Raw genomic sequence first — 71867 nt, 5'->3', positions numbered from 1 at the left:
TCAAAAGGCCTTAATGACTTATGAGCCCAAGTCTCACCGACTTGCAATGAAAATTATGCTCTCAGAGGTCCTGGAGGTTTTTAAAAATTAAGACAAATGTTCCTAAATTACTGGGGCATTTTTGAAAAGTTTCCCCTAAATCACTGTTGTGGAATACTGCACACAAATCAGATCAGGATTATGTTTTACATGCTTGCTTCTCCTTGATAAGAAAAAGATTTTACCTTTCTCTCTTCACTGCTATAAATATCATGTGTCAATATAACTTAAAGGCTACTGGCTTCTATTCTCACAATCAGCCTGTGGTTTAAGTGAATTATAAAAGAGAAAAATGTTGTCAACAATTCAGTTCACAGAACCCCTAGAGTTACCCTATGTGGCATTTTAAACCTAGCATTAAAGCAAATAGTCTAGCCTTAATAAAAGAAAGATTATGGATGTTGTAGTACATGAATTATTGAGGAAAAATATTCCAGCCAAGATAAATCAAAGAGTACTGAGAATCATCCTCTTATTCTACTTCTATCTGTTAAGTCAGCTTAGATCAAATAAGATGATTTTAGGCTTTGATCAAAGAATTGTTTCTTTTAAGATATAATTTTTGCTGAAATATTAACAAAAGCCTATCTAGCCTTTCAAGCTGGATAACACAGAGGGCATCGGAAACAATGAGGATTTCACACATTACTCCTGTGTAGCTACTTCTGGGGTAAACACGGCAGCCCTTCTGCTGACCAGCATCTAACACAGGAAAGGCTAGACTTCTCTTCTCAGTCATGCTGGTACTGCAGACCAAAATCTCAGCTGACTGTAACAGGAAACGTCAGGCTTGTCAGTGGTGTTAAAGTGGGAAAGCAAAATCCAACAAAATCAGACCTTTTTGATCTAGAAATTAGGTTACTTATTTGGAGCCTAATCCCATCACTTTTGTGCATGTGGGACAGCATACTGTCCACGTACTACACAAATTTCACAGACTTCCAGTGAGTTTTCACTTACTACCCAGTACAGGTAGGAAAGCCTGTACATGGCCGGTAACTGCTTGTGCCTCAGTTTACCCATCTGGAAAATTAATATTAGTAATATCTACATTCCAGGTCTGTTTCTATTAAAGTTTTGATAATACTTATACAACCTGAGATGCAGAGATTCAAATAAACACTAGATATTATTACGTTTTCCCATTTCTGCCATTTAGTTAGGTTTTCCGATTGCTGGTTCCCAATGAGGGCAAGTAGGTAGAGCAAAACAGAATGGAAAAGCCACGTAACGAAGACAGGCTTGAAATCATAAATCTCTAATATACCTAAGGAAAAGACTTAGGTGTGGAGATACTTCCTTTAAATCAGAATTTCCCAAGCTCTTTTTCCCTGCACTACAACCCCAAAAGTACACTCCTGCCTGTGCCTCCTGCCTCGTTAGCAGAGTCGCAGCCCTGTGTCCCTGTAGCCGCACCACTCTGTGGCTTTCGGTGTCAGCACCTCCCCTACAACCTCATGGCACAGGCAATGCACTGCCTGAGTGGGTACCTCAGCTCTGCTACCAAAGTTCAGGTGAGCTCTGGGTTTTCTCCTCTCTAATAAGATGCTTGCGTGATCCCTTGCTGGAAACTGCGTAACAAGGAAATGATTTTGCCAGACCACAAAGGATGGTTTGTTCGGATGGATGGTTCTTATTTGCAATTTTCCATTTGTATTTGTACATTTTTGCCTTTCATCTGAATGCCATGCTTTGACATATCTAGATAAACACAGACAGCATGTGCCCTGCCTGGTCTATATACCCAACAAGGCGATGTTCTCGAGTGCAAGGCATAAAGTTCCTGCCAGCTTAAGGACGAAGCTCTCTGTCTGACTGAAATGTCAGATACTATATTAAAAAGGTAGCAGATTGTGATGATAATGAAGTGCTGCAGCCTGTCGCTATGTTACCAACTGCTCTGAACTGACATGTCAGAAGAAACAGCAAGGAAAATGACCAGAATCCCTGTTTGGATCCCCTTCCCACGTCCATCACCAACTGAAGTATTTAAAATATTTAGAGATATAGCCAGCATGTTTCTTTATAAACAAAGCCTAAAATGATAAATAGATAAATATATTACCCCAGCGAGCCTGCTGCCTAAAATCATCCTCCTGCCTCTTCAGTTTGCCTCAGATTGCATCCTGCACCCTCCGACAGAGAAAGATGGATTCGGGAATGGGCACTTCTCTGCCCATTCTCTGTCCCTTAAAGAGGCCAAACTCCCCCTGACCGATGCAGTGCGTTTGTAAAAGTAGATTGAAACAGGAGGGGAGATGTTTTCCTGCTGACTGAGGATGAGGTGAGAGCCATGGATGCTCTTTAAAGGGAGGGGGATGTTCTCCATCCCTCACCCTGCTGATTCTACCTATTATTGCCTTATTTATACGGTGTTAGTGCCACCATCCTGGGCAATGAGCCTCACTGGATAATAAAACTGGCTGGAGCCGGCCTGTAAGGGGTGGGGGCAGAAGTGAGGAGGGTGGTTGTACAAGGGCACAGCCAAAACCATTGCTTTCATCTCGTACAGAGCAGCGCTCACAGCAGGCTTAATCCCTTCCTCTCCCTCAGCAAACCTACCTACTGTGCAAAGCAGAAAGCACTCACAACCAAACCACTTCTGCTCTCATGGAAATTTTGCATAAACAAAGAGAACAAAACAGAGTCCTTATCACAATGCTAGGGATGTACTGTGACTTGCCTGGCGATTTTGATATGAGACGGGTCTTCATCACGGGGCATGTTTGCTGAGAAGAGATTGCGTTTGGAAGGGCATTGGATCTGGATGTGATTCTGTGTTCATAGACGCCAATGTCATTTTTAAAACTGTCTACTCAGTCAAGCAAACAAACTGGTTGGAGTCGCTTGTTTCCTGCTGCACACTACACAGAAATGGAATTCTTAATTATTTTACCAGTTGTGGCTGAATTTTCAGTTACATAAAATGGTTTTCCCAACATTATGAAAATAGATCAGTTCTCTGAAAAGCCTACAACATTTAAATTAGAAATAGGTTCATTTCTGCTAAAAATCTACCATATCATTATCCTAATTGAGCAGTAAAATATTTTAGACTGTTTTTGGGTGAAAGTAAATTTGTGCTAAAAATACATAGCAGATATACATTTTCAAGAGCCAAGAACACAATTATGGAAGTAATTCCATTGTTTGTGAAAATCACACTTGAATAGCAGAGGCTGCTAGACATTCTATTTCAATAAAGATTTTTTTCAAGATGATGTGAAGCTAAGCATCAAAAGGAGAGTGTCTGGATTTGTACAGTGCACAGATACAAAGCTCCAGGTACCAGATGAAATGGAGGAAACAACGTGGTATGAAGTATGTGCTGCTACTTGACAGGGTACTCCATAGGCAATGGAAAACAGAATTAAAAAAAAAAAAAAGACAAAACTAAAACCACCTAAACCCCACAATTCCAGGTATTTCTGATTGCATTTGAAAACAAATTGCTCAGAGCACAACTGAAGCTGGGTACAGCTAGGAGAATCCTACTCCTGTCCCTGTCCTCCTGGTGGTAAGTTCAAATGGTGGCAACTGCTGTACTGAGAAGGAGGCGAAAACAGGCATTTAACCAAATTTCTGATTAACAGTGCATGAAAGCTTCATGGCCTATCACACTTGATCAGCTATCTTTACCCTCATGCCACTTGCCACCACTTCTCATTAGTCCTGCCATGCAACTCAGAGGAAAATTGGCAGAACTTATGCAGCCAATACAAGGCCACCCTAATGTCTTACAGGTGTTGTATTTGCTCCTCTCTCAGCTTCATTTTCTGTTCCTCCTTTTTGCGCCCATACTTGTAAAAGGGTAGAATCTAGACCAAGTTGAGACAAAAATTTGAGAAAATATCTTATTCTTTAGGCCCTGCTTAGCAACAGCTGACAGCAGGCATATATGACTAGGCTAATATTACATATAAAGGAAAGAGAGAGACTGACAGCAGTAACTCCAGTGGTCTACAGTAGCTTCCAGCTGTACTGTTAAAAGGCTGGTTTTTGGTAGACTGGGACAGGGCTTCAGGTAAAAGAGTGTGCTTTCTCACAAGGGACTAATACTAAGGACAATGAATAGATAGTCCAAAGGAGCTGTGGGATATCCACGGCTCGAGGTTTTCCAGATGTCTGCCAGGTATATTTTAGGCATGAGGTGCCAACATTATCCTGATGATTAACTGAGGTGCCTTCCAGCCTTATTTTCTATGAGTGTATAAGTCTGATGTATATTTTAATATATTTTCTGCCTCCTATGAAAGAGGAAATGCTGCTGTACAGTTTCTTTAATAGTATTTGGTGGTATATTTTTATTGACAATGAGGCCCCTGGAGTGCAAGATGTCAGATGCATCGACTCAAATATAAATAATTGTTTTTTTCTCCTCTATTAATTCTACTCAGCCCTTTACTCCCATCCTCCAGACAGATTCCTGATTAACATAATTGGAGCGGAGATTTTTGTTTTTCCCTTTTCAGTAGAAAGTTTTGTTGTTTTTTTCCCCCCCATGGGAATTCAGTGCATGAGCTTGACAACATCAGCCTGATTGATTGAAATGTGCCTTTTAACTTTGTCTTAAGAGAAAACCTAGAGGAAAAACATGAAAGAAAAACAACTCTAAATGAAAAGTGCAAGATACCTACTACTCCACAGCTCCTGTTCTGAGTGCATCAACAAAGGTTGATAGAATAAAGTTAAGGTCTGCCTGCATTGGCGAGACTTGTAATGAATGAAATTGTTGGGGGCTTCAGCCAGTTTGTTGTAATGAGGAGAAGTCTTCTGTGGTCAAGGCTCTTGGCTCTAGTTGTTTTTATCCATTTACTGGCAGTGCGTATTTTATAGATGAACCATTATTGGCAGGAGGTAAGCAAGCACGTGTGCACTCAGTTGGACACCCACGAGCCTTAGTAAATACTGAGATTATCCATAAGAACAAATAAAGCATTGTCTAGATAAATTTTGACCATAGCAAAATCTGGTAAAACATCATTCTGTCACATCCAAAGGCTTAATAAACATATCTTGCTGGGTACATAGGAGGTGATACCTTTATGTTCTCTTTTTCTGAGCCTGGGATGTCCTTTGCATAATTACAATTCCTGGGGGCATTCTGAGTTACCAGCATATGAGAAGAAGCTTCATGGATGTATCCCCATTTCCACATTCCTCTTCATGCTGAGAGAGTTACAGAATTAATTTTCTAGTTCATAACCAATAACTACAACACTACAGTGGGAGAGAAAGTATTTAAATAATTTTATAAATATAATTTCATAAATGCCATAAATATCTCTTAGATATCAACTTATATTGTGTGATTTAATTTCACAAAGCCAGTGCTGTAGGATATAGGCACCTGTGAACCTTTCCTACTGGGCCTAGGTTCTGCACAGAGACTTTGTTCTTCTCCAGTTCTCAGAAGTGCAGCTCTTACTCTATGCCTGAAAGAGAACGTTTCTGTTCCTTGGTGTTTTAGCTGCTCAAGTGCTTTCTCAACTAGCTTGCTGCTGTCCTAGTAAGAGAAGAATTTCACTTATACGGTTAACAAGTTTTCCATCTCTCCCCTCTGCTTTTGAAGCATCCAAAACATATGTCAGGGAGTAACATTACAGTGTGTTACAAAGAGGTAAAATGGAGAGGCGGTCAATCAGATCCAAAGATGGCATGGATGAGAGAGGAAATTTTGGTCCATTTAAGTTGCTGGTAATATACTCATCTCTCTCTCTGGACCTAGATCTCTTCTCCTGGGTTTTCTGAGTGAAAAACATGACACTTAGATGCAAACTCTTTCGTGTTGGCCACTAGATAGTAATAAGGCCATTGAAATGGATTCCAGACAGACAGACAGTGAGTGTGCAAAAGTTACTGCTTCAGAATGGAAATTAAGAGGTTGTTTTTGTCTTGAGTACAGACAGGCAAACTGCAATGAACTGAGTTGGGATTTAGCAGATCCCTAAGGAAAACAGACTGCCAAGGAGGGCAAACCGAGTGGCTTCAAGAGGGCTCAGCCTCTTACTGCCAGGCCTGCATCCATATCCTACCCCAGACTCACTTAGTCATCTGCTGCAAAAGGAAGAGTGCCACCTCCAACACCTCCACCGCCAGGAGCCTACAGACTTTGCTTGGCTGAAAGTCCTCGATCTGCCTCTGATAGCCCAATGGTGGCTTTAGAAACGAGAGTTTCTGATGACCTGACTTTGTAATATCCCCAGTAGATGTTAGGATCAAATTTATCCTCTGGGCATTTCATTTCCATGCATCTTTTTATAACATGTCATCTAGAAAAGTCCCTTGAAGATTAACAGTGGTGTCCTCAGGAAGAAAGAAGTTCCTGAGAAGTTACACTGTGACTGACTCCCACAGTAGTATGGAACCACTCTACTGCCGTTTCTAATGAAATCATAAACAACTATCCAAAGAAAGTGGATAAAAAAGTGATTTCAAGTGGAAGTACTGCTAGCAAATTTCTAACCAGTTCTGCCTCTTAAAATAACAGAGGATCAGAACAGCATCACAACAAATTAAGCACCTGACAAGTATAACAAGAAAAATAAAACAAATCTGATTTGTACTCTCCAAATTAATAAGCAGTTTTACAGCGCTGGCACAAAACACTTGGTCCCATTGTATCATCCTCGCTACCTTCCCACCCACCATTTCATACCTGAATGTATTCCTGTATGGTTGGAACAGACGTGATCATCTTGAAGGAAAAAAGTAACTCAGTGGCTTGCATTCGATACTTACTAAGTTATTACTTCTTTATAATAGCCAATATGACTTTAATTTTCAGGGTCTGTGATAATGGAAATGTACCTTTTAAAGAATAAAAAAATAGATCACATTGTTCCCTTGGGACAATTTTAGGCAGGCTAACTTCAGCTTACTTAAATGTGTTCACTGAAAGGATAAGTTACAGCATTCACAAAAGTAGCCATTGTACCCACAGGCTGGTGTTGTCCTTTACTATATTAAAGTATTTCATAAAAACATGATAAACAGTAATCAAATACTATTATAAAAGCTATACAAGTTGCACGTTTGTTTATCAAAAAAAAAAAGCCTATTTCAGATTCTACCAGAATCCTGGCAGAAACCCAGCTAGAGCTATTTAGGAGCATATAAACAAATTAGCAATTTGGAAGACAAGCTCAGATCAATAAATGTCAGATCAGTAGAGTCTCTTGAAAAAAAATTAGATGGAAGGCACAACAGAGATGTGTCTCTTAATGGATTACAAAGGTGAAAGCGATTACAGATAAGATTATTCTGAACCCTCTTTGATAATTTGTGCTCAATGCCTTCCTGACAAGGTAATTACTAGTATGGAATAGTATGGAATTGTAATATATATAATTCCAAATATTTCTAGAATATCTGCTAGTATATGTGTTTGTGTATATATGTGTGCGCATCTATATGTACAAATACACACACACACTTTAAATAAGATAATGTTGCAGAAAATGTTGCTTTCAGTCTCCAGATTCCTGGATTGTATTCACTGTGGTACTGTCAGAGAGATGAGTGACCGTGAATCAAACTCTGTTACTTTTCTATGCCTCAGTTTCCCCATTCGCAAAATGATGCCAATCATACTGACTTCGTCATGAAGTGTATTGACATCTGCTGATGAAAAATATTTCATGTTAATGGACTGAAAATAATTTACAGCTATTTCTCACTAGCATGAGTTAGTTAAAATAATAGCCATAAGCTTGATTTCAAAAGAAAAGCCTGTGTCAGTGCCAGTGTTTTTACCTCCTAGTCAGCACGCTGCTTTTCACTGCACTTACCTTTTCTTTCCACTGGCATTGTGTTACAATTTAGAAGTCTTATCAGGTAACAGCACTTGCACAGAGAGCACAGAAAGGTTTCATTGCCCCAGAGAACTCAGGGATCTATAACGGGAGTTTTCAATGCATTTGTGTCAGCTGCATTTGTACCCTTCAGCATTGCTTTCTCCACAACATTTCCAATATTGCTAACTTTCATGCTGTTAGTGTTTTTTCCTCTGAGGCTCAGAGATACGAGGGGAAAGAAAAAGAGAGAGGAGAAACTCTCCCTCTGGATCTAAGAGCCTATTCACTGATTCCTTTTCACATTCCCACTCTAGCAGGCCCTGAACAGCTACCTGCCTGTCTGGCCTAATAATTTTCGTGCTCATCAAAAGCTTTATTGCAGGATGGTTATTTGGTATCTTTTAAAATGTTGCCATACATCTCTCTCAAAGCAAAAAGGAATCTGAATAACACCTGGCAGCCAAGACGTGCAGTCTGTAGACACAAAACTGTTTTGAAATTCTGCTACTAACAACCTAACAACAGCATAACTTCTCTTTATTGCAAGATATGAAAAGCAAACAGCGAGATGAGAACACATGAAATGGACCTCCTTTCCAATACTCAAATTTTCCAAGAAAGAAGAGCCTTTTATAGCCAGTAACCAGTTACACCTTGTAATTGTGGGGCTGATTTGGTTTTGCCTGCATTAGTTTTTGAGCCAGTTCACTGCAGGACCAAATGGACGGTGACACCACTGCAAAGGAGAGGGTGCAAACACAAGCCCGAGATAAGGTGTAGCGCCCCTTTAGCACCCTTGCTACGTAAACCGTTCCTGACTATCCAAGGTGTTGAACGTCCTTCAGCACCCTGATCCATGACACTTCCACAGCATGAGACCCCTGCTTCTAAAGCCAAACATTCAAATCTTGTGGCTCCTCTCTCTCTTTGTAAACTCATAGGCTACTGGGAAGTGGTCCCCAACCACAACAAGCCCTTGAGCTCATGTCTTAAACGTGTGTTGAAGAGCTTTGCTAGACAGCAGAGCTCATGACTGCAACTGTGTGGGTTCCTCAGAATGAGTTTTTCTGCTTCCGCTTTAAGTGCAATAATACACGGATCTGCTTGAAGAAAGAAATGAAGGACCACAAAAAGGACAAAGAGCATCATAGCCATTACTGTCATCTGTGCAAAGAAAGCATTGCAATGGCACCTCGCCTGGTGTGTCTAGTTTACTGTCTTCCTTTGAAGAAACATATTCAAATACTAGGGAAGAATGTGCTTGTTTTGCCTAGTCTGCAAGCCGGGTTTTGCAACAAAGGCTCTTCTCAGGGTTTCTGAGCTTTAGGCTTTAACCTGTGCCAAGGAGTAAAGGAGGTAAAAACACTGAGGTAGAAAAGTCAGGGCAAACTGTCTGGGATCCTCGGGCAGAGGGAATGGAGATAATAACGGGAGAAAAATGCCTAACTGGAATGAAAGTCAAAGATAATTTATGAACAACAGCAACAAAATAGTTTCTCCAAATAAGACTTCGCATAATTCACTTCTTTTTCTACTGTTTCTAGGGGCCTTTTTATTTGAAGTGGATGGGACTTTGAAAATCATTTAGTTTGTCCTGAGGCATTCACATCATAAATAATATACTGCATGCAAAATAATTATATATTACACTGTGTCCTGATTTCGGCTGGGATAGAGTTAATTTTCTTCCTAGCAGCTGGTACAGTGCTGTGTTTTGGATGTAGTATGAGAATAATGTTGATAACACACCGATGTTTTAGTTGTTGCTAAGTAGTGCTTACACTAAGTCAAGGGAGTACTAGGGTGAGCGAGCGGCTGTGTGGTGCTCAGTTGCCGGCTGGGATTAAACCATGACACACTGAAAAATTAGGGAGTACTAGGGTTAAAGAGGCCTTTTCAACTATGCTTCTTCCCTTTGTGCAATTCTGCTCCTGCATAGTCATGTAAGTTTTCATTTCATGCTTACGTACTGTTTTTCTCAGTGGGCACCCTTCCCCTGTAAAGAAGTCTCAAGGCTCTCTGGAGACATGAGGCCATCAACTCAATAGACCATTCAAAATGAGCTTGTGTTATATGTTGCTGCACATCAACAGCCCTAACGGCCATGCAGCACAACACAGCTGTGCTCTTCTGAGTGTTTTAGACAGAAGGAAAATGAAACTTTTGAAACACCAAAACAAGATTCTGAAAGGAAAAAAAGATACAGATCTGTTAAAATCTAAATAAGAGGATAGCGTCTAGTGAGGCTTCACTGACTCTGGGATACACTAATGCGAACTGCTCTGATTGGTAATACAGCTCCAGCAGATGCACTTCATACAGTGCAACCTGCGACACATTGAAGTGCGTCTTTCCTATCTGTAACTTCTTCTTACCAAGGTTTCTCTGCTAGCACAGAACTGTTGCTCAGGGATCACACCTCCTCATACCCCTGACCAATGCCAGCACAAATTTGTAGTGTAGATTTGACTTCTGTGGAGCTCATCTGATACCAAGTCTTTTAGGGGCTAGTTCAAGATGACATGAAGGGAGAGCAGTTTAATTCCCTTTCTCCCTTTATATCTGTAAGATATGACTTACTGGGTTCTGTGAAAAATTCCCTAAGTACAGAAGCAGCTCCAAGTGCAGCTTAACACTTTGGTTCTTTCTTTGTTTCTTACTTTAAGCTTTGACTTAATTTTCTTCACGCTTCAGCAGACGTGAACCATAATAATTAGAGCTAGCTTTTGGAATGAGCTGCAAGGATAATTGCCTGGGCACCCTGTGTACGGAGAGAAGACAGAGGGACCATTAAGTTATCTTAGGCTGTCCCTGCACCGAGAGGCTGGTGTGCTCTATGGTGTCTACCACAGCCATGGGCTCCTGGTCTCCCATCCTCACAGGTCTGGCATGACCCCTTTTGGCCTGCCTGCTGGGATTTTCTTTCCCTGGAAATCCAGTTGAGGGGAGAATGAGAGGAGAGGCTGTTGTATAAACTGAAAAGTGCTTCTGGTTCCACAGTCACCATATGAAAATGTCAAAAAGGAAAAAGAGATCCATGAGTTACTTTCTCACTCTAACACTAAGACTGTCTTTGCTTTTTGCCAGCTGCTACCTGCAGTTTTCTGTTCTTCTACAGATAGCTGGTGTTTGCTGAAGGTTGCACTGAAGAAAGATGCTAAAAAGTGGAAGAGGTATATATCTAGCCATCCTTCTTCATGATGATTAAGTGGATTATATGTGCAAGTAGCTATCTATCTGGTGTAAACAAGGGACAGAAAGGGGAAAAGAATATTACCTTTCTTTTTTGCTAACCACTTTGCTAAACAGGCATCAGTAACCTTAGAACATTATTTGTTTACCTGTGGGTTTCCACAGAAACTCATTCTCAGACACAAAGTGATTTTTAATGAGGCTTTTGACCCTTATGTGCAGGGTTCTTAAACAAAAATGGTAGGGGAAAGTGTCCTGTCCTTTTAACAGGTGAACAGTTAAACAGGGTGCTTAACAGGTGAACAGTGAACTGAGCCAAAGTTCTGTTATAATGTCACAAATTAGCTACCATTTCTTCCAGCAATTTTATTCAGGCTCTAGGAAATGTTTCCATTTACTGTAATAGGGAAATAGCTGAACAGTTGAGGGTTAAATTTACATTGAACATTGGGTTAAGTTAAATCCTCAGTGGGGAAGGAATGGTTACTAAGGCAACAGGAGCATGCATTCGATACCTGTTATTCAAGTCTATATCCTCATGCTCATTAACTATCACATTGTTTATTAATATTCACTCTAAAATGGATGTTGCCAGAACCTCTTTGCTTTGACCTAAGTAGCAAGACACGAATTAATGTGAAAAGAACTCGCAACTACTATCAATATATTAAGATGCCTCTTGAGAAGCATGGATCTTTGTGTCTGAAGAACAACTTTTGCTTCCATGTAATAAAACATCAAAAAAGCATGTGTAAACAGAATTCTGAAGGGAGCTCTGCCCAGAAAACAGCAGAACCTATCATGATCTTCTGAAACAAGCAGTACGAAACAGCAAAAAAAGCCAGGCCAAAAACCCCACTTAGATACTAAGCACTGATATGTAAGAATTGCCATGCAGGGTCAGACTAAGAGTATCTTGACTGTATGTGCTGTTGAAGACCATGACCAATAGGAAATGTTTTAGGTGAAGCCGGAGCACTTGTGTCTTCCTATTTTTTTCTCCTGTGATAAATGAGAATAATATGTTCAGAAAACATATACTAGTTTTGGCCTACGATAGTTTGCAGAGGTCAGGAACATTATGATAAGGACTTGCAAGAACTAGTACACATTGTACAACACAATAGCACTTCACAAAGCTCTTAAGACACCTTTGTGTAGCCTCCCACAAAAGCACAGAATCAAATACACATAGCAATTCATCCCTGAGCTTACTCATTCCTCTCCCATTCAGAAATTAAATATCAACAGCAACAGATGCTTCAATCTGAAACAAACAAACAAAATATTTAAAATGCTTCCTTGGGAGTGAAAATTCTTCCCAATCAGAGTGTGTTAATTAATTTCATTTAGATTTTTCCACCATGGTAAAATATACACAATATTATATAAAGCTTACATGACACTTATACATGAACATGGTGTGTTATTTTAACAGTGTACAAATATGACAGTGTGACTAACAATGTCTGTTGTGGAAAGCATGAGCTTGCCTTGCTGTTTCTTGAAACGCTACCAGAGAGAAGTTAGGGTCAGCTGGATCATCTCAGTTCGTCACTTCAGTAACCTTTCAGAAGGCAAGGCATAACATTAGTCCCTTTGTAAGTTTGGCTCTAAATGCCTGATGCTTTTCATAATTTGGAGTTAGGCCTTTAAGTCAATCACATTTCCTCATCCACAGAGTTTATAACCTATGCAGCCGCAATGCTCCCAAGCATAACAGAGACATATCTATCTGTCCATCTTAAAAAATTATGCTATTGAAGTGAAGGATCTCATTCTTCACATCTAAATGAGTCTATGAAAGAGGGAGCACTCAGTTAGTGAAACAGAACTAAATTGCCTGTTCTAAATAATATATTGCAGACAAGTATAGAGCACAGAGTTGATCTTACATTGATCAATCTGGCAAAAAAAAAATTTTTGCTTAAGCTAGAGGTCAAGATGTCCTCATAGTTAGGATGCTTTTGAAGATCCCATGGGATAAAAATTATTATGAATCAAACATTAAATCTATGGGGAAAAAAGTATTTCTTACAGAGATTTAAGAAGTGTCTGAGTTTTTCAGTTGAAATGGTTTTTACTTTCCTTCCTTTTGCTAGCCTCAGATGCTGGCTTTCTCAGACACTATAGTGATGAGAATGAGATTAGCCATTATACTAAATACCCAAGCCTTTCTATAGTTAAGACCAGCACCTCAGAAAGGCATCTGAAGTCTTTTGGATTTTACTAGCAATTGAAATTCTAAATCCTCGCTGGGCTCCTTTAAAATACTTAGCCCAGACCCCAAAGCCAGGAGGAGGCTTGAGATGCTGTGGGGCTATAATTCCCCCGTAGCAGGACTCTCAGGCTCCCAGGTGCAGCAGGCAGGGGCAGGGCTGCCAAAGAGCATTCATAGAAGTTGTGCTTCCCAGATTTAGTTGAATGGGTTCTCTTGTTCAGTGACGGAAACTTGGGAAGTGCCAGCACAAAATTTCTTGCTAACTTGGTAATTGGAAGTATTTGAACTCTGATTGCTTGCCAGTGAGTATGACAGTCATCAAAGAAAGACAGAAAGGAAGTGAATATCAAATAACTGTAATCAAGTAAGTGGGGTTTCTCAATTCTGTGTGATATGTGCAGGTTTTTCATTTCTACTGAAGACTGAAAAGAAATATAAACAGGGCTCAGCAGAAAGTATCATTGTTGATTTTCTTGCATCAGAGATTAATTGAATATTTAGAGCCACGGTCCTGCAAAGGCATGACTTCTGTGACTCGTCCAGTGAAGTCACCTGGACTTCTCCCAGTGCAAACCTGGAAGTCTTTCCAAGGCAAGAGTTTTTGATTGACTTTGAGAGCACTTGAAAAAAAATCTCTTCTTTTTGACATTCCTACTGTAAGGAGAAGAGGTGGTAAAATATTCTGACCCTACAGGTGATCTCTACATTCATTCAGCTTATTTTAATAAACTGAAGAAATGGTGTCTAAGAAAATAACACTAGACAGTATGAGATTTTTTGTTTGGGGGTTGGTTTTTGGTTGTTTGGGGGTTGTTTTGGGTTTTTTTTTTTCATAAAAAGCAGAACAAAAAACCTGATGATAGAAAGAGGAGAGCTAATTAAAATCTGGACAGATAATCTCATTCTTTTTGAAAAGCTGCTTGGTAAAGTGCAACACCATAATTAGATTATTCCACCAAGTTTAATAAGTGGGTCAGTTAAATCAGTGTCTCTCTGTTATGAAATATAGTGAAAATACGGAGTAACTTTTGGAAGGAAAAAAGTGTTTGAAACTTAATTTTTAATAAATATTATCTAACTGTGGGATAAAAAGTTTGAAAGAGGTTGATAATATTTTTGGTAATTTGAAAATATTTCTTAAATTCTTTCTTGGGAAAAGAGCACCATCTACTGATCATCACTCTCAAATTCCAGTATGATGTTTCATTTACATGGATTTTACTTATATACAATATCATAATCTTAATTCCAGAAGCTCTGGATGACTCTTGAACACGTGTGAAAGAAGGCTTACGTATCTTCAGCTACCAGCTAATACCACCGTGAAGTTTTACTGTTATTAGTAGCCAGCAACGCCTTAGCAGCAGAAAGCATGCTTAAGAACTTCAGAACCTATGGTGATATCAATAAACCCACATTATCACTAAAAGGATGGTAAATGCTTTCCTAGTACAGTTACTTGTTACAGATGCCTGCTTCTTCCTGGCACAAGTAACTTTTTAGTAATGTGAAGAGGTGATCTAAGCAGGGGACAGGGACTGTTTTTTTAAGTAGGACCTGTTTTCAAGCTGCCCCAAGGGGCAGAGGACAAGGACTGCCCTTTCCAGTCCCAGCACAGATTTATGCCAAATTACAGCACCATTTAACATTGCCTTAAAAACATGCAGCTCTTCTGCACTAAAGAGAATAGTGAGTTCTTGAGCTCACCTCCAAAGCTTTTTTTGAGCTTGCTTTTCTGCCGGAGAACCAGCTGTGACAAAGAACATCACACCGAGGAGTATTCACCGAAGAGAGCAACGCTCATCCAATGCCATAAACACTCTCCCCACTCATACCCAGAAGATGTAGCTATACTTAAATCTCAGGTCATTACTTAGGTGTTCGGCCAGACATATTCTAATTATATTCTTTTAATTATATCACATATGTCTTCTTTTTATACCTGTTCTGAAGGCACTGGCTTTTGTTCCACAGAGGTTGCTCAGGCAAGTTCTTTTCTTAATTTTCTTTCTCTCTTAGGAATAAGTGATTGCACTCTAGCTAGTTAGAACAAAGCAGTGCTCCAGGAGCAGCGGGGTGGGCTGCCCAGCGAGTGTGGGGAGGACGCCAGGCACTGAGGGTGGTGGTCCAGCAGGCCCTAGTGGGGCAGAGATCAGGCTGACCAGACAGCCGGGCTGTGACAGTGACCAGGAGAGCTGCAGCCTTGCTCTGGACAGGACCAAGGACCGGAGTGCCCCTGCAGCCCCTGAGCCAAGGCACAGAGGCCCCCAGTGAGGTTTCTCCCTCCCAGCTCTGTCTCACAACCCAGGGGTGGCAGTAGAGACCGCAGAGCCTGCTGGTGCACTCAGGGCCCTAACAGTAGCAAGCACGCTTAGCTATAAATAACAGTTTTTTCTTTGCTCATTTTCCTGCACATTTGATAGGACTTGAATTCTTAAAAAGCTCTAGTGCTGTTCTGAAAAGCGATTTTAGAAAATTGGTGTGCTGGTGATTGCTGTCATCCTATGAGTGACAGGGCTATTTTCCCAGTGTCTCACATCTGATGTGATTGTGACGATTGTCTCTAAACCAGAAAGTAAGGAGCTGAACCAGGAGCTCCCACAGCTGCGTGCACAGCTACAGCTTGAAACTGCCAGCTAAATCTCCATGACTGGCACTCATGCCCTCTGCAGGTCTGGCACAGAGAGGAATTCATGACACACCTATTATCCGCTCATGCAATTTTGCCTCTCTGTGACCACAGGAGAATTAAGGTCCTTCTCATACTACTGCCCTTTTCAGGCCATAGCCCAGCAGCTAGAGCTGAAAGGTATCATTGCTCAATAATTTCTTGCTTGACTCAGCCTTCAGTGTTCTTGAATTCCTTGTCCCAGGGGCATGCGTTCATGTGAACATCTCAGTTGGCTGGGGGAGGAGTTGTTTAGAGAACATTTCTAGATCTTGTAGCTTTAGGGGAAAAACTTAAAACCATGACTCATTTGCATTCAAGATTCTCCATTACCCTGCCTAAATATAAAATTATCAGTCTTTTGGGTTTGAGGTTTTTCTTTCTTTATACACTGGAACTTTTACTGGACAGGTTTCTACTTTGCCTGGCAGGGTAGACGGTTATTTCATGATTTTTGGATGCAAGGCTTGGTAAGACTGAAAAATATGTTTCCTACATTAAAAAAGAAGAAGAAATGAATGACTGGAAATAAACAGAAAGCATAGAAAAATCATAGGTTAGGATAATTCAAGTGGGAAGTAACCTCAGAAGGTCTCTAGTTCAACCTCCGCTTCCAAGCAGCAGCTCTGAGTTTAGACAAGGTTGCTCAGGGCTTTATGCAGCTGAGTCTTGAAAATGTCAAAGGGTGGAGATGGCATAGCCGCTCTGGGCAACCTGCTCCACTGCCCGGCTGACCTCATGGTGAAACACTTGAAAGCTAAGCGAGTCCAAGTCAAAATGTAAGTTGCCTATACGTAGATATGTATTGAAAGAATGGAGAGAAAAGGGTAAAGTAGAGCCATTTACATGGGGGAAACCAGAGCCACTGAGGCGTGTAGTCAGATATTAAGCAGGTAAGTTAGAACCATCTGTAGGCTATGTATGTCACTGGGTAATGTAATTCCAAGGTATATGATAAATTCATAGATAGAGCTTGCAGATGTCCTTTTGTGGAAATGCAGAATTAAGTTGCAATGCTAGGGTGGAATGAATGGCTGAACTGGTCAGGAAATACATTTTCATGCATCCACAAGAAAAAAAAAGTGCCGTTGAATTCTCTTTTTTTTTTTCATTCAAAGTATTTCTTTGAAATTCACGTGGTTGGTTTGTTTTAGGAGCATCTCATTATTATTACTTTGCACATAAAGAAAATTCTGCCGGCATTTTGGGTTTTCTAGCTATTTCTCAATTCCCTCTGAGTCCCTCCCTTTGTGCCAAGCACCTTGTGGGGTTACTCTAAACAGGAGCAAGTCTTAGATTTTTAGGTTCATAAACTGAATTAGGACATCCAACGTCAGACCACGGTATGAGAATAAGGACCGATGTCTCATTTTATTGGAAAATGCAGAAACAATCTTCAATGAAGCTAGGCCAGGCTCCCGCGCTGTTGTGTCACCCCAGGACTGTGACAGACCTCTCAAATCCAACTTGTGAGTCATGCTGCCCTTCAGCCCTGCTCCTCGGAGACCTTCTGTAGGTTCTCTCTTCTGTTTCTCCTGGGGCTCACGCTCCTCATGCTCTATAGTTTCCCTTTTTCTGGAAAAGAAAACTTTTAGGACAAGGGAGAGCTCTGGAGTTCACTCTGGAGACCCCTGGGCCGGGTGATGTCTGACGCAGTCGCCCTGTTCCAGCTGTGGCTCCGGTGATGGCCCATTGCCACCAGGGCAGCAGAGAGGAGCGAACACTTGCAGGTTGTCTGAGGGCTGATAGGAAGAGCTAAGCTGCTCTCTCTGCCCCTGAGAAATCGTTCACACAGAACTGGGCAGACTCAAGTGTACAGCTAACATAAGGAAGACTTTAATACTTTCACATACGTTATGAGGAAAATGTAATTTCTTTCATATATTCTTTTATATTCTTAATAAAAAAATTATAAAGTAAATGGTTTGACACTTTTTTTTACTTTTTTTTTCCTGTATTGAACTAGGCCAGCTCTCTGTGCTTTGTGGTGTCAGGAATTATCTTTGAATCTCATAGTGCTCTGTATAAAAGTAGACTTTAAAAGGGTCAACATGAACGACCATAAAACAACTATCTCTTCTAGTCAGTAACTACATTTGAAAACCTGGCCTTAAACAACTTCAGACGCACATGGTGAGTCAGTGACGCCTTCTGGTTTTCTGTGAAAAATATACTAGGCTATTGATCTGAGAACTCCAGAGGATCTTTGGGATACAGCATCTAAGAGGAGAGAGAAGGGAGTGGAAGTTATTTTGAAAAAGATGTTTTCAACAGGTTTAAATTAACAATAAACTGCACCTCTACCTGAAAAGATTTGAGGAGCTGCAAACTGAAAGGCTATTCAGTTTTTTTCAGGTAGGCAATTATACTTGGTACATTTAAAGGTGGTAAGTTCTGATAAGTTTTTGATAAGCTGATTGCCCTGCAATTCTGATTTCTTATTTCATATTGTTCTATACATATTACGTGTATAATACATTCTGTATCTACTGTGTACTAAAATGGTTCATGTCTCCATGGCAAGACAAAAAAAGTCCTGGATAATTACAGCTCCTCAGAAGCTGTTCAACCACATCACAGATTATATAAAAGATATTTTACTAAGGCAAAGAAAAGAAAATGGGCAGAACTGAAAACAAAATCTAGGGGTTAAACATAATAAAACGTAAACAGAAAATTTAATATATGGTTTTCTAGCTCCATCTGGTGTTTATTTTACAGAATTTCTAGCTCAAGGAAATCTGATTTCCACTCCCCTTTTCAGCTATACGTTGGAAATGAGGAGTGGTATTAAAAGGACACTTAAATGTATGCATCCTGGCGGCTTACATTCGAAGTTGTGTATTAGCTACTGTGAAGGTACAAGAAGAATACTTTTTTTTAATCAGTGTTTATATCTTGTGACTTAAATCATATTCAGATCTGAGAAAGGGCTTCTATGGCCAACGACTTACCATTTTCCCTCATGATATCAGGTAGACTGCTAAAATACTGTTCCTCCCTACTAACCTTGCCTTGCTTACATCCTCATCATGGCTAAATCATCAATACTACTGCTTTATTCAAATTAACTCTCAAACACTTGCAACACAATTATCACAAGCATTCACATCAAATCTTTTATTGTTGCTGCTTTCAGGTCAGATAATAACATATTTACTGACTGTACAGAAAAAGCAAGCTGGAAGGAAGAGTGAGAAGATCACCACTTGACCGCTCACTGGGTCAAATGTTTGTGGGGAAAGTACCTATACAGCCTGGGACATAAATCACTTTTAGTATCACAGAATCATAGAACAGCCCAGGTTGGAAGGGACATCAAAAGATCATCTGGTCCAATATTTTGTGGGAAAGGGAGCCTAGATGAGATAATCTAGCACCCTGTCCAATTGCACCTTGAAAACCTCTGGTGATGGGGACTCTACCACATCCCTGGGAAGGTTGTTCCAGTGATTGATTGTTCTCACTGTAAAAAATTTCTTTCTTGTATCAAGAGGAAACTTCTCCCTGTGCAACTTGTACCCCTTGTCCCTTGTCTTTTCCATGTGGCTCCATGTGAAGAGAGAACCTCCATCCTCTTTGTAGCTGCCCGTTAAGTGCTGGAATACCATGATGAAGTACCCCCTGAGCCTTCTCTTCTCCAGGGAGAAAAGACCTAACTCCTTCAGTCTTTCCTGCAAAAAACATTGATCACCACTCTCTGAGTGAGGCCTGTGAGCCAATTTCCTACCCACCTCACAGACCACCCGTCCAGTCTGTATCTTGCCAGTTTGTCCAGGAGAAGGCTGTCGGAAACAGTGTCAAATGCTTTGCTGAAGTCCAGGTAAACAACATCCACTGCTCTCCCCATGTTGACAGAAAATGTTATTTTGTTGTAGAAGGTGATCAGGTCTGTCAGGCATGATTTGCCTTAGGTAAATCCGTGCTGGCTTTTCCCAATCACCTGCTTCATTTGGTTTGTAATAGTTTCTAGGAGGACTCCTTCCATTACTTTCCCAGGGATTGAAGTAAGACTAATGGGTGTGTAGTTTCCTGGGCCCTCTTTTGGGCCCTTCTTGTAGATGGGTACGACATTTGCCCTCTTCCAGTTGTCCCCTGATCTCCATGACTTTTTAAATATTATAGACAGTGGCCCTCCAACAATGTCAGCCACTTCTCTTAACACCCTGGGGTGGATTCCATCCGGACCCACAGATTTATGTGGGTATTAAGAGTATAAGCTCTTCTTTGTTAGCATTTCTCATAATATAATGGCATAACACCCTTCTTTTTCTACCGGGCCTAGCATACAAAACTGTCTTGTCCTGCTATGTTCATACACCAGCAAACATTGTAAAAACCAGGGTAAATTAAATATTATCCTTCAAGAAAGGGATTCTCACCTTCCATAGAGTGGAGTGTATATATACCTGTACATGCATGTTAAAAACAATATTAAATCAACATGAATGCATTTTCAAATATGATTTAGCAATTGAGAATAATGTAGAATAGCCAGTACTTCCTGACAAACAATCATTCTGCATACCTCACGGGCTTGACTATACTTGTAGAGCACCTGGGTAAAGCAGATAACATTGAGAAAGTCTTCACCAGCAGCAAATGTATTAAAAATTACACCTTTTTCGTCCCTATCTCAGTTAGAAAGATGAGTTTTCCAACCTTACTCATTTTAAGTAGCTTAGTCTTCAAGATTCTTGGTTACAAGGGACAATCTGTTTTCAAGGACGTTGCTCATTATACATATGGGTATTACTATGGCCTTTACAACTTGCCTGCACACACTTACTGTTCAAAATTATCAGACTATCTGTATGTTTCATCTTCAGGTGACTAAAGAACTCACTGTACTTGATATTCAGCATTTCAGCTTTGGTTTTGACTGACTGCATGCAGTAGCTCCCAGGATCTCACTGGTGCTCCATGACTTTTACGTTCTTCTTTACACTGCCGATATTCACACTTCTGGATTCAGACCTGTTGTTTTCCCACACAAAAGACTCAATTTCCTAAAACATGCATGCGTGTTGGCAAGGTGGAAGGAGCTAAAGCAAAGATGCTGTAAATCAGTTGTCAGTCTCACTGAGCCTAGGTTTTCCTGGGGTAGTCAGCCAAGAGCAGCCAGCTCGGTATCACACAAGCTCAATGCACTCCCATTTGGGTTGCTGCTTCTCATCCCATCCTTATCCTCCACACGCTGTTACCAATCTTTATGGCAACAGCTGGTAGCTACAAGAGAAGAAGCTGCAAGAGCTACCTTAAAGAAGACCCAGACAGCACTGAGCCCCTGGTCTGAGAAGGATTATGACTTGTACCATGCTCTGGCAGGACAAGCAGGGAATGAAAAGAGCAAAGTAAATGAAAAGAGGGCCATGTAATCAACCCATCCCCAAGCAGACAAAACAAAACCAGTGCCATGTAGCACAATGGACTCCTTCCACGCCCTGAACATTGCCCAGAATAGCATCAGTGGTGTTGGAGACCAGGAGCCTTGTGTGCCTCTTCCCGATTCCTTCTCTTCTTCAAGATCAAATAAATGCATTCCAACCAAGCCACCACCAATGCCCAGGCTGGAGTAAGTGCTGCCTGCTTATGAGACTCTCTGGTCTAAAGTGAAGGCATATTTGGCGGGAGTTCAAAAAAAGAAGGGTTTTTTTTTTTTTTTTCCCAGCTATAAAAGCATGATAGTTGCATTTATAGCTGTCAGACTGAGCTCATCTACCATACCCACCCTCTACAGTCTCTAACTCAAAATGATTCAGCGTTGGCTGATGTAAATGGAATGGATTTACTTTAAAGGAAAAAATGATTTTTGGATGCCCATTAAATGTCACAGAGGAAATTCATGGCACGTAGGAAAACAACTGTGTACAGTACTGTTGAGCCAAGACTGTCTAACTGATGTTGTACTCATTATAGTCTAAGCATAGTAACAACATTTTTAATGAGCAGAAAGTAGGAAAAGCCTGATCTCCTTGTGGTGATACTGTGGCAACATTATTATTACTAAAAGCCTTGTTTCCTCCTTCTGATTTCTGACATGTGCTCAGGCTGGAGTCTGTAATATTATCTCAGCGCTCTGATCCTGCACACGTGTAGAAGGCCTCAGCGTTAGGAAAATAGTTATTACCAGGTGATTTGTTCCTGTTTCCAGAACCAAGCTTATTTCCAAGATTCCTGGGAGCGCCATTCCAGAAGGCAAGGAATCCCAATCCTGGCTGTTGTGCCACATCCATCCGAACCTCGCATGCCATTTCCAGATGTCAGCTCTGGCCCAGGGAGCGAAGCACAACACAGCAGCTTTGGGATAGCCTGAAATTCAGAAGAAAGTCGTCTCAAGTCCAGCTTTTTGCTACAGTATCACCAGGACCAAAAAAGAAGTACTTAGTATCTTTCTGTGCTTCCTTTCCTAAAATGGGTAGAAGATACTTCTTTACCTCACCAAGGTACTTGCCCCAGAAAGGCAGGAATTACATTTTTTCAATTAGATGGAGCATTTGAGCTTTCTGGGAATGGAGGCTTAGTTTGAGTTAACCTGGTTTCAGCGTACAGTTGCCTAATAGTTCCACAATAGCCACGTGTTTTGTTTTGTTCTGGTTTTTAATCTGAAATGGTATATGAAAAAGAGATTTGAAATACATTGCAATAAAGTCTCCAATCTTACTGACTTTCAGCAGAAATCTCCCTGATATTTACTGCCCAAATCTCAATTAATTAAGTGTAGCCATTAAAAGAAACTAAACCCACAGTGTTTCACAAAGGACAACTACTCTTCATTTCCTAACCATGCCAGTTAAAAAAAAAAAAAAAAAAAGCAAAGAAAAAAAGGGAACACAGGTTTTTTGAAAGCTCTTGTGGGATCATAGGATGATTCAGGTGGGAGGGGGCCTCAGGAAGTCCCTAGTCCAACCTCCTACTCAGGGCAGGGTCAGCTCTGAGCTTAGTGGGTTGCTCAGGGTTTAACCCAGCTGGGTCTTGAAAACCTCCAAAGGTGGAGACGGCACAGTCTCCCTGAGCAATCTGGACCAACTGCCTGCCTGCCTCCCGTAAGTGACAAAAGTCCGTCCTTAAATCCAGCCCAGTCCTCTCGTTTCATCTTGTCTCTGCTGTCTCTCATCCTCCCATCATGCACAACTATGAAGAGCATGGCTCCACCTGACCAATACCCTCCTCGTGGGCCCTGGGGGGTTGCTGTTAGGTCCCCCCACACAGCTGAACAATTCCTGCTCCTTCAGCCTCTCCTTGCAGGGAGGTCACCAGCCCCGATCAGCTCCAGGGCCCTCTGCTGAGTTTGCTCCAGCTTGTCCAAGTCTTTCCAGCAGTGGGACCCCAAACGTGGCCATGGGCATCCTAGATGTGGTCTAGCGAGTGCCGAGTAGGGAAGAAAAAAAAAAAAAAAGCTTTATGTCAGCCTTCTCCAGCATGGGAGGCTGACATTTCCCAAGCACTGAGGCAGGGGACATCCAAATCATACAGGATTTTGCCCACATCTAGATGCCTAGTTCCCCTGATCTTTCCTTGAAGACCCCAGCTTGAAATTACCCATGGTGTAAACACTCGGACTCTCATTTAACTGCTCGGCAGTGCCCGCGCAGCCCCTCGGGAACGGCAGGCTCGATGGCCGGCACCAGACGTCTCCCTGTGCAGCGGGAGGGAGGCCTTAAAAGACGGCCCGCCGCCCTCTTTGCGCGGTTCCTTATCCCAAAAAGCGGCAGGGAGCGGCCGCCCCAGGTGTCGCCCTCCGGCGGGTCCCAGGCCCGGGGCCTAGTAGGGCAGAGGCCGCGGAGCCGCCCAAGGGGCGAGGGCGGACGGCGCTGGGCCGCACCCCTCCTCGCGGCGGCGGCGATGAGGGCGGGCCGGCACCCGGAAGAGGAGCCTCCGCCGCCCGCCTGACTTCCCCGGCAGACAGGCAGGCAGGGAAGCAGGCAGGCAGGCGGGCGCCATGCTGCAGTTCTTGGTAAGGCTCCGCGGGGCGGCGGCGCCTCCATTTCGCGACGGGGCGGAGCGAGGCGGGCGGGGGCGGCGGCGGCGGCGGCGGGGCCGCTCCTAGGCGAGGGGAGGAAAGTCGCTGTGTGCGGTCACCGCCCGCACCCGCGCCCCGCGGGCGGCTCCGGGGAGGCCCGGCGGGAGGCCTTCCCCTGCCCGAGGGGCTGGCGGCGGCCTCTCCCCCTCAGCCCCGCGCTCGCCGCTGCGCGCCTCGGGTGCTCCCGCCCCGTGGCGTGACTCGGCCCCGTGGCCGTGAAGCTGCTTAGACGGGGCGACTGCGCCCAGTTCTGGCTCTCCAGCAGCGCAGCATCCTTGTGCGTGCGGCTTCAGGCGGTTTCCCTTCTCCGTCTCCTTCAAACCCGCCCTGACCCTTTGAGTCGCCTCGCCCCGCTTGTATGCCGCCGGGTTTGTCCCTGCTCCCCGCAGAGCGGTGCCCTAATACTGCTCTGAAAGTGAGACGTTCCTGCCTTGTTTTTTCTGCAAGTCGCGCCCTTAGTTTGCCTTAGAGATTCGGCAGATTTTGCTTGCTCACGGTGATGCCCTCCTGCTGCTCAAATTTCTTTGTCATAGCATGTGTACCGCCCTCCTTCTATGAGGGCAGGGGTTTTCAGTCCTTGGCATTTTGCTCACCTTTAAAAATTTATCGCTGGAGATGGGGATTTTTATTTATAGAAGTTAAGGCAAGGGATCACGTTTCATTACTGCCTTTCATTAACTCCCCTTAAGAATAGCAGAATTAATAGACTAAATGTTCTTATACTTTCCTCATTTTAATTTTCTGTCTTTCTGTATGTTCCCCTAAACTCTTCTGGGTGTCTGAGGTTAGATGCCTGGCTACTCTTCATTAAATACTTAATCAATGATGGCATTTTTACTGCCAAGTGTGGAGATAAATTACCTGACCAAAAAGATGCTGGTTTCTGCTGTAGCAAAGCATGGAAACAGCATCCTGTTTTTCATTCTAGTGATGTGAGGGATACTCTAGGGTTTTAGCTGCGTTCAGATATGTCCCAGTAAGTACAAACAATAAGTGATATTCTTTCATCTTTTGTTGGGGGAAGAGTAATTTAGCTGGCTAATAAGTTTCATACCAAGTGTTGATACAGAGCGAGAAGAGATGGCCTATTGTAAGTTGGGAGAGTCTTGAGTGGTTTTATGGAGTGAATAAATAAGACCTATTTCTTATCTCAACTTGGTAATAACAAGTATGAAAGCCTCAGTCATTTCTGTAGCTGTTTATAGTCTCTCGCCACTCCGCTGAAAACACTCAGTAAGGGTAAATACACATAGCTGCTCTCAAAGTTTCTGTGTTTATCAACTCTACTGCTTGCTGCTGATGTTTTTTGTTGCTAGATAAAACCCTCTTATTAATTATGACTTCTTGATTAGCACCTGAAAGTTAGAAAAAAGATGTACTAATTTTGGGTTTCTTCCCTCTTTGGGTGTAGATTGGGTGTTTGACTCCTGCTCTCCCTTGTTAGGGCTGTAGCAGGGAGATAAAGGGATAATCTCGCAAAACTTATATTTTTGCTATCCAGAGTTAAACATTAAATAAACATTTGTTTAAAGTGCAACTTAAAATGCTGGGTAGAAATTGGAAGACCCTGAACTCTCATCAGCTCTGTTGTCCTTCGTTAACATGCACATTTTAATTGGCTTTATGTTTTGCTTTCCACATAACTGAACTGAAAAATAATTGAGTTGAAAAATAGTGAATTTTTTCCCTCTGCTTGAATTGTCGGCTATAAAAATTAAAGGTAACTGTGTGGATTGCTCTTGAATGCAGTGCTAGACTTTTCAATAAAGGAGTACACTTAAAGGGAGTACCGATCTCAGTGCTATCTGTACCAAATAAGGTTTATCACACAGCAGAAGATGATAGTTGTCCCATCTTTGGAAATGTTCTAGGGTGAAAGCCTAGAAAACTCCTAAGAAACAAGAACCTGGTTTGTGTTTTCAAGTGAGTTCTCAGACAGTGCTAAAGATACAGGAAATTCTCCTCTGCTAGAATGATGCTCTGCATTAAGAGGAATCACAAGTCTGGTTTACACCAGTGCAATATTTGTTAGTGTCTCCCAGAGTACTACTTTAACTGATAATTAAAACCACAAGAGCAAATAATAACCAGTGCAGGCAGTACACACAAAAAGAACTCTACTTTTTCTTAAATTGTTAAAGCTAAGCTCCTTAAAAAGTAATAATAAACAAGGACTAAGACCAAAAATCTATTTAAGAAAATACTGAAGTAACTTGCAGCCACGGTTCATTTGGCAGTTTTCAACCATTTTTAGTTTTCTAGAGCTAGCTTTTCACCAGTGGTGCTTGTGGAGTCTGAGTCACTGAAAAGATGAGCTGTACTGTGTCCTGCTTTGGGCATGGAAAAGATGTCTAGTCAGTATGTGATGGTAAGGTTGTTATTGTGGACAGTGGTTTTATTTTTCTTAAAATATTCTTATTTGGACAGCAGTGACCATGAGCAATAACTATTTTCTTAAATAGAACTGGCCTCAGCTGCCATATAGAGTGATTTATCTACTGACGATGAATGAAGGCACAGTATTAGAAGTCTCTTCTTCCAAAATAGCCAAGTGAGCTTTCATAGTATAGGATGTACTTATTATCAAACGTAACAATAAAAAATAAAATCTAGGACCCTGGGGAGCTGCCGAAAGAAAATCTCATCCCCTTTCTTTGAAGAGAGGAATTTCTTTCCCTCTCAAAGCGTTGTTACACTTGAGGATCTTCCTCAGCTGGCAGGTAGGGACAAGGCCAGGAACTGTGCTTCTGTTTCGCTCATGTTCTCCTTCCAGGGTGCAGTTTCACAGACACCCTTCAGCAACTATGAGTTTGCACAGCTGTCAAAAGAGGTTGTGCCCAGCTTCCAACCAACAGTGCTTTCCTGCCTTAGAGGAGCCCCTAGATCAGAGTGGATTAGGCTGAAAACTAATCTCTTGGGGGCGAAGGGGTCTGGAAGGTGCACAATTGTTCGTCGTTGCAGAAGGAATGTAGCAGTTTTACATCAGTTTAAGTTGATGGGGAAGCTCTATTCTTAAACCTTTTAAGGTGAGACTGGGATCTCTTTGTAGTCAGAGCCTCTGTTCTGACTTTCAAGCTTATGAACCTTTTTGTTACTGTGTATTACTGTGTTCTGTCTTTGCATGCCTGTGTCTCTCCCCAGCATTGAGCGTTGTTTTAGTGGGGTGTTGCTCTAGGCTTTCCAGGCATGGACCAAGAGCTCAATGATATGTAGGTGCCTGCTGCTATCTCCCTCATTTTTATAGGAGTTACTGCCTTTGTGGGCATGCAAAGAATTTTGCAGACAAAGATGATCATAGCCTGATCCAAATAGTCTTGGAGATGTGTATTGAAAACACAACTGTGCTGTATTTTGGAAATGATGGTAAGGTTTTCCTGCTGAGGAAGTTGGGTAAAATTGCACCTGTCTGGAATAAAGGTGAGAAATTAAGTAGGAGTGGAGTTGAAACTCTTTAGTCTTCACATGACTTGCAATATTCCTTTTTTTTTTTTATTTTAACCAACATGCTTCTGATGGAAGGATGTTAACTATTCTTTTCTACCTTTCTTCCTTTTCAGCTTGGTTTTACTCTTGGCAATGTGGTTGGGATGTATCTGGCTCAAAACTATGATGTGAGTATCCTTGTATTCTCAGAGTTGAACCTATTCTGAACTGAAAATATAAGGCTGTTTTCCCTCAATCGGGATTAAACCAGTCTTTATTTTGATGGTTTATTGTATTTGAACAGAATGCAGATCGTATTGACTTTAGTTACAGATGAACTCAAATGTAAATGGAACCAAAACATCTACCTCTGACGTCTTGTCTGTGACAGAGTAATGCTGAGAGCCTTAACTAGTGTTGGGGCCCTAGAGCACAGATACTGTAACCAGGCATCTACATAGATAGAGAGAGGAGAAACAGAAAAGGTCTAGCAGCTGCTCATGGATTGTACCAGCATTAAAATACTGGTTTCCTGACTCTGATAGCCTGTCACAGTGTTCTTCATTCAGTACATCTGTTTGTTACTTGGGAATCCTTCAAGGCATCTGAAATTTCTGTCCTCTGTACCAGCAATGAAAATAAGTTTTGCCAGCTGTTCGGGAGAATTCAACACCCGTTCCTACTTCAAACAGTATATTGACCTGCTATCTTTCTTTCTTGCTTATCTCACAGTGAGAAAAGAGAGAAAGTGAACTTTCTTTCCTCAGCTTTCACAGTGAACTGAGAATTTTCACTGTGAGAGTTAGAGTAGAAGAAGAAGATTTAGAGCTAAGACTTCAATACAAGCTTTTGATTTCTGCAGAGTCAGCAGAATCCCTTGTAAGAGCAGTGCCACTTAGCTATTTACAGGCTAGAGGAGTTGATGAAATTTAACATACTTTTTTTTTTTCCTTATGCAATTTATATTAGCCTAGTTTAAAAAAAAAAGTTGTTGAGGCTCAAATCTCTGATGACATTTATGTTTTGCTTTCCTCCCATCTTTAGTATTGAAGTCATCTTGCTAGCAGAATTCTTATTTTCGCTCCTTGCTCATGGGCAAACTTTTGTGATGCTTCCTGTCCGGTCACCTCCAGTAAGAGTACTAATAAAAGGCTGGTGTTTCTTTCCAATATATGTCTTACGAAGTTATGAAAATGTAGTCATAAAAACATATTTGGGTGTATCAATATGTATTGTAAGCATGGTACAGTGCTTTTCTGGCAGCACTAGTAAAGTATTGCCACAAGAGGGGGACTTATGCTTTTGATTTGCAGGAAATGGTTCCCTGGGAATGTAACACTGACTTGCAGGATGAACATGGTAATTTTATTGCTGGTATTGAAGATAATTTGTTTTAGATGACATCTAAGATAAACTTGTGATAATGAGGTCCCAATTCTGCAGCTGTACGCACACGTGCTTAGTTATAAGCGCATGGAGGGTTCTGCTGACAGCAGTGGACTTCTCTTGGTTTAGCTTATAACTCAGGCATGTTACAGGCTGGGCTCTTTCTCAATTTCGCTTTCTCAAATGGAGCTTAACTTTGAAAGGGAAGGGAAGAGAGAAACTTATGATCTTACCTGTACTATCAGCCTCAAACCATGCAATGAGAGAACTGCAGTCTGTTTGATCTTACCTGTACTATCAGCCTCAAACCATGCAATGAGACAACTGCAGTCTGTTTGGATTAACTTCTGCTCTGTGGTCAGGTTACATATGAAGTAAAAGCCCATGATTTTTTTCACAACTACCAGTGGGAACTTTGCTTTACTTTCGTTTTAATCAGTTAGCTAGTAAAATCCTACGTTGTCAATTCCCAATTTTAGCTAGAGTCATGAGATAATCTATTCCTTGCCCTTAGAAGTTGCTTCTTTTTTTTCTTTTTTTAAAGTTGTCAAAATTTATTTTTGGATTACTTTATCAAAATGCTTTTATTTGCAAGAGAAAGCTGAGGTTTTGAAGTTCACAAGCGGTAAATTGAATTTTCATTCAAGCATGAAACTGCAAAAGCTGGCAATTTGCAATGCAGTAGAATTCCCTAGTGGGGGATTTTGGTTCCCACAAGATGGACCAGGAGAAGTATTTCTTCATAAATTTCTTGAACATATTTGCTGCTCTTGAACATCTCTTTTGTCTTGGTTTGTGACCAGTATAGTGCAATCTGATTTCCCCTCCAAAAGTCATTATTACAGTCTGTGCACCAGTGTTTAAATTGGCTTATTCTTGGCAGTTTGTCCTCTTTCAGTGAGGAAACTAGACTGGTCTTACTAAATTTCCTGTGAAGTGATCTTTTTTCCTCCCTCCTGTTCCCATCACCACTGGCTGGCTTTTAGTCTTAACAATCTAAAATATTTCTTGAAGCCTCATGTGAAGTGCTTTCATCTGCTGTTTGCTTGATGTTGTTTTGTTTTTAACCTCTGTGCAAGGTAACAGATCCTGGAAGCAAGTACCTTTTAGAAACCAGTTTAAACTTCATAGAATTTCTTGCTGTGTTTATGGTATTGTCTTTCCTGCTGAGGCTCATGTAGCTCAGGATTTTTTGTTAATTTGTGTGGTTTTTGTTTGTTTTTTGGTTTTGTCTTTAAAGATTCCTAACATTGCAAAGAAGCTTGAAGATTTTAAGAAGGATGTGGAAGCTAAGAAGAAACCTCCCAGCGACAAGTCCTAAGAGAGCAATGTTACCCAAGTCACCTCTGTGCATACATCAAGGATGCAATTTACCTTTCAGGCAACAAAGATCAAGTAGAGGGTTGGCATGGGAGGTTCCTCCACTTTTAGTCTCTTAGAACTGGAATGTCATTCTTTTGAAAGAGCAGCCGTGAACTTTTCCTGAGACTGATTTTCAAGGGTTTCAGAATTTGGATTTGCAGCTGATATGTGACTGGATAAGATCGTCTGTATTTTTTGTTATTGCTTTTCCTAATATTTTGTAACCCATTTTTACCTGATCCAACTGGAGTCCTGTTAATCCTGTTACTATGCGTACCTTGCACTTTGTAATACACTAGTTCTTAGAACATCGCCAGAAAAATTAAATGCATCAAGTAGTAACTTTCAGGGTTTCTTGTCATTTGTTGTGAGGAGCGGTACTTCACTGTCCTTAAGATCCACGTTCCATTATTGGAGATAGAAAGTTCATTTGTCAAACTATGAACCTGGAGGGAAGGGGGGAGCTCCTGCTTTTTCCGTTATGTTAAATGATCACTTTCAGCAGTGTAGACTTTGCACAAACATGGCTGATTTCAAAAAGTGTAAAAGGCCATCAACTTTAACCTACGTTTCAAATTCATTGTTTCTTCTATTATTGCCTCTTCCTCCTCTCTCCCTTCTGCTTGGTTGTTTGAGGGATGTCTCTGGAGTGATGGGGAGGATGGGAGAGAGAAGAGTTATCTTCCATAAGTTGTAATCGGGGCACATGGAGGTCAGCAGTTACATTGTGAATCCAAACCGTTCACTCTATGTACTTAATGATCCAGTTTGTGTAATTGTTCTAAGTACGCTTTTTTTACTGTCTCTTGGTGTGGAACAAGGATTAGAGCTCAGTGTTTATATCAGATATGTCTGGTATTCCCATTACTTCCTCATTCCTGTGCATGATCTTCAGCCCATTGCCTTTGCATTTGGTTCAGTTGTCTACCATGTATTTTCTTAGGGTAAGAACCATTTATCTGCTGTCCCCCTTACTGTTTATCTGGTATGCTCCTCTTCACCCACTGCTGCCACTAAAAACCCTCGTGTGTGAGAAAATACACATTGTATTGTAGCACTGTCTTCTGTTTGAATGGAAAGCAAAGTCTGCATTTGGAAACTATAGTTTTGCACAAATTCTGTTGTAAATTCTGAAGAAGATATCCCAGTAATTTGAATAGATGTAAGTTTTATTAATTCAGCAATCTATCAAATAAAATTTATTTAATTTTTTTTCTGTAAAATAGAACAGTCCTGTCAACTCTGTAAGGTGGCTTAAATCACTGAGTCCCCTTGACAGTCTTTTGCAGGATGTGAAGGACAAAGAAAAGTACCAGAAAGATATTCTCCTTGCTTTTATTAACAATGCCTGGTGATGGACCGCTATGGACAAGTAGGAGGAACAAGCACAGTGAACGGCCTCCTCCACTCCTTCAGGCTCTTGATTAAAGCATACCTAGAGTCCTTCTCCCTTTAGTGTTTTAGTTAGGATAAGGACTGTGCCTTCAAAGTGAATTGTCCTTTTACCACATTTTCATTCTCATCGTGGGAAAACTGTAGAGCACATGGACTGGATTCCTTTCAGAAGAGACTAAACCAGAAGATGTGCTTTGATCTCTAATGGGTGTTTAGTCCATGAGACAGGCCTTGAGACATTCAGAGGGAAAATATCCCAAGCTTTGGGCACTAACTGTTTTGCTCTGTAGACCCAGTGGACTGTGCTGTTTGAGATAAACATAGCATGAAAGCTTTTAAGTACAGGGCTCCCCATGTACCTGCTGTAATTTTCACCCTCTACCCCAAAGCCTTTAACTCAGACATATCTGGGTGGATTCCAAGCTCAGGAGTTTTCACTAAATCAGCAAAGCCACATTTAAAGATTACCTTATGCCAAACTTTCACTTCCTTTTCCGAAGTTTGGTGATGGCAGAGTTCTTCCACAATGCAGTTCTACAATTGAGGAAAGTATTTCTCATCTAAAGATTCTCCTTCTTAAAGAATATTTATATTTACATGAGAAATATTTCACCTGTAATTTCCCCTCCTTCCTTTCGCCATCTGCCCTGAAATGTGTAGCTGACAGAAAAGCTTTCAGCCTTTGCTAATAAATATTTGGCAAGTTTAAAAGCCAATCTTAGTAGCTATACTACCAACTCTTCCTATCGTAAACACTCAAAAAACATGAACTGGGAGAAATAATTTTGACCACCTAGCATTAGTGATCAGAAACCTTATGGTAGCAGTATGTGTTGAAGATGCCAAGAACGTGCTTGGTGAAGGGAGTTCACAAATAAAGTACAGCCATGTTTAGCTATTACTGAAGTAGTAGTGTACGCTCTGGTCTTTGAAAGGGGTTTCCGTTGGCTTTTATGGAATTCAGACCAGACTGAAGGAACTGTCTTCCACACACAAAAACTTTTCCATAGGGTGAGACAGCACTGCACAGCTGTTTTAATGCTTTCATGAATATGATGAACTTAGTTTTCCTCAGCTTCCCTTTGTTTTTTTGTTTCCCCTGTTTGTTCTTTCCTATTCTTGAGCAGAGTATTGAAAAATACTGGCTCTAACCCATTCATATTTCTTTGCTTGTCATATAAAATTATGTTAGTGTTTAAAATTGGATTATTTCTTTCCTCAAACATGCTTTATGTTCTTCCCTTTCTTTACACAGAGATGAGAAGGGAAATAAAATTCAAAATCTCTATGTTTGTTGCCAAACAGGCCTGCGTTACTCTAAAAGTGTAATTTGGAGCTGAAACTGTCAGCTGAGCATTCCCAGTAGATATTAGAATATTTTTTTTCCTATCAGATTATGAAGTGGACCAGCCACAGCTGTAGTGCTGTAGAAACAATATATGCTCATTAATATTAAAGACAGGACTTCAAACACTTTCACACTGTTTGCAACACTTTCCATTTTAGCTCAAGCTGTCTTTTTTGTCCCACGTAGTAAGCTGAAGAGCTGGATAACATTATAACACAGTTCTTGTCGACTTTGCATCTACTCTATATCACATTTTGCCTAACTGATTCAGCCTGAGGCTATCCTAGATGATACTAGAAGTTAACCTTGTATTTCAGAAGGCAGGAAGTCCGCACGGGTGATGACTGCTTGATGCAGATCTTGCATCTGACGGCTCAGAGGGGCTTTGGATGCAGTGATATCATAGGAGGTCACACAGGATGAATGCACCTTCAAGATACCTAGGAACAAGTTTCCCACTTAATATGGGTACTGTGGATTTCTGCATGTTCAAAATGCCTATGTGGACAGCTGGAATTGGCAGCTAAAACATGCAGTCTTCCTTCCTTTGGTAAAAGCTCTTAGGATAAATGCGTTTGTATCCATTTTCATGTATTGATTCTTTTGAGACATGTCGTAGGAGCTGAAGGTTTGAGGCAAAAGGGGAGGAAAGGAATATATGAGCGACTTACAGACTTCTAAAATATTTACTGTGGATTGAGACTGTTATCTTGTGATGGAAAATGCTGCCCTAATGCTTTTGTAGACCATCTTCCATTGAATACAGTGAAGAGTTAATACTGAAAATACACGAAATGCCAAAAATGCTAATTATTAGCTTACTGGGCACCAGAGCTCAAATAAAGACGGTGGATTTAGTCACAGAACTTCACTAACATGAATGCTCAGTGGTGCCATTTTATGTCACAGAACCACAGGCCCTTGTCTCATGATGTGTGCTCCATCCCTTGATCTTCGTGGCCCTTGGGTAGGACTCGCTCCAGTATGCCCATGTGCCTGTTGTACTGGGGAGCCCAGAACTGGACATAGCAGTTCAGATGTGTTTCACCAGGGCTAAGAAAAGGGGAAGGATCACCTCCTCCCTCAACCTGTGGAGAATGCTCTGCCTAATGCAGCTCAGGGTGCTGTTGGCTTTCTTTGTCTCGAGGGCACATTGCTGACTCATGTTCAACTTGTCTACCAGGACCCCCAGGTCTTTTTCTATAAAGCTGCTTTCCAGCTAGTTGGCTCCAGCTTGTACTGGTGTGTGGGATTATTCCCCCCCAAATAAGGGGCTTCGCATCTCCCTTTGCTGAACTTCATGAGATTCATGTCCATCCACTTCTCTGGCCTGTGAAGGTCTTTCTGAATGACAGCACAGCCATCTTGTGCATCAACTTCTCCTCCCAATTTCGTATTGTCTATAAACTTCCTAAGGGTGCACTCTGTTCTATTGTCCAGGCCATTAATAAATATGCCAGTGTTCAATAATTCAATATTGGCCCTGGTATTTTCCCCTGGGGTATACCACTAGAGACTGGCCTCCAGCTGGACTTTGTGGTGCTGACCGCAACCCTTTAAGCCCAACACTTCAGCCGGTTTTCAATCCACCTTACCGTTCACTTATCTAGTCCATGCTTCCTCAATTTGTCTGTGAGGTGGTTGTAGAAGGCCATGTCAAAAGCCTTGCCAAACAACATACATTGATCTCCCCTCATCCACCAAGCTAGTCATTTTGTTGTACAAGTGCCAGGCTGGTCAGGCATCATTTCCCCTTCATTAAATCATACTGATTATTCCCAATCACTTTCCTGTCCTTCGTATGTTCGGAAACAGCTTCCAGGAGGATTTGCTCCACCACCTTCCCAAGGATCGATGTGTGACTGACCAGCCTGTAGTTCCCCAAATCTTCCTTCTTGAAGATAGGAGTGACATTTGCTTTCTTCCAGTCCTCAGGGGCCTCCCTGGATCACCACAACCTTTCAAAGACAATAGAGAGTGGCCTCACAATGACATCGGCCAGCTTCCTCAACATTTCTTTAGATTTCCTTTTGCAGCTGGTGTGGCTATATAGGCCCTTGACTCTCAATTTTGTAACAAGAAGGGCCTCTATAGGCCTCCCAGGTGAGACTGGCCAGGGCCATTAAGACACTGAGGGCCCTGGCATTGGCTTTCCTAACTCCATCCGAGTCAGTTAAATCACTAGTACCTCCAGCTGCCTTCTGTAAAAATGGGTTATACTGCAGAGGAATTACTCAAGGACAGGGAAAAGTTTAATGAAGCCAACTCTTTTTCTTTATGTTTTTACGTTAGGTAGCATCATCTACATCAGAAACTTTTATTATGAATTCAGGTAAAGATACGTGACTCCTGTTAATATAGAGTATCACTCTTCACAGTGATTTCTGATGAGTAAAGTAATGTAGTGGTGATCTGGCAGCACAGGATATTTCTCAGTGGTGATGCTGCAGGGAGTTGTGGTATCACTCAAAAAATTTATTGCCTTTGTGAAGGCAGAATTTTTCAACTGCGGTTCTCCTTTGTGGTTTGTCTTTGTCCTGTGGTGCTGGCAGCTGTGTGCACCACCAGTTGTTACGACTCCTCTATGTGTGCTTTCTTGGAGAGATTTGTTATACATGCTGAGCATCTGGAAATGTGCTTTGAAGGGCCCAGACTACAGTTGGCCCAGATTACAGATGGCCCGACTACTGACGAAATTGAAATGTTGGAAAGGAAGAAATTGGAATTTTCAAAATTAATAATGAGTTGGTTTCATAAGCCTAGATTATATCTGTGTTTGCAGAAACATGATTGTGAATTGGTATTCGTATGTAAAAATCAATATCTGCTGTATGTGATGCAGAATTATTTTGAATATTAGGAAGTGATGGTGGATATCGGAGTGCATATGTTGCTGGTAAACTCCATAGAGAAATTTCCTGTACAGCTTTTTTTATTTTTGCCTCAGAGGGAGAAGAAAGAAATACTTAGTTCTATTTCTTATACTTCTTGGTGGTATATGCTAACCTTTACTTTACAAAGTCCCAAGCCAAGGTCATTTTTACTGAATTTTACTGAGATAAGATGGCTGTGGAGGTTATTTGCTTTTTCACCTGAAACATAAGTTAATCACAGATGGTCAAATTTACTTTCTTTCCACCAAAGTCAGTTCTGGCTTTAGTCTTTAACACATCTGGAAAATACCTAAATACCCCATTCCTGTAAATCACCAATTCAAACCATAACTTCACTAGTAACTTTCCTACCCCGTGAGCCCAAATGCTGGAGTGGAACATACTGTTGGTTTTCTGTGTGAAAAGAGGGATTCTGCAACCTTTCATCACGCTGATTAGAGCCCTTCTGTGACAACTGCACCTTTGGGTTCAAAGAGGCAATCCAAGTAGGAAGATACTAATCACTGCATGAAAAAAAATATAAGGGCTTGTCTTAAATTCTATTATTCACATTTTCTGCAAACCAGAGAGAATTGAACAACCTGTGTACAAGTATTAAGTACAGCTATCATGCTCTGCTTTTTTTTCCTGAGAAATAAAGCATTACTCTGTCAGCTACAGAATGAGGAATTGCTCAGTATAAATCACCTCGGTTTACTTCAGTGAAATTGTTCAGGTTTTATATCACTGTGAAAAAAAATATATATGTAGCCTTAATAGGATTCTAGTAAAAGGTAATATAAAACTGTAAGATAAAATAATATACTGCTAGTAGTTAATGTGATTATACTTTTTGGATAGGAATCTTAAATTCTGGGCTGAAAGCAGAACTTTTGTTTTGAGGTCTTTATGTATGTGCTGAATGTTGAAAGCATCTGGAAATCGCTTAATTTGAAATCAGGCTTATCTCCCCTCTGAAGAAAAGATTTCAGCTTTGGTTATTGGTAGAGACAAATCTGAAATCGGGTGACAGTATGCTATACATTACCAGTGAAAATTTCCCACTTCTTTGTCCACTTGCCATTTATTTTAATTAAAAAAAAAAGCAGCGATCAGCACCCATTGCTGTCACACTATGAGCCATGCAGCTTGCCCAACCCTAAGCTCGTTGTTCATCTGCTGCTATTTTCCTTCGTGATATTCAGATTCTGCCACTAAATACTTTCTCATGTACTTTCTTATGTCTTCAGTGAAATGAAAGGAATCATACATGTACGTCTAAGGGCAGAATCTGGCTGTGGTGCATGCACTGACTGATCTGATATGGGAGAAAGGGCCAGTACAGCACACTGCCTTCCTGCAAATGCCTGGTGGGACATGGCAGTGACAAGTGCCAGCAGCTGTGGACATGGAAGCGTGCTGAGAACACTGATACAGAAGGGAAGGCTGCTGGGGAAACTCCTTGCCCAAGTCCACTCCAAATTTCTCTGCACCAGTCTCGTGAGACACAAACTATGCCAGAGACTTATGGCAATGTTTCTGAAGAAATATTGCTTGAGATGTGCAACACAGCACCAAGTAATTTCCATTTACCTAGTGCTATTGGTGTTATTACCGAAGAGTGTTGGTGGCCACCCTGTTTGATTTGTGAGTAATCCTAGACCTCCCTAAAGCTGATTGGCATGCCAGCTGCTCGTCTCGCTTGCAAATGAGAATATCCCATGTTCATATCCCCTGGGAAAGGTGTGGGATAGCAAGGCCTGATGGGAGCTGAGCTGAGCTGAGCGGAGAAATAAGAATTAGGAGGGTGGAGAGTGATTTGTTGCTGAGCAGCTATGCAATTTGAAGGTGATGGTGGATGAAGTGTGAAGTGAAAAGGATTAGAAGATGAGTGCACAGTAAAAGGCACAGAGCGACTAAAGCCTTGGGAAGAGAGCAAGCCAGAAAGAGAGTTTCTTGGCAGGGGGAGAATGATTGAAAGTAACTTTGGGGACTGTGAACAAAGAGATGTCCTGCTTGTGCGTGGGGACAGGACCCTTGGTACTGTAGACACCCCCACCCACTGAAGTGCTTGTTCCTCGAGAAAGTTGCCCATCTTGGTGGACAGGCGTTGCAGCCTCTGTCTCCTGCTTCAGCGGCTTCGGTGCTGGGTGCAGCTTGGGCTGGGAGGGAGGCTGGGGTGCCTCTGCTTTGAGCACCATGTCGGGGTCTGTGCCCAGCAGCATCTGCTTGCTGAGGAGCAGGAAGACGCCCAGGAAGGGGAGCCGGAGTGGTGTGGAGGATCTGGATCCCAGAGGAAGGCATGAGTTTTGTATGCTGGGGTGCAGCAGAGCAGCAAGCTCAAGATAGGGGGAACACGGGAATCAGGGAGGTGAGAAGGGTTGAAAAAGTGAGGCTGAGATCTTCTTTCATGGATTAGGAGGGCATGGGGATGCAGTGAGCCATTGATTCACAGAAGCACTTTGTTTTTCAAAACCAAATTTACAGGAAGTACTGTGAATAGAAATTGTTTTGCTAAGGGATGCTGCCTTCTGCTTTTGGTACAAGGGCTACGATGTGCTTTTGTGATTTGCTCATTTTGCTTCCCCTCTGCCAACCTATGACCTCTTACTGTATCTGTTTATTTCCAAGACAAGTCTGTGGGATCCCTCTGTTTTGACAGAAGCAGTAAACCAACACCTCCTGCTGTCTCAACACTACTTCCCTAAAGGCTTGGTGGGTTATGAGGTGAAATATATCCTATTTATATATTCTCACAGAGCACCAGAATATGCAGTAGTGAATAATTTATTTTATTGACATTTTATTTATGCAGAATAGGTATTCACACTAACATCTAGAGAGCCTAGATTGTAAGTGGAAAGCATAAAAAATCATTAAAGTATATATATAAAGAGCATGATTACATGAGATCCAATCATCCTAACATACAGCTTAAATGCATTGACATTAAAGAAATGATTAAAAACAGGACATGACACAAGAGAAGGTTTACTGAGTATCACAGGCATCCAGTCAGAAAAACAGGGCATTCACTTTGCAGGTGATAAAGAGGTTGGCCTTTTGGTTTGGTAGTTAGCCGCTCTATGTCACAGTTTCCTACGTTTGAACTTCCTGTTCTCTGGGCTGCTAGAGAGCAGGTGGGTGTGATGTTCAAGTGAACGCACATGATGAAGAGAGACACCAGCACCACTCCGCTTCAGCCCTCTCCCTTCTTACTCATGGAGCAGCACTGAGTGCCATCTTGGATGAGACTGTACTTTCTCTGTCAGGGGAATCGTAACTGCAGAACTATCTGAACAGCAGCCAAAGAGAGAGGAGAGCAATGGGTCTGCTGGCCTGGTAAGGTTTTGCTGGTCACAGCTTCCCCTGCTGAAAAAGCTCCCACTGCAGTACATTGATAAGGAAAGAAGGTATTGACCAAAACTTTCTATCTGTTTCTGAAGCTCTTCCTTCCAAAGCAGAGATTGCAAGTACCGCAATATTGGAAACTTTATACTAGTGCTGTGGGGAAAAAAAAATCTCCTTCCCAGAAGACTTCTCCTTCCTATCTGTTTGGTGGTTTCTATTATCCATTTGAAGTGCTGTAGCTGGTAGTTGATAGCTGTATTTCTTTCCAGGCCATATGCATTAGCTGGGAAAGCTTTTTTCCAACACAGTGATGACTCACCTCAAAAGAAGAATAATAATTTGCCTTTAAAAGAAGTAGGCTTATAAAACGCTAGGTTTGGGAATAAGACTCACTTTTCATTCACCGTAGGAGTCAATGGTAGGATTGAATATCCTACTACTGAGTACACCAGTGTATGTATACTTGTCTTCTGTCATTGAGAGTCCTATATCCCCTGTTTTACAAGTCCTACACAATTGTTCTAGGGCATGAAAAAGCCATAGGCAGAGAATCTGGAGGAGGGGTTTTTTTCAGGGTTATGGCATCACAGGGAAAGCAACGATAGAGCAAAGCTAATCTCTCTTTTTAACTCATGCTGATTTTCAGGACTGAAAAGCTTTTGCAGAAGACCTCCCTGTGGATTTTCCTCATGGTTTGCTATGGATCCTGGTTCTATGTATACACAAGTTTTCTCCTTTCTTTCATATGTGCAATATAGGTTTAATGTTTTGTCCCAACTCACTTTGGTCTTGCACTTTTTTCTTTTTTTTTCTTTTTTTTTTTTCATTGGAGATTATGTTTGGCTAGTGACGTTGCTGATCGCTGCCCATTCTGGAAAAGTATTCAGCTGGAAAAGTCTAATTCCCCAAGTGTTGATTGCCACCATGACAACAGCCAGGCCAATCAGATTTACACCCAGGCCAGCTTTCACCTACAAAACCAAAATGCATCAGAGCACGATCAATGACAACTTGATCAAAAACAGTTAACGTGGAAAAAAGAAGGCAGTAGAGTGTATGTATGTATGTATACTGACTTATATATAATGTGATAAATTATGTATACTGATTTCTAGAGCCAAAAAAAGCACGGTGACTATTATGTATCAGAGTGTACATTGTGGGAGTATTCAGGAGTAATAGTCAGAGGTTGATGCAGCTCATTGGAAAACTGCTCAGTTTGTCACTTGAACTTCTTAATCAGATAATCGTAATGGGGTGTTATACCACACATAGCAGGCTGATAACTACATGACTTACTGTGGAACTATGTGATAAATCTAATTTCTCATGTTGTCCTGTGCTTGTCTTAACAGGTCAATGCAAAGGATTGTGTACTTTTTTTCTTTGATACCTCTTTAGACCATTACATTCATGAAAAAATAAAGATGAGAATTGTGTGTATCCTACAACAGATGTGTAGATGTTCTTAACCTGACAGCTTGGTCACATAACAGCAGTGCAGATCAATATGACTTTATATTAGCACCAATATCATCATTATTACTATTGGCTGCTGGATGTGATCGGGACGTGTTGGGGTTGCATGAAGCATGGGAGGATATACCAAATCTCAAGACTCACCATATCTTTAATCTGGCAGTGTCCATAACTGAAGACAATGGCATTTGGAGGATTACCCACTGGCAGCATCACCGCAAATGAGATACACATGGTGACAGGAATCAGGGTGTATAAAGGGTTGATGAGCAGGGTTTCTGACTGGAAAGAGAGAGGAGGAGAGAAATTTCACTTAAACAATAAAAGCCACTACTCATAATTAGGATGAAAGGACCCTCTCTGCTTTACATGAAGAAAACACAATCCTGTGAATCTCACCTCCCTAGTTTCTAAACCTAAGCGTGGAAGTCTTTTTTGTTGTTTTTTAGAGTAGGGTAGTGCTATAATTTGGAGCTGGTCATGCTCCAGGGATTCCTCTTGAGCCATTTCACACTGGGTGAGGGTGGAAATTGCTACTATTAGGCCTTCTTTGCTCCTTCCTCCCACTTGTTCTCCGTGTCATTCTATGTTGTGTCTTCCAGACTTTAACACTGACTGCCACTTCAGTCTTTATCCGAGAGAATTCACAACAGGTTGGCATGAAGAACTTACTTCCTTCAGTTGCTGAAGATACTGAGACCATTTTGTAAAGTCCTCCTGAACCGTGGTTAAGAAAACCAGATGACCGTGGTCCAAACTCGCATGGCAGGAAGGCAGTAATGATGCAGTATTCTTTACAGTGGTCTAAAGAATTGTTCTTCCACTGCAGCCTTTGGTGGTGGTGAAATGTTGTGTTTTTGTTTACATTGCTATGGCATAGTTTTATGTTGGAGGGAAAGGGAAGGGTATTCACAAGCCTAACTTCATTTTGGAGAGGGAAGTGTCTCCAGGTTACTTTTACAGTCAAAAGAGAGACTGCCTTAAAATGGCAGTTCAGACTACTAAAAGTAGATTGCTGCTCTAAATTTCTCTTTAGGATAGTCTCTTTCTGCATGGAACAGAGGTAAATTTGAACTCATAAGCCATACAAACATCATTACTTATTTTCATCTGACCATATCTTCATATTATCTCAGAGATGTTCACATAATTTACTTTGGGACAATCCCGTAAAATTGATATAATAGGGAAACACGACCTGCATTCTGCTTCACATTACATAAAAGAAAAAAAAAAGACAGTTTTCTGTAACTGCTATTCCAATATAGAATGAAATTTGTATCTCTTTCCTCTGCCTTTGTTACCAGTCTCCTGATTTTTTTCTGTCCCTTACAAACATCTCTGCTTTCCATGTTGGATGATAGTACGCTTACCAGATCACCCTCTTGAACACATGTAAATCTGATATAAAATTCACTACTACAGTCTTTTCTTACAAGTAGTGAGTGGATGACTACTAACTAATGAACAACACATTTAAAATAACACTGATAAGTGTATCTCAAGCTTTATGTGGACTTCACCTATCTTGTTGATTGCATCATAACCTTTTCTTGTACTTAGATGCAGGCTGCAGGAGCTATGTTTTCATTTTGTCTGAGACGTATTGAATAAATTTCTTGGTGCTAAAATATGCTTTTGGCTGCCCGAGTTTATTATTTTTCCTAAGCCCAAGACTGCAGAACAGTAGTTTGGGAACCGAGGCTGGGTTTCATGTGAACAGAGTGCCAATACCCTGATGTCCTGAAACATTCCCACGAGCCTGTCACGAAAAAACAGACTAAAAACGTCGTTGTTTTTACTCACCATGCTGCATAAAATAGGCAGAAAGATGGTTATGGTTGCTGGATTACTAACAAATTCTGTTACCAGGGACACCAAAATGCAGGCCAGCAGAGTTACAGCCCAGTAGGGAAGGCTGCTCAGGGAGAGCATTTGGCGTCCAATCCATGTAGAGAGACCAGAGGTCTGGGGAAAGGACAGAAGCATAAGGATTACTAAATACTTAGTATGTTTGTGAAACAGTTTCTTCTCCTCGGGGCAGTTTGCGTCAGAGAATCCCACCAGCAAATACAAAGTTTAGGTCAATGCTTTCTGCATTTCCTTTTGTTCAGTAAACTGGATTTCACTGCAGTGCCTAATAAATAGTTGTCCATAGTAACAAAGAGATACATGTGGCAGTTAATAACATTAAAAAGGCACCAAGGCTGATCTTCCCTCTTTCTTCAGCATGTGAACTGGAGTACTGCAAATTGGTGATGAAGGATTGCACAGTCTGTGTAGAATTCATTTTGAGATTAAAATACACAAATTTAGCTGTCTACATGTAGGAGTCTATAGGAGAGCTAGACGTGTATTCATGAATTATACTGGGTGTAGATATAGTCAGTAGAGCCTAGAGTATGATTTGTCCAGTCAGCGCTAGGAGCTTGACTCAGTTGCTCTAAAGAGGAGCATCCAGTGGCAGCTGAGATGTTCCCCCTCTGTCTGGTTAGCTGCTAGTTGAGAAAGTGTGAGGTCTCCCTCAGATCCTGTGTCATGTCTGTCAGCCTTGTAGGAATATCTAGATATTCTAAAGCATCTGAAACGGCAGATGCTTATACAATTGACTTGAGCCCAATCTTTTTGTTAGCTAGATAGCTGTCCATTGAGTGCAGGGCATAGGAACTAGGTTATGTACAAACTTGAAAGTATCCACATTGTAAATTGTATCCAGGTTTATAATTTTTTTAGGAAGGAGAATAAAAATCTAAATCAGTACCTTGCATCCAGCTGCTAAGGCATAACCTCCTCCAACCAACACTACAATCTCCCAGGGCATGGTCTTCTGAAAGTCCTTCCAGGTAATGATGGGATCCAGTGTGTTAATGTCTGTTGACTTTTCACCATCTGCTATATCAAAATAAAACAAGCGTGTGACCAGTATTACATTGGCCTTTTTGCAAAGTTCTTCACATTTTTCACACTAGTAGAAATAATGTAATATCCATGGGTGTTATCTTGAGAACTATCTGTGAGAGTGGTGAAGAAGAAGCGCATAGCCTATTTCTCTGGTTAGCTTGGCCTCAGAAAATACAGCATATTAATTCCAAATGTCCTCACTTCCCCTTGGCTGCTCTGTTGATGTGAATAGTTATAAACCTCTGTGTTTCATTTTATAGCTTTTTGAGGGACTGTGTGCTCTGTTGTGTCTATGCGTGTGCAAATTATCTGTAGACCACAAAGATGGAGTTACAATGGAATTATTTTCTCAAAGAAGGGCATTTTCTCTCTCCAGTAGGCCATGAAGCTTGATAAAGTGCATTTATGTCCCTAGGTTTTATCTGAGGACATTATTTTTTTAGATGCCTGAGTATTTTCTTGAAGTAGGAGTTAGAGAGTGTCATTTTTCCTAAATCATAGAATCATAGAATCATTGAGGTTGGAAAAGACCTCTAAGATCATCGAGTCCAACCGTCAACCCAACACCACCACCCACTAAGCCATGTCCCTAAGTGCCTCATCTACTCGTCTTTTAAATACCTCCGGGGATGGGGACTCCACCACTTCCCTGGGCAGCCTGTTCCAATGTTTAACCACTCTTTCAGTAAATAAATTTTTCCTTACATCCAGTCTAAACCTCCCCTGGCACAACTTGAGGCCATTTCCTCTCGTCCTATCGCTAGTTACTTGGGAGAAGAGACCGACACCCACCTCACTACAACTGCCTTTCAGGTAGTTGTAGAGAGCGATGAGGTCTCCCCTCAGCCTCCTTTTCTCCAGGCTAAACAACCCCAGTTCCCTCAGCCGCTCCTCATAAGACTTGTTCTCCAGACCCCTCACCAGCCTCGTTGCCCTTCTCTGGACACGCTCCAGCACCTCGATGTCCTTCTTGTAGTGAGGGGCCCAAAACTGAACACAGTATTCGAGGTGCGGCCTCACCAGGGCCGAGTACAGGGGCACGATCACTTCCCTACTCCTGCTGGCCACACTATTTCTGATACAGGCCAGGATGCCATCGGCCTTCTTGGCCGCCTGGGCACACTGCCGGCTCATGTTCAGCCGGCTGTCGACCAACACCCCCAGGTCCTTTTCCGCCAGGCAGCTTTCCAGCCACTCTTCCCCAAGCCTGTAGTGCTGCATGGGGCTGTTGTGGCTGAAGTGCAGGACCCGGCACGTGGCCTTGTTGAACCTCATACAGTTGGCCTTGGCCCATCGATCCAGCCTGTCCAGGTCCCTCTGCAGAGCCTTCCTACCCTCGAGCAGATCAACACTCCCGCCCAACTTGGTGTCGTCTGCAAACTTACTGAGGGTGCACTCAATCTCCTCGTCCAGATCATTGGTAAAGATATTAAACAAGACCGGCCCCAAAACTGAGCCCTGGGGAACACCGCTCATGACCGGCCGCCAACTGGATGTAACTCCATTCACCACAATTCTCTGGGCCCGGCCATCCAACCAGTTTTTGACCCAGCGCAGAGTACACCTGTCTAAGCCGTGAGCCGCCAGCTTCTCGAGGAGAATGCTGTGGGAGACGGTGTCAAAGGCCTTGCTGAAGTCCGGGTAGACCACATCCACAGCCTTTCCCTCGTCCACTAGGCGGGTCACCTGGCCATAGAAGGAGATCAGGTTGGTCAAGCAGGACCTGCCTCTCATGAATCCGTGCTGGCTGGGCCTGATCCCCTGGTTGTCCCGCTCATGCCTTGTGAGCGCCCTCAAGATGAACAGCTCCATAACCTTCCCTGGCACCGAGGTCAGGCTGACAGGCCTGTAGTTCCCTGGATCCTCCTTCCAGCCCTTCTTGTAGATGGGCGTCACATTGGCAAGCCTCCAGTCGTCCGGGACCTTCCCCATTAACCAGGACTGCTGATAAATGATGGAGAGTGGCTTGGCAAGGACCTCCGCCAGCTCCCTCAGCACTCTCGGGTGGATCCCATCCGGCCCCATAGACTTGTGAGCGTCCAGGTGGCGTAGCAGGTCATTGACTGCTTCCTCTTGGATTACGGGGGGTTCATCCTCCTCGCCGTCCCTGTCTTCCAGCTCGGGGGGCCGAGTACCCTGAGGATAACTGGTCTGCCTGTTAAAGACTGAGGCAAAGAAGGCATTGAGTACCTCAGCCTTTTCCTCATCCTCAGTGACAATGTTCCCCCCCGCATCCAATATGGGATGGAGATTCTCCTTGGCTCTCTTCTTGTCATTAATATATTTGTAAAAGCTTTTTTTGTTGTCTTTAACGACAGCGGCCAGATTGCGTTCTAGCTGGGCTTTTGCCTTTCTCATTTCTTCTCTGCACGACCTAACGAGATCCCTGTACTCTTCTTGAGTCGCCTGCCCCTTCTTCCACAAGCAGTAAACTCTCCTTTTTTTCCTGAGTCCCAGCAAGAGCTCCCCGTTCAGCCAGGCCGGTCGTCTTCCCCGCCCGTTCTTACGGCATACAGGGACAGCCTGCTCCTGCGCCTTTAAGACTTCCTTCTTGAAGAACGTCCAGCCTTCCTGGACCCCTTTTGCCCTTCAGGACCGTCTCCCAAGGGACTTTCTCAACCAGCATCCTGAACAGGCCAAAGTCTGCCCTCCGGAAGTCCATGGTTGTGGTTTTGCTGCATAATATATGTCAGTATAAAAAATAAACATATCTATATACATTTGTAATCTCTACATAAGACTCTATGCAGGCAATTCTATTTTCATACAGGACTGCTGAAAGCCTGGTACAGCAAACTGATCAAGACCACTGAGTGCTACCCAAATGTGTATGTGAAATAACAATCATTATTATTATTATCAAGAAGACTGTGAGAGAAGCATTGCACAAAATTAGAACTTTGTCTGACATTTACTGACCTCTTTTATGTTTATTTTATGACATTATCAATGATTTCTGCTGTATAAGTGATGACCAAATTATTTACTAGAGCTTATCTTCGGCCGATTTTGCAAACATCCGCATTATAGTTCTCTATATGGAACTCCATCTGAACCTTTCCTAAAACTCAGTCCTGGATTTTTATAACTCTGTTAACACAGAAGAGATGGTGGCCTCAGATACAAAATCTGTTTGTAATCTGCAAAATCTGTTTGTAATCTGCTGGATGAGACAGCATGAATTAAAGCAACAAAAAAGAAGGGGGTTGATATAAGAAGGGCTGGTATCAGGGGAGAAACTGAACCCTGACCTTCCACAATAAAAAAATCTCTTCTTTGAACATTTTACAGAGAACAGAAAAATGTCATTAAAGGCACTGGAAAATGTGCCAGATCTCTTTATTGCTGCATCCTCCTCACCTTTTTCCCTTTTTCCAAAACATGGCTTTTTTGCTGGAATCAGGAAAAGGAGAAAACCAAGAAATACAGAGACAGTGGCATCAGTCCGGTAACCTTTCCTAGGAAAGAAACAGTGGGGTTATCATAAAAACACATGAACAGAAACATTTCCAAACAAGGTACATGGCTCCAAGCAAATTGTTGCAGGTGAAGTTGTATTTGCACATCTGAAGTCTTACTAACAGCCCGCTAGAAAAATATGTCTGCATATCAAGGATAAAAATTGGATTTTTTTCCCATTTATTAAACTGACTCCCATAGCCAGCTTCAATCACTGCTCAACAATTTTTAACATTCCAGTGAAAAAAAGAAATCCCTTTTGGTTTACAAATCTATTAACTCGGAGGTACATAAAAATAGTGTGTTTACTAGAAGCAAGAAACAGTAAACACATTCTGGGGAAAAGCCAAACCCAAGTGATCCTTTAGAAATGAACTGTAGATTGATTTTAAATTAAACACTTAAAACTGATTCTGAAAAAGTATTTTGAGGAGTGCCAAACTCCAGAGACCCTCAGGATCTATTAGAAATTGTTTTACTGTCAAAATTAGGATGAAAAATTAAAATAATTTTATGCAGTAGAAACATAAAGAAAATTTAAGTTCAAATCACTTATTCTTTGATATGCATTGTGCGTTATAGTTACTTTTAATATAATTTGTTTCAACATTATTTCAAATAAGAGAAAAATAATTTGCTTCAGTCACCATTCTGTGTAATATTTAATTGAAACGGACATTTTCTTGATAAAATTTATCTTCAGAAAAATACACTTTTTGTCAAAAATTATTATTTCAAAATAAAAAAAAAAGTATAGTTGCAATTTATTCCAGTGACAGCTTCTCTATGAATGCACTAAAATGTTTTAACTTCAGAATCTGACCCTCTATTTTTTTACATTTGAAATATGTTTATTTTACTTTCTCTACTTAATTCACTCTGCTTACTGAGAAAGAATACAATTTACTGCCATGTGAACAGATGTAGTTTAAAAAGAAAAATCCTAATTTTTTAATAAAGACTTCACTTTTCACCACCTTGTTAAAAGTGGCTGATGATGTTTTGAGGCCAAAAATTATTGCAGAACGTCAGAAGTTGCAAGGCCATATTTCTTTGCAGTTGTTTAGGGAATTTCACTTACTTCTCAAAAAAAGATGACCATCCTGGTACAAAGCCAGGCTCACGAGTAAACCAAAGCAAGGTCATCAGAATGAAGAAAAATCCAGTCACCATCTCAGGATAGCTAGAAATAAAAGCAAAAAAAAAAGCTAGGAATTAAATCCAAGGTCTTTCTGAAAACCCAAGAGCAAATTCCAGAAGAATTAAGAACGTAGCAATTGGTTCAAAAAAAAGGATAAAAAACATACAGAAAATAGAAGGGAAGATTAGTTTGAATTAAAGAATTCTATGTTTGGCTCCCAGCTGAGAACCATCTAAACCCAGTAAAAAATAGCCTAAAAATATCCGTTTGTATTTGCAATTCAATCATTCATGGGCAAGACCTAAAGGAAAATATTTATAAATGCTTGTTTTGTATTTGTATTATTATCTGATTAAATGTGTTAACAAGGTAAAGCTTGTGTTGCTATTCCACTGTAGACACTTTCTATTGCATTTTTGGAAAGTGTAGAAAGCATAAGAGCAAATGACAATGTAAATTAGCACAGATATTCTGAACACATGGAATAAATATGTGTCTTGAGGATTCTGAGTTTTAATTTAGGATCGATTTAAACTAAGTATGGTTTCATATTTAGGCAGAGCCTGAACAACAGTCTAGATTCAGAGTTGATCATATTCAGCAAGTTGATCTGTCAATATTTCAGTTGAACAGCACAAAAATGTTTTGGGAATAATGGATTTTATGAGGTATCATCCCTCTTGAAAAAGGAAAATCTTGCAAAATAATCTTTTCAAGAGACATTTCTTGCCACCATGAATAAAGATTATGGGCAACTGGGAGGGCTGGACACTTCATGGTGTGGGATATTTCTGCAAAGCCTTTGCTAACAGTGAACTTCTATTCACCAAAATAAGTACATGCCTGAATTGGGAAGGGGGGGTCCTTTAATGATATAGTTCAAAGGCAGAGACAAACCTTGACTCGGATGACCTTTGGACCCTGGTAGAAACCTGAATCTTTCCTTTTATTTCCTTTTTCTTTAGAAATAAATAAACGAGTAAATAAACGCGTGCTTATAACAAAGTCTTTGATTTTAGTTCATTTTTGCATTTAGTTCTACTTCTATCCTGGAAAGGAGGAGAAAGAGCTGACAGTTTAAGAGCCAAAGGCAACATGGAGGGTAATATGAAAGGATGGTCCTGCCTAGAGAGGCAAATTCCTGAGGAAGGCAGGTCCGTTTTACCTAACATTTCCCAGTTTCTTATATTCTTCTTGAATTCTTCTCTCTGACATTTCTTCCCGTTTGGTCTTCTTCTTCTGGCTCACAGAACAGGTCTCTTTAAAACTGAGGTAGATAGCACAGTAAAATTAGACAAGGGCATCGAGTGAAAAAAAAGCCATAAAAAATAACAGCAATGAGGCAAACTGAAAATTCCAGTTGCCAAAGGCTGTTGGGAGATGTGACTGGGGCAAGGCCTGATGGCAATGGGAAGGGAAATTATGGCACGTGATCTTTGCATAGTCTAGTTTCCAGATCTTCTGAGAATCGATCCTAGACATAGCGGGAAGATCCCCAGGGAGCTCAGACTAATACTGACTGGTATCACTGAGCCATCCCAAGCTGTGGCTGGGCTCCCTTTGTGTAGGCTTCCTCAAACAGCTGGCGGTGGCCAGATTTTTCTGGTGTCAGAAACCTCCAAAGGCTATGGCTAATTTCTATCATCACATAGAAAGTCTGTGACAAAGGCCAGCTATCGATAGATTTTTTAATGGGGGAACTGTATGCTTTCCAGTCGAATCAGGGGTATCCAACATCTGGGGCCCAGTCTGGCTTTCGAGCCCAAGTTTGTCTTCAATATTCAGGATTCACTGTAAGTAAAGGGGGAAAGCTGTGCTGAGGATCCCAATACCTTTCACGACCTGTCTGCTTCTACTAATACTAGCTGTTTCTAAACCAGGCACAATCAGCGTACCACCAAATTGTCTCTGCCACGGAGGACAAGGCAATCAGCCTAGTGTTTTGTCCTGGTAAAAAATGCCTGTACTTCTGCCAGGGACATACAAACACAAGTGCACTTCATAGCTGAATATATTTAAACCTGCTATATATTTGTATGAAAATTAGGTGAAGTCCTTAGTTTATTCAGATTGCCTTCATACTATAACAAAGCCTGGACATTCCTAATTGAAATTAAGACACTTGCAAGCTCACTTTAACCTTTTCCTTTTCTTCTTTCCAGCAGCATTTCTTTGCTGTGCTTTGAGCCACAGATCTCTGCTTTTCCGCTCCAGCTGTACCTTCTGTCACACAGAGGTGTGTGGAGTGGGTTGAGAAACCTCTGCGGCTAAGCCAGTCTAAAATAGGCTGCAGCAGCAGAGACTTCAGTGACTGAAGTACCATGGGAGCACTATGGCCTGCTTTTATAGTTCATGCTGTTTTAATATCTCGTTTGGTACCCTACTAGAGATCCATGCCATAGCACTGGCCAAACCATGGACTGCGATCTCCCTCCATGTATCTGGTTATGGCCAGATTCTCAAAGGAATTTGCGTAGCTCAAGACGCAGGCAGGCCCTGTCTGGTTAACAGAAAGTCTTAAACGGGCTTTTCATTTCACTTATAAATGGGCACCTATGTGACACTTGGTTTTAGCGCACTTAGCACTGCCCTGCACCTATAAGTATTTAAATTTCCTTGCAAACCTTGCCGTTAGACTCCAGTAAAATCCACCAGCAATAATGCAACTGCTGGAAGAGAAGAGCTATATGGTTTATAATGGCCAGTTCTATAGTAACGATTCTACCCTTAGCTCTGCTTTGCTGGCAAAAATCGTTTGGTAGGTCCATTATCCTTCCCCTTTGACCTAGTCTAGAGACTAAAAAGCAAGTCTGACATGTTGTTCCAATTGCGCCAAGTAAGAACAGATTGATGACACTGGGCTTCCTAGGAAAAGAGCATGAACATTACGGGAATTCAGTAAACATTTATGCACAGGCATTAGGTTGCTGTTTCAATATTGTAAGTGTTTCTAGGCTTAGGAGGATGTGAAGGCAAAGTATTGTAGCCAAGCTCCTAACATAATATGTTCTTTAATGAACTGCAGTGAACAGGAGTCAGAGATTAAGGAGGCTTGGAATCAACCAGTACTTCTCAAAAAGTCAATAATGCTTCAGTCTCTGGTATTATTTAGAACAACATTAATCAGCATGAGATCTTGGATACAATGTGGAATTTCAATTATATTTATTTAAAAAAAAAAAGAAAGTAATTGAGGGTCATGTTAGAGCCTGTTTCCTCTTAAGATTAAAAAAAAAAAAGAACTTATTTTAGCCTTTTAATTTAGAACTACAAGGCTCAGGAGACTGACTGAGAGAAGGGCATGGAGCTATTCACTTCTAAATTACCTCTTCAAATCTAGTCAAGGTCAGCAGCAAGCAGAAGTCATTATCATTTTATTCATTGTCTTAGGTGAAATAAATTAGTGATGTCAGTTCAGCTTACTTTTAAGAGTAAACTAAATCAAATTAAGGCCACTTTAATTCTGAGTAAATGTGTCTGCACCACAATTTAGTGCAGATTAACTAATCCACTCTAAATGCACACATTTAGTCAATTTTCATTAACTTTGCTGAGTGCCTCTGCAAAGAGAATACATGGTACAAATGAACTAGGAGACTGAGCCTTGTCCTTATTTTGGGGACATACTGATATCAAAAGGTATTCATCTTCTAGGCTGTGAGTCCTTTCCACTTTAAAGAGAAATATATATGGAGTCTGTTTACCTTTAATTTTAACTGGTCTTACATTAATTTCATTGAGCTCGGGGCAGATCTGAAAAGTGACTTGTTCACTTGCAGTTATTTTTCTATTAATCTTTTAAGCTGTACTTTTCCAAAAGGACTTTTAACAAGATTTCTGGTCCACAGCGGGATCCTCATGGTCATGAGAGTCAAAAAATCAGTTGAATGCATCGTAAGGATTTCCATCAGCAATACCTGGGCACTTCACTCTCAAGCAGCAATACTGTACACTGCTGTCTATGCAGCGTAGCTAAGCAATAAGATTTCCTCTGGTAATTGTTCTGGCAAGAAGAAGGAAGTTGTGCCTTAGTTTTTGTCATTTGCAACTGGAAACATCTTTATGAGACATGTTCTAGAGGAGCCACAGATGCCCTGCTTTTGTAATCCATGCATCTTGAACAACCTGCACTCACTTGCAACCCAAGAACAGCCAATGCATCCAGAACCAAGTCAGGACCAACATGATGAGGGAGATGGGGAAACTGAACAAAAACCAGGTTCCAAAATTCACCACTTCAGCATTTGGGTAGTGGCTGTAAAGGGAAAAAAAGGATGCACAGGAAGTTAAACAGTAAAAGCACAGGCACCTCCAGGATGCATTGATGCACACACATATATGTGTATATATATTTGTCATGGCATGATAGAAAAATTGCATCAGTATGTATTTGCAACAGCTGCATTACATGTGCATAGTGAAACCAATCGCCAAAGAATGTCAATCATTGACCATGCCTGACCAACAGATGAACCATATAGCACTTCACACCTTTAAGACCAGATGGTCTGCATTGTCTAGCCAGCTTCAAAAAACCTTAGAGTTACCAGGAGTGAAATTCTGGCCCTACCTGTGGTTTTTGTTAAAGCTCTTTTTAGTGTCAACAGACTTAAGAATGATTTCACTCAGAATCTCTTTGTATGTCTTATTGTGGACCACACAAATAATGACTATAGTCTGCTGGGCTCTGACAAAGATGTCTGATATGTGCATTTGTTGGAACTGTCATAACAGCAAGATCTTTGGAAATTCTGTAAAATCCAAATCCTTGAGTTAAGGATGGCTTCCAAAATTAGTTTTCTGTGCTACCACCATTTCAGAGAGAGAAATGAACGATTTCATGGCAGCAGTGGCAGCAGTAGATGATCAGAATCAGGTCTGAGCTTGGATGCATATCTGTGCATGAGGAGAAGTACCACCAGTCTTCTGACAGAGGTAACATTCATGTCTTTGAGAGCCCTGGGCATATATGATAAATGAAATATTTAGCTGATCAGAGAGCTGCTTCCCATCTTCTCTGAAACAAAGGTGTAAGGCCACATTTCTAAGTTTATTTATTTTTGCACTACATGTTGAGCAGCCCAAGTACCACTAGTGATGCCTCTAGGTTCACCATAAGAACTCACTTTCTAAGAACCCATAGAAAAACTTGAAACTGATTTTATGACATTTCTTCTTTTGTGAATATTTCTCTTTGTGTTCCTTGCTATATCTTCACGGCTTTAGTGTTTACTTTTCCAGGGTGCCTGCTGCCTTCATGATAATCAGTTTGTAAAATAAAAAGTCGCTGAAGAAACTTAAATGTTACCACATGCTGAGGAATTTTTATTTTGCATGGGAGAAAGACATGGATATGTATTAACTTAAGCTCTGCCTTTCAACCATTAACCATTACCAATAACATTAGAGCAGAGGAGGAAACAAAATTGCCTTCAGAGAGACTGTCTTACAAGGGTTTCTTGAGGTAGTAAATAACCCATGGGGAAAGCCACAGAGATGATAACAACCCAACCACCGTTCTCACACAACTACAATATCACTTACTTGTTGAAGTGCTCTAAGAATATGAGGCTAGTGGAGGTCCCTATGATGGTTGTCAGTCCTCCAATGGTTGCTGCGTAGGAGATACTCAGTGAGAGGCATTTACAGACCATGTGGTCATGTCTGGTCTGATACCGGTACTTAGTGCTCAGGCCCAGTTCTGAGGGCTTAGGAGGCAGGACCAGTATCTGAGCCTGTGAGGGGATACATTCATCAAAGAAAGCAGGTGATCAGAACAGCAGCCCGACTTGCTCTAATGCCATGGTGATACTGGTCCCAGAGAAACAACAGGTTTGCATAAGAGGGGGCAGTTTTTTCTTCACAGGGATTAACTGGGATCAGAACTAGAAACCTGTCCAGGGGCCTGAAACTGCCTAGTCTGGGGCAGAAATGTAGGACAAACAGTAATCGGACTTCTGGCTATGGTTTGGGCCAGCTTCAGTTCTGGCTGGAATCTCAGTGGGATACCGAAAGCCTTTGTGGGCTGCAGGGGCGGGATGCCAGCACTGCAGCAGTAGGAATCCATAATCCTTGAGGCTTATGAGCAGCCACCAGACAAATGCTTGGTGGACTTTCTGCACTTATACTGGCTCAGGGCCTCTGATTAGGAATGGAGTGCTAGGGGTCTCAGAAGTAGCATGAAAAAGGCTGAGCAATGGGAATATGGAAGAAAAAGTTGTAGGAAAATATTGCTCCAAAAGAAGCTTTCTTAGCAGTGGCAGGAAAGTCTCCATGTCGGTCAATCAAGTTCTTGTACTGGAAAAAAAGGTACAGTACTTCAAGGCACTTCACATGCAACCCAAGGCTGTAATTTAGGATCAGTAAAAAGCCAGCAAGTGGTTCAGATAGATTTGTTAAATTTATTAATTTGGATTTGGGTTTATGTAGTAAAATCAGTCATGCTATAGGTTCATCATCATTGTGAGGGTACCCTGGCTAAAATCCCTGTAGGTTAAAAGTGAAGTGAGTATATTTGTTACAAAATAACCACTGAATGTGTATGGGAAATGTGTATAAGAGAAAATTAAGTATAAGGAGCAGTGCATTAGCCTGTTTTGGAAACATACACTCAGATTCTTTTGAACTGTGAATGCAAATTCATGTGTTGATTTCAAGCTAATCTTTCCTGGACATCAATTTATGCCATTAAGATACTACGTAATTGTAGTCCAAACAGCAGTCACTTCTTGGATCCACTTATGAGAAGTAGAAATACTGGAATGGACTGCTGTAATGGAGGATTTTGAGGGTGGATATTTGGCAAGACAAAAAGGAGGTGGATACTAAGACTACCTAACAAACTGGCCGAACAGTTAAATGGTCCATGCCTGCTGCTCGTTTAGTTCTGAGTAGGATATTGTGTGTCAGGGATTGTTATTTCTGAGTCAGGTTATTTTCCAAGGAGGCTTTGCAAAAAAAAAGTGGGTAGAACAGCCAAATAAGAAGGGAAACTTGTGATCACGTTACTGAATGTAAAGCTAAATGAATTGTACTAGCCATTGGGGGAGGGTCTTCTGAAAATACCTGTACTAGGGGCATCTAAATGGGAGTAAGAACTAGCAAAGGACCAAGCCATGACTGCTGTAAGATGATGGAGAACGATTTCATGTAACACAGCTTACAAGGAACAATTATGAAACAGTGGGGAGCAGGTGATGTTCACATCTGTCTTTTCCCTCACCCCCCGGGTCTAACATCTCCTTACCTGAGGTATGTGCTGCCCATTGCTCTTAGAATTCATCATTCCAATAGGGTTGGCTATCATGTGCACACCATTCATACTCTGTAGGGAGGCAAATGCCTTTGGATTAGCCTTTCTTCTGTTCCTAGGGGCACTTAGATTAGAATTGATGATGCTTTGTAAAGGTCATGGGTAGTGGGCTTTTGGAAAAAAAAACCCCAAAACCACTAAAATTTCAGCTGTAAACTTTACACTGGGGGAAAAAAAAAAAAGATTTTAAAAAACCTAACAACCTGATTTTATTTTAAAGTGATCTTAAAAGTCAGATTATAATAAGTTTAGGTCTTCTCCCTCTGCCACGTAGGAGAATCTAACAGATCCCTTGCTAGAGGCTATGACTTTGTGATATGTGTAGGTTGTTCTAGTAACTGAGGTGTCTCAGCTGCAGAAGATGGCAATACCTAGACAATAAAAGATCATATCTGAACTTGCTAGAAACCATAAGGAATTGTTAGTTTGCTGACTGGATCTCAGGATCTCCAGCAATAAGTACAACAAACACTACAGAGCTAATGTTTCCCAACTTGATTTGGGCTGACAGGTTAAATACAAAGCAGGACATTCTGCAATACGTACTCTCTGCCAACAACCACTACTTGTTTGAAATAAAGGAAACAGCAGTTTGTTGCGGAGCTGTGTGGACTCTGCTCTGATAGTTCCTGCATTAGAAGACAGCGTAGCTTAGAAAATACTACCTATGACAATACCTTTGAGTGCATCAAGGAGCTGAAGTCAGTAGTAGTAGCACTAAAAACAAAGAAAGGAAAATATACTTTAAAAATGCCTGTTCACCCAGCTCCCTCAAAAGGCACACATCATGGGTAGGAGGGGCAACATCTGTAGGAGAACTAGTGCCTACTGAAATGGTGAAGAACACCATTTATTAGTACCTCTTATGTGGTATCTTGGCCAGATACATAAGAGTCGTCATGTTTCACAGCTCTGTCTCTAGCTGTGTAGCAATGGGTTTCCACCTCCATGAAAGAAAAAATATGTATTCTAGGTAGTGTATATCCCATTCTAGGAACTGACTCCATTCACAGTGGAGTAAATCACCGGGCAATCCAGTGCTACCACTGTCTTGTTCTACTCAAGTTCTTCCTCTGCCAACCTCTCCAATACTGTTTCTGAGCACCTACCTGTACCGCATTAAAGCCTTCACTAAAATCTGTCCTGTGTGGCATGTGGACCGTGCAAACCATCCACTGAACTTTTACTTTGACATTGAAAACAGATTTAATTCCAGAAGATGTGCTACTTTTCTTCTCCCATCAAATTTCAAGCTCTTTTTCAAGTAATACTATTTTAATAATAGTTCTGTTATGAAATATCCCACACATACTCTTCAATAGGGCTTAAAGGGATTAATGGCACAATGCCAGACTGAAAATTTGATTCTATGCTGCGCAGAAAATATGGCTGGGATAAAAAGAGATAACAACAGAGTGAATATTGGAGAACGCATTAGTCTCCAAACTAATGAGAAAACTATTTAGATCTTGCAAGTTAGCCTAAAGTCATCAACATGTGCTGTTTGAATGATAATGTTTGTTTTAAAGTAATTTTTTAAAGGTGTAACAAGAACTTGTTTCTCTTTTATTTTGAACAATCGTGAACAAAATAGAAGGAGCTCAGGAAGGGATTATGCAATTTATTCTCACACCTTTTAAGAAGATGCTGCTCAGGTTTTAGCCTATAACATAGTTTTAGGACAATGACTTTGTATGTTCTCCTGAATATCTTGAAATGCTGGTTAATTTGATAATTTGACAAAGAAATTAGTCCTTTCTTTGGTTTGCCCTTTTCACCTTACTAGATTTTACCCTAAATAGAGACCTGGTTGAAACTGTTAGTGTTTCAAACTTCTGAAGAACTTTGTCTATATTAAAAGAAATATTTTAGAGGTTATTTGGGGGTAGGAGGGGTATTTTTTGTTGGTCCTCCCCCCCCATCTCTCTCTTGAATGCTCTTGACAGTTCAGGCTTTCCTTAGGAATCCTCCATAAGTGTTTTCTCTCCGGATATGTCCTGTGGGCACTCCATACTGTGCTTGGATCCTCTCCATAACTGTTCCTTCAGGGGAACAGAAATAAAAATCTGTGGACAGCACTCTTTTATACAGCACAAACACAGACTTCAAAAGAAGATCTTTCAAACCCTGAGAAACATTTTCCTTCTCTCTAAAATGGCCATAGTGTTAAAAAATAAATTAATCCTGGGAAGCTTTAGTGAGATCCAGGCCATTACATTAATCCCATTTTTCATATAAGCCTTCCTTGTCAGTCCCATCTAGAACATTCACTTGTAAGCTTCTGCTTGCCCTTCCTGGCTCTACTCCTGGGTTCATCTCATTGCAACCTGTGTAGGGCTCAAATCTCCAGTCGTGATGTACAGGGTTCATTCTTACTCCTCATTGATGAAGATAAGCTCCAGTGAATGTTGGCCATGCTTTTCGCTGAGACCTGCAATGAAGGAAAAGAAAGCAGCCCTTGGGGTAAGAACTGAGCTGAAACCCTGGGCCACACCACTGAACATGGAGAAGCTACTGCGAACAAAAGCTTGTCTGAACCCTCTCAGGCACTCTGTGACCCTTACGCAGCATTTTATTGTGTCATATTGTCATGATCATGTACCTCTGGCAATTAAAAGACTATCACATCTATGTATAATAGGCAAGGTTAGGTGACATCATTTTCAGCCTGGCATCTGTGAATTGAAAGAAAAGAGAGATTCTTTTCTTCCCAAATCCTTTCCTTCTGGGAAGGAATGAGCAAAATGAACCTTAGAGCTCTTATAAATTTTTTTTTGTGGCACCTGTTCTGACCTGGGCAGCCTGGTAGGGCAGGGGTAGAATGGGCAAGCATGGGATTGTCACAGAGCACACTTTTGGGCCTCTTCTGCATTTCCTTGACTTTCTTCTCAGAGGTTTCCTTCCAACCCTGTAAAATCCTATGACCTAAGAGTTTATGACACACAAACTCCACTACATGCCCTAATTCAACATAAATAGTTTCCCAACTCCAGTTCTCCCATCACATCTTGAAACTTTCTTTCATTTTTTGAAAGAAATATCAGAGTACAAAAAGAAAGAGTACAGACCAGCGTCTTTGGCAGTACAAGTCAGACAGCTCTGACCTCGATAGAATTTGAATAATGTGTATCAAGGAGTCTAGTCACTGATAAACGAATGAGAAAAGAATGGCCAATATTGACAAATACCTATTGGCTCGTTTTCTTCAATAATGGTGCTGCCTGCAGTACTGATGACCTCGTGCTCCTCCTCAGCATTCACTAGCTCCTGGAGCACTGCCTCCACGATTGGCATCACCATGGCTGTGGTGGATGTGTTGGAAAGCCACATGGAAAGCACCGTGGTGCAACACATAAAGCAAAGAAGCAACCTGGAGTACAACACAGGGAAACCTTCTTGAGGCACTTTCAGAAATATAAAAGGCCTCCTTGCTTAACATTTTCATTAGTCAACAGATAACTACATGGGGCCTTCTTCTTTTTGTGGGTGCCAAAATACCATGCTGTGCACAGATAAAATGCTGCCTTGTGCTGAAAACTGTCATAAGACAATGTATCATTGGAAGCCATTTGCTGCCCCACATGGAAATCAGCATGTGATGTGAGGAACAGTGATTTTCAGCATATCCAGGATTTAAGCATCCTTTTGTGTTTGCTAAACAACAGGCAAGGAAGGAACAGAGAGACTAAAATCAGTATCAGTAAAAAATAGAAAGCAAAGGGACAACAAGCCAAGGAGTAGGAGGTGGCAGAAAGAGGGTGAGAAAATGTGTAAGCTTTCAAACTCTGAAAGGAAAGGTGGGTAGGAAAAAGAGCCCCAAACTAAGCTAGCTTTTGCCCATGGATGGGAAAGTCAGAGTTGTTATTTGCTTTTTCAAGCCACTGCTGTCAGCCTCAGACTACCCTGAAATCAATGGTTCACTTACATGCCTGGCTTTGCTCCAGCCATCATGACCATACGCAGGGCGATTCGCTTGTGGAGATTCCACTTTTCTACAGAAGCTGCCACACAAATCACACCCATGAGGAGCAAAGTTGTGTTCTTGAAATATTCGGCAGCCACCTGCATTAAGGGCAAGGGGGAAATAGTCAGTTAAAAAAGCAGTAACTACCCTGTACAGGGAGCATGCTGAATGAGAAGTAGTATGGTATTGTGGATTTTTTCCCCCTAGAGAAAGAATGACAGAGAGCTGGAGAAAATGAAGAATTCATAAGTCAAAATGTTCTCTTTAATCTCTTTCATGTTGCGTTTACAAATAACAAGTCTCTATACCCACTTGTTAGTGTGAAGTTACTGCAGAAATAACAAATGAAGCAAACCAAAACTTTCACACACACACACACACACTTACACTCTCGCTCGTGTGAAAGCAAACAAAATGGGAGAAAATAAAAGTTATAAACAGATAGTTGGAGTTTAGTTAATTTTTTCATTTCATTCTGATGCAAGCTGTTGCTGGAATTTTTTTTCCAAAAACATAGTTTCTTTGGTTTAAAATTATTCCTCTAACCAAATGTAGGCACCAGCATTTTAAAACAATTGAAATCAGTAGAAGCAGTATTTTTTCTATAGTCTTCAGTTATACTGATGCTCCTCCATAAAAGTGCAAGAATGACACTAATGTTATTTTGTGAAAGCTGCAGCAAGTTAAGTATTTAATTATATTTATTTAACAAATCCCCATGGTGACCTAAATAGACTTGGCCATCATAGTTGTGTGCCAGAACTTTTAAATATCACTTTTTTGGCTTTCTTCCACTGGTTTCTTTCTCATTAACTTCCTTTATTTTCCTGCTACCTTGTTAAAAAAAGATCTTGACCTGAATGAAAGGAATCCATCAAGCCAGCAGCACAAAGAATCTGTTGTTTTCCTTTATTCCTTTCATAGTCATTTTGGAGAAACAAGTGAATACTAATATTCTTGTTAATACACACGTACACATATACGACACACTGGCTCATGTTCTTAAGCCCCTGTGAGTTATTTGTTGCTTAAACTGCTAGGCAAGAGCCCTGGGTTTCTATGGCACTCCAGAACAGCAGACTGGAAATACTGCAACTTCATCAGAGTTGTTTATTTTAAGATATAGGTTTTTATTTGTGTTCTTAAAGCAAATAATACATTCTCTGTAGTAGTCCCTCTGTCATTTAATTTGATATTACATTGAATTTCTGTCAGGCTGCCCTTAAATTTTCCTTCTTCAATATGCTGCAGAATTTTGAAATGAAAATACATAACTACTTTACCTTTATGTTAGGAAAAAAAATCCTGAAAATATTTAACTGTGTTGGTATGGAAATGTACCTGATCATATTACACAGTTGTTACACCATTGGGAGGAATAAGGCAGGTCATAAAACTCTTGGTTCATGCTTGACTCCATGCATTTATGGGCGTGCCCAGTGCCAGATTGTGTTAGAAATTCAGCAATTTTATGGTTGCTATATATTCTTCTCTGTTCTTATCTGTATTTCTAGTCCTTATAAATCAAGTGTGATGCCCTCTCACCCCCCAAAAAAGAGAGAGAAAAATGGAGGAAAAAAGAAGCTGTAGATGAAATAAAATAAATTCTTGGCATATCATGAAAGAAAATAATATTCACCAAAAACTCAAGTAAGCAAATTCAGAAACAATCAAAGACGCTTTTTTGTACAGCTACTCCTTTGCCTTAGAATTCAAGGTAGCACTAAGATTACAGCTTGGAAAAAGGACTAGACATTCACCTGGATAACAAAATTATCTAGTCTTATACAGTAAATGGTAACTGTTTTTAGAATATGTAGCCTCATGCCTTATACATCATCTTTAATAAATATAATTGGAAGGAAACTTTACAGTTTGTCCCACAACTGCTGTTTGCATGGTTTTGGAGGAGGGGAAAGGTCGGATGCTTTGATGCAATAGGTTTTGGGAATTGTTGGTGATGCAGTAGCTGACAGGATGGACACCCCTCTTGGCTAATAAAGCCATTCCTGTATCTATCTTCAGTAGAAGAAAGAGCTGGTCAGCCCAAGTTACACATTACAAGATGTACACTTCTTCCTCCCATACCTCTTAGTCTTGCTAGTCCACTAAGATTAGTTTTATTCAAATAATTAGCTGAGAGTAAGAAGATTAAATGATAAAAATGTGCACACTGGTCTGACCTCACTGGACTTCATGACTCCAAAAAGTGGGTACAGGAAAGCAGGAACTAAGGCTGCTGCACCAAGGGGTACCGCTTCAGAGACCCAGTATACAGCTGTCACGATCAGCACGTAGGCACATGAGGCTTCCTGTAGGGAGAAAGCGTAGAGGTTACATATTACTGCCACACCACCTGCTGTGGAAGCCTTTGTGAACACGTTCATAGGACTCATCAGACTGAGGGTGCCTGGACTTCAAAAAATCAACAAGGACTGCATAAGAACCTCCTAAGGTGCGGCTGTTTGGGTCTGAATCTAGGATACCATCGAAAAGGCCGGTTACAGAAGATGATGCTAATGAAAAGTTTTGCACATAAGCTAGGGCAAAACATTGGGATAAACGTATTTATCAGCAAAATAATAGTTCCAAGTGTATTTACAGATTTGTTTGAATTTCATAATCCAATATTTACCAAATGTTCAACGATGACTCCTCATGTTGGGCCTGTGGAGCTGGTATTTCTACATGGCTCTCTCTCCAATATTGGACAAGAACAGGAATCCATAGTTTGCCGGATCAGACAAGAACGTTCACATTTGCCATAGCAAGGATAAAGCCAGATTGTGGCTCTTTTGGGAAATGCTCTGAAAGATTGCTTTTTTTAAACAGTGTGCATTGTTTGTCAGTTGATTTTATTTTCTCAGGTCATTTCTGCAGACCCTTGGGAGAAGACCACAGACCCGAAGGGCTTAGAGGCAATGGGTTAACAGAGTTAATCAAACAAATTTGCTGCGGTCCAAGGTTCTGGTGGAGAAAGCCATGACAACACCGTGCTGAGCACTCATGGAGAGCTGGTATATGATGCAGAAAGGTGCTATCTGCTGAATATTTTTACAGAAAAACACAGCTAGTCCAGAAAGTATTCTGGTCCCTTTTTTAGATTGATATGTCTTTATTTATGGCATTCAGGGGAGTTGTCCTTAGGCTCAGTTTGTTATGCTTAGAAACCTGGGGATGTTTCCTGCTAATAATTATGGAAATTACCCTCAGGAAAATGTTTTTCCTTTCCTTTTCTCAAATTTGAAGCCAGATCCTGTACTGGGCCTAACTGGCAGTTCTATGGAAGCTAGTAGGTCTGCACTGATTTATACCAGCTATAAATCTACCTGTTCTTCATTATTCACTGGATGTTCAGTATGAACTTATCAAGCCGTATGGATTCACAGCTCACAATGGCTATTGTTTAGAAAATTCACTGTTCACAAATACTATTTGAGTGTGTTAAAATACAATTTCATTACTTCTGTTTCCTGATCGGATCATTCCCAAATTAAGTAGCTTTCAAGAAGTCACACAAGCAGTTCCCACGCATCCTTGTGCAAATCAATGAGCGTGTATGACACTTCCTTTTTTTGCAATCAGTTTTGTGATGGTGGAGTCTAAAGTAAGACTACACAGGGATATGGATTCACTGGAATGAATCAATAGCTTGTATTTAAATTCATGTTTATACATGTCCTTTTTACATTACCTGTAACAAAGAGCCATGTTCAGCTCTTCCTCTTTTTTAGTACAGCTTATAGTAATAACAGGCAGAACACAGCCCAGAGAAAAAGTTAAAATAGATTGCTATGTGTCATTTCCTTTACTTGCTTAAAAACTGAAGGCAAGCTTACTCAGAAGCTTGGATTTAAATTAGCTGCCAGACCTTGCTCTGACTCCTATTTCAGAAAAGTGTAACATTAAACAGTTCTGATTCAAGTAAGCAGGGCCACCAAAAATAACTGACACAAGGTTATCAGGAAAAATAATTTCCTTGAATCAGATAAAGTCCAATTACTTTAGAGACTATAAAGAGTATCTGAAAGGCTATTGGGGGAATTTTGCTCTGGATTGTTCCTTTATGGATGGACAAGTACATCTGAACTTCTGAACCATACAGAGACATGCATATTTGTTTCTCTTCTTTAAATATTATAGAAGAGTAGTTTAGGTTTTAAGCTCTCCAATACAGGTTTCACTGGTCCTTTATGATCAGCTCCTTCAGCAAATATTACAATAACAGATTGTATTGCAGTTGTAGCTTCACTGCTACCAAGAAAAAATGATAAGAGAGGATAGAGAAGGATGTCTTAGAATGGATGATAGCAGAGGGTTTTTTTTAATATCCATGGATTATGGAGCATGCTTTTTATAAGATGGAATTGTTATGCTGTTTGAAACTCCAAAGACTGGTGTTCAGTTTGTAACAACTTCAAGTGATCACTCAGTAAAAAACCAAACAAATAATTTTGACTTAAAAATGGAAATAATTTAAAAAGTGAGATGATAGGCATTAGAGATTTTTAGTAATCTCTACTAGGAAAACAAAACTATTTTAGATGAGAGTCACGGAGCTGATGGATTGGCTCATAAACATTAGCCAACTTGCTGCTCAGTCACCTTTAACTACATTATACTTCATGGTTAATATTCCATAGAGAGCAGAGCATAGGGTCATTTTTGTGACCTGGTGACTATTTGACATGTTTTTTATTTTTTAACTCATTAGTTTCTGCTAACAAACTACTATGTTTGCATGGGCTCTGTATAATATCCAGCAATTGTCTGAGAAAAATGCCTTTTAATGAAAAAGCATTGATTTTTATTTTAAAGCAGTGCAGCCGTAAGATCCAAGAGATATGTTTTGCCAAAATTCATAAAATTAATTTCATCCTATCCTGATTCCAAACTATTTTCTCACTCCAGAAATATACTTCTCTTTAATTTCTCTGAGCATAGATTGTTATTTTCTATTGCTCCTCTGTGTGTAGCAATGAAATAGACTGATAGTGGAAATGGAATAGGACAAAGGGAAGTTGCATCGCTATCAAAACCTAGCTGGGATGGGCACTGAGTCTTTGTGTTTCCTATACACTAGGCTGTAATCAGTTTACAAACAAAATTAAAATAAAGCACATTTTTAAATGGTATAAAACTGGGCAGCAAGTACTAGGAAAGCCAAGTTTGGTAATCTCCACTAAAAACTTAATCAGCTTGTCTAGCAACTTTCTCTATTTTCTCAGTGCTTTAAACCATCTTGTTTCCAAGAGAAACCATATTAATCTCTTCTATTTAATTGAACTGAATTTATATGTTTAATTAATGGTTACCAGAGCTACTAAGTACTGGACTGAAGCAGTGGCTGTAAAATTTTAACTGTTTCACCCTTCTCACTTCTTGTTGCACAGCTGAAAATTACTGTTAAGCCCACCTCAGGGCTTGAAGCAGGGAATAGGAAAACGTGATGGTTGGAGGGACTACCACCTATCTTCAGTCAGTCCCTTAGGGGAAAAGAAAAGAGGAGCTGAAAGGAAGCCATGGCTAAAAATTCCACAATAAGGGTCATGCATTAAACTTTTGTAATTAAAATATCTGAGGATCTCAGAGTGATTAAAAAGAAGAATAAACTCTGTGTTGGCGATTTGCCCACTTAAGCATGTGCATTGCACATCTTGCATACAGGCATGTGGTTAAGCTGTGCAAAGAAGAGGTAGTCTAGCCTCTGGACTACCATCTTGGAGCTGATGGGATCACATTATAATTCCCTCCCTTCAACTTGTGTAAATAAAAACAAAGGTGAATGAAAGTATGCCATCCGTGGCTGTTCAGAGCATGTTCTGTGCTTTAGGGTCCATTCGGTGTCAACATCACCTGATGCTGCAGGTGTCACAGCTTACAGCAAGTCCTGCTGACTTTTGAGGAGTCATCCACGTGTCCTTGATTGGGTTCAGTGTGGCCATAGGATCAGTGGTCATAGGAGAACTGACTGAATTCATGTGTCATGCTTTATGGTATCACTGGTGGCTTTATGAAAAAAGGTGGATAAAGATGAAAAAAAAGAGGCAAAAATGCTCCCATGTCACTGTTAGCAATGAAGGAAATAAGGACAGAATGAAAAAGACCCACAGTTTGTAAAGCACACAATGTTTTTTTTTCTGTATGTGTCATGACCTGAAAGGCACTTACGTGTGTTCCAAACCTGCTGTACAAGTCATAGTTCAGGTATAAATTTTTGAAAGGGAAGAAGAATTCAAGCAAATTTTCTCACATTTTTTTTTTTACCCAACCATTTCTTGTCACAAAATAATAAGAAAGAAGCTGTGGACATTATTCCCATGAGCTGTATCTACAAACACTTCTGAGTCCTCGTGCTCCCTTTGATTGCTTTTGCCCCTAGACATGTAATGCTCCTTTGACATTTCCAGAGTTGTGCTGATATCATCAAAGAAGCTGCAAGCTGATTCCCTGCAGAAATGCAAATATAAACCACCTGGTAATTCTGATCTCTATAAGAAAGACAGAAAACTAATATAATTGACTGATAAATGAAAATATAAGTAAATCAGCAGGTGACAAATTTAATCTTCAGGTTTAAGAAGTAATCATAGTCAATGGGTAGTAATAAAGTAAATACTACACTAAACCACTTGAATAGTGTATTGTCAACTGAGTTTACTTGGTGTAGATGTTTTCTTAACAGCATTATAAACATTTTTCCAGCTCTGGGTCAGATTCACAGCTATACTTTACCATCTGTGGTCATTCATGTGGATGGTCATTCATAAAGTGGATGTAAACCATCACCTGATGGCTTTTCATGTCACTTTGCAGTAAAGCAACACCATGAGGTGCAGAGTAATAGCGCAGAGGAGCTTGTACTGTATAATAGTGATTCTTGCAGCAATACTGTCAGTGAACTTCTGTTTCAGCACCCATATGATGCTATTACAATTCCCTTGGTTTTTAAAGAGTTTCCTCATTGCATCCTGTGCCTCTGATTCTAGTAGGAAGCAAATATGAGTGACAAATTTTAGTGCAGTGAATCTCATGTTTCCTAGGGGAGGTTCTCAAGGGACATAGAGCATACCGCAGTTACAGTGCCATATGGGCATGTCAGGGAGTATCTGTTCTTATTTTGCCCTTCCAGTGACATTGGAATTAAATTAAATTAAATCCTTTTCTAAAACAAGCCTCTGTGAAATGGTGAGCCCTACTGTTCTTTGAAGGAGCACGATTGTCTGTCATTCATTCCCTTGAGAGAGAGAAGAGATGGAAAACCACTATAAGAGGACAGCCAAGATACACATTGAAGTTCAGAGCAGGAAAACTCATTCAAAGTGCAACATACAGTTCAGCAGTGTAGGAACATTTCCTTTCTATGGATCCTGTTTTTCTTTTCAAACAAAATACTACAGTTTTATTTTTGAAAACTGCTGTGCAATTTCTAATCCTTTGCATTTCTATTTGATAAAGTAGTAGTATTCACAAACCCTCTGGTGCTAGAAGGAAGAATTAGTCTTTAGCAGGGTAAAGGAAGGAACGGAAACTGCTGCACCATTTGGCCAGATTTATGTCTAGCACTATGGAAGCACCAGCTGCAGAATTTTTAATACATTGCAAATTTTGATAAGTTAAACATCATCATCTCTATAAGATAGAAAAACATTGTTATTTTATGGTTCACAACTGCAGAGACATGCATAGAAAAGAGTTAACCACATGGCCAAGGGTACTCAGTAGCTCCAAAAGAGTGTCAGGAATGCAGCTGCATTCACTTCCATTCCCTGGTCTGCGCGTTAAGCACAGACTATTCCCTCCATTGTATTGTTGTCTACATCTCTGAGCCTTCGTTTATTAGCCACTGCCAGAGCTGCAATGTTTCAGTAGAGGTGCCTACACTTGCTTTAGTATAATGGATGCCATATATGGTCCTACATGTCTGTCACTGAATCTTAGCTCCTGCCTCACTTGAATTGGTGTCCTATAAACCCACACTAAACTGAAAGTCCCTCCATGCATACTTATTAAAAAATAAAGACACTGAAAGTATTCCTTTTAAAGACCTCTGCTTAAAGAAAATTTTATTGGATATGTTTGTTCTGTTCCCCCTTCCACACACACATTATTGTAGAAAAAGAAGAGAGACAATATTTCTGCTTTAAAGTAGTGCTTTACTAGTTTCACCTGGTTCTTCAGCTCTGTTTGTGACATGACTCAAGGTAGCTCTGGTTCTTACTGTGATGACTTCTCAGTGACCTTCCCAGTCCTTCAAATTTGAGTCCTTGATTTTTCTAAGAGCAATGCTTACTTAGGTCTTTGCCTTTCTTTTTGCACACTGCAGACTTATTCAGCATGACTACCAACTGCACTCAGAGGCTTTGCTAAAAAGAAAATGTAAATGTACTTACGCTGCTGGGGTATAAGAGTGGCAGAGGAAGCAGCAGAAGTGGAATGAGAACAACAAGCAAGAGATTTCTGGATCGGAGAATCTCCTTCATCACTGCCATACTCTTTTACTTTCTGGTGGCTTTCTTCTCCTTGGGTTTCTTCTCCAGTTCCTCAGATACTCCAACTTCCACTCCACGTTTTCCTTCACCTGTGCCTGGATTTCCCTGAAAGGTCTCTCACTGCCTCATTTCCTATCCCCACCCAGTCACCTAAAATAATTAATTTGTTTATTCTTCAGTCTGTTGCTTTGAAAAGAAACCTTAATGATTTTTCAATTAAAAAGACATTCAGTTTAGGTAGGGCTCACCAGCACATCCACATTATCGCACCATAACATGCAGAGGTTTGCAAGTTGGAGCATAGTGATCTTTTGACAATTTTTCTTTTTAATTCAGAATCACAGGTGTAGCTGTGTTGCATTCTTATCCCCATGTTTTGGAAGGTGTTTTTCTTCCATCATCTAGCAATGTAATTCCTGTTTTCATTAACCAGGTGAGATATGTTTCAGGCTGCTTTTTTTCCTCCTGTTTGATAGTCTGAATGTCTCAAATACAGGTTTCTTTTTTGCTGGAAAATTATTAAAATCAAAAAACTATTGTTCAGTGCACAGAAACAAACTTGCAGGTATTCCTTCTTAAAAAAAAAAAAAAAAGCATCTACAGCTCCTCCAGATTTTGTCTCTTTGCTATAGTTTCGGCTTCTACTTTGTATCTACCTTTACCCTACTTTTGCCCTGAGCTTGGAATTCACAGGGCGGCAATTCCAACACAGATTATGCTTGTTCTCAAGATAAAAACTTGTTAAAAAGCTTCATACAACTCTAATTCACCAATGAGGACTGTGGAAGGTAGTAGTTGCTCCACCCATTAACCAAAACCCAGTCAGAACATTTGAGAAAATCAGCAGCCTCCTCTTTCTGACATGAACACAAACAGACAAAAAGACCTTTTTTAGTTGCTGAACAGTCTGTTATTGTTTCAAGGTCCCAGTACTGATGATAAATAAATAATCGTTGTTTTCTAGACAGTATCTTTTGTCTTTCATGTTTCTTCCATCCTGATCCATGAACATCACTTATTCATAAGGCACGGGCTGATCTCTGTACTGATTCATGTGCCCTCAGTAACAGTAGGATTCAGACTCAAATTGAGAATTTTTAGGCTTTCTACTCTAGTCTACTCTACTCCAGTGAAGAAGCATTTCTACAGCTCTGCCATTATTGATGCTTTTTGTGGGGCAGAAAGTACTGGAGATTTAGGACTGAATCCATTGGCTGGTTGCATGCACAACCTGTAGATGGACATCCATTTCCCCTGTATCTCATAGGAAGCCACACACCTAGGATTTTCTATGCTCCCAAACCTTGCTTGCCTATCGTCTCCCCACACGCTGCTAGTCAGACACAAACTGAGCTCCCCAGACTGGACTGGGATGCCTCTGTGACACTGAGTCCTGGAGAACTGGCAGAGGCAGACCTGCAGAGGAGTTTGATGTGCAGGGTGAATTCTTCCTGAAATTAGTAATTGTACCTAAGGCTGTGTAATGTTTCTATACCTTGAAACTTCCATCAAGCAACAGAACCTTGATACCCTTCAGGCAAATTTAGCAATTAGTCCTGGAAGCAAAAATATAGTTAATGTGAAGATTTTGGGCTGGACAATACATCCAGGGAATTTATATCTGTTTTGTCAGTTGTTTCAGAGAAACTAAAAGAATGTCTAAAATACTAAAAAAATTTAAAAATGTTTTATTTTAAATGAAAAAAAATCTATGTTTTATTTCACTTTTTTATGATCTGTAAGGTCAAAGGGTGGATAAAAGGTGCCATTTAGAGGCAATGGCTCTTCCACCCTGTGAGAGAAGGACTGTCTATAAACATGACTCAGTCTGAAGTGATGAGATGCAAACTGAGCTAGGGAGCAGGTCAACCTAGCCTGCATCTTAAGCAATACTGAGGGAGGGAAGCTGCCCTAAGCCCAAAGACCTGCCCTGAGGCAGAGTGCTCCTTCCCACTTAAACTCTGGAAAAAGGAGGCACTGTCATTCCTATCTATTGCCTCCTCCTGCTGGTCAGAGGGAAGGGCTGTTCCCTCTTTACTGTACCATTGCTCCCATGAAGAGTTGTGCAGTCCAAGATAACCAATTACTCAAGCTGCAAGTTGCTAAATAGTAAATCTGCTGCTGAAATCAATACAATGCAAAACCAATTAGTTTTATGTAGAATATTTTTATTAACTGCATTGACAGTCTCTGTTAAATTAACCTGGGCAGTCCAAGCACATTCCCAAGGAATAAATCTTTTTCCTACACTACACACAGTAATGGGAGGAGGGAAACAAACTCAGAAAAGCTTATTTTCTGTTGAGGAGATAAAGGTTTCAATTACCAATTTGTAAGGTACAGCAAGGTATGTATGCCATAGGGAATGATTGGATATTCAAAATTATCTGTAATTCTTTTCTATGGGATACTTACTGATGAGTAGACTCTGACTGCTGGACAGTTCTGTTGTGGGGTGAGGAGAGTGGCTGGGAGGTATTTCTCTGGATGGTGACTACTAGCAATTAATACTTACTGTGGTGCTCGCTCTTGTTATCTTTGCAGACTTGAAGTCACTGGCTGTAAGGGATTTATGAATTGCCCTGGTTCCAGGCTCTTCTGGCAAGTGGTGCTTCAGGGAGCCAAGAAGCAGACCTGGAAAGGCAGGAGTGCGCTCCATGGCATTTCCCCTCCATGTGTTTATAAAGCATGGTGTGGGAAGAAAACACAAACAGATCATCAGTGTTTAGGCTGAAGGCTTAAAGGGCATGTGGGCTGTAGCGCAAAGCTGCTTTGTGGGCACGGAGCTGTGTGTGCAGGTAGAGGAGACAGAGATACTTGTGGCTCATAGCTTTGTGGTTGAGGTTTTCAGTTTCCTTTGCCATATGCTAGCCAGGCTTTGAAGATGGCTAACATAGATCTTCAGGTATAAAAGTGCACCTACACATATGTGCATCTAAACGCAAACATGCACACTCATGCATACACGTACAGAAACTGCTGGGAGAAACAGGACTGCCTCTGTCTTCTATAAGCCCTTTGTCCAGCTGCTTATGCCGTTGCTAGCCTGCCCCTAAGGCTGCTGTGGTTCCACATCCCCACGGGTGATTGCTAAATCCAGTGTGCCCTGACTGCTTGCACTATGTGCTGTTTGCTGCAACAAGGTGGTGCTGAATGGATTTTTTCAGCTCCAGTCCTTGGAGTATCCCTGTTAAGGGACACAGAAGAGTTCATTCCTTTTGCTCAAGTGATGCAAAAGCAGTTAAACATGATTCAGAACTGGGGCTGGAATCCTCAATTCTCTTTTACAGCATCTAGGATTTGTGATTTGGGCCTGTCTCCTTAAGATATTATGTGAATAGAGAGATAGAGAGTGCTGGTATGAAAGGATGAAATAAATGTTTAGCTGTTTTCCCATGCTCTGGAAGTAGAAGCACCTCTAATATCAATACAGAAACAGAGTTCGTATAACTTGTTCATAAAAATTAGGGGATTTGCTTTAGAAGAGTTTGGATTTTTCATTGCTAGTCATCTGTCTGACAAGATATATCTCCTTTTTCTGTCCATTTTCTGTCCATTATTTTTTTGCAGTTTATAATAATCAGTTGCACTATTTCTACAAATATTTTTTGATGTAAACAAGTACTGCTTTTCCACTGCTCCCAAATTCATAATTCCCACCACTGGATTGGTGAATGGCCTTTTCTGCTAAGTGGTTGGATGCAATTGTTCCCTGACTGAACAATTTAGGATTCTTCCATGTACTCAGCACTTACGTGCACACACATGCATGAACATACACACACATATACACAAGTGAACATATAATTTACCATCAAAAATGAGGCACACCGCTAAATTCAGCACCAGGTATGTTTTAATGCACCTTCCTCCCTTGCCTCAGGGGGATTCTGAAGCACGGGTTTAGATGACCTATGTTCAAGTGATAGAACCAGGAAAAATGTGTCATCGTTAAATTAAACAGGGCCTTTGTCTTGTCTTTGACTCCACTGAGGACAAAGCCATGTTCCCTTCAAAAAACAAGGAGCAGAAGCAAAGTCAT

General features: G+C 41.0%; 2 protein-coding genes across 2 annotated transcripts; one reads left to right on the top strand and one right to left on the bottom strand.

Annotated features, from left to right (window-relative positions):
- Positions 1-23768: 23768 nt before the first annotated feature.
- On the top strand, positions 23769-30452 carry STMP1 (short transmembrane mitochondrial protein 1). Its single transcript, XM_076340428.1, has 3 exons — positions 23769-23873; positions 27497-27550; positions 29989-30452. The coding sequence occupies exons 1-3, from the start codon at positions 23859-23861 to the stop codon at positions 30067-30069; spliced, it is 150 nt and encodes a 49-aa protein (XP_076196543.1). The 5' UTR covers positions 23769-23858; the 3' UTR covers positions 30070-30452.
- Positions 30453-39901: 9449 nt separating this feature from the next.
- Positions 39902-67826, bottom strand: SLC13A4 (solute carrier family 13 member 4). The gene is made up of 16 exons (XM_076328596.1): positions 67727-67826; positions 61517-61645; positions 59295-59431; positions 58558-58739; positions 57746-57800; positions 56036-56086; positions 55304-55433; positions 53602-53792; positions 52193-52312; positions 49223-49324; positions 47998-48099; positions 46807-46915; positions 43318-43434; positions 42363-42524; positions 40701-40838; positions 39902-40048 (listed from the first exon to the last, which is right to left on the bottom strand). The coding sequence occupies exons 1-16, from the start codon at positions 67823-67825 to the stop codon at positions 39911-39913; spliced, it is 1962 nt and encodes a 653-aa protein (XP_076184711.1). The 5' UTR covers position 67826; the 3' UTR covers positions 39902-39910.
- Between the last annotated feature and the right edge of the window lie 4041 nt (positions 67827-71867).

Source organism: Aptenodytes patagonicus, chromosome 1, assembly GCF_965638725.1.
Source record: "Aptenodytes patagonicus chromosome 1, bAptPat1.pri.cur, whole genome shotgun sequence".
Classification (NCBI taxonomy): domain Eukaryota; kingdom Metazoa; phylum Chordata; class Aves; order Sphenisciformes; family Spheniscidae; genus Aptenodytes; species Aptenodytes patagonicus.
Note: the sequence above shows the minus strand (reverse complement) of the source record. Positions and strands in the feature narration are given on the sequence as shown.

Excerpts from the sequence above, each read along its gene's own strand:
- STMP1 (XM_076340428.1), top strand. Across the intron at positions 27,551-29,988 it reads ATCTGGCTCAAAACTATGAT|ATTCCTAACATTGCAAAGAA; the intron begins GTGAGTATCCTT and ends TTGTCTTTAAAG.
- SLC13A4 (XM_076328596.1), bottom strand. The coding sequence starts at position 67,825 with ATGGCAGTGATGAAGGAGATTCTCCGATCCAGAAATCTCTTGCTTGTT. Across the intron at positions 46,916-47,997 it reads TGGTCATCTTTTTTTGAGAA|GAAAGGTTACCGGACTGATG; the intron begins GTAAGTGAAATT and ends TTTCTTTCCTAG. Across the intron at positions 40,049-40,700 it reads ACTGCCAGATTAAAGATATG|GTGAAAGCTGGCCTGGGTGT; the intron begins GTGAGTCTTGAG and ends TTGGTTTTGTAG.